This window comes from Trachypithecus francoisi, unplaced genomic scaffold (genome assembly GCF_009764315.1).
Source record: "Trachypithecus francoisi isolate TF-2019V2 unplaced genomic scaffold, Tfra_2.0 Lachesis_group21, whole genome shotgun sequence".
NCBI lineage: Eukaryota > Metazoa > Chordata > Mammalia > Primates > Cercopithecidae > Trachypithecus > Trachypithecus francoisi.
This window is the reverse complement of record NW_022681467.1, coordinates 21964389-22036313: the sequence shown is the minus strand read 5'-3', so window position 1 is coordinate 22036313 and position 71925 is coordinate 21964389. Positions and strand designations below refer to the sequence as shown.

General features: G+C 44.9%; 2 protein-coding genes, 1 long non-coding RNA gene and 1 pseudogene across 4 annotated transcripts in view; 2 read left to right on the top strand and 2 right to left on the bottom strand.

The window, feature by feature from the left end:
* The window catches only part of PRNP (prion protein), a 15873-nt gene extending 4024 nt beyond the window's left edge, over positions 1 to 11849 (top strand). For both annotated transcript variants that reach the window (XM_033185731.1, XM_033185732.1), the window contains exon 2: positions 9488 to 11849. In XM_033185731.1, coding sequence (XP_033041622.1) covers positions 9498 to 10235 — 738 coding nt within the window. In that variant the 5' untranslated portion in view covers positions 9488 to 9497 and the 3' untranslated portion in view covers positions 10236 to 11849. The remainder of the gene's footprint in view (positions 1 to 9487) is intronic.
* A 20582-nt stretch (positions 11850 to 32431) lies between these two features.
* On the top strand, positions 32432 to 36388 carry PRND (prion like protein doppel). The gene is made up of 2 exons (XM_033185343.1): positions 32432 to 32523; positions 34971 to 36388. The coding sequence occupies exon 2, from the start codon at positions 34982 to 34984 to the stop codon at positions 35510 to 35512; it is 531 nt and encodes a 176-aa protein (XP_033041234.1). The 5' UTR covers positions 32432 to 32523; positions 34971 to 34981; the 3' UTR covers positions 35513 to 36388.
* Positions 36389 to 41851: 5463 nt separating this feature from the next.
* Positions 41852 to 55631, bottom strand: LOC117068259. Its single transcript, XR_004431050.1, has 2 exons — positions 55563 to 55631; positions 41852 to 43651 (listed from the first exon to the last, which is right to left on the bottom strand). It is a non-coding gene; the product is annotated as an uncharacterized LOC117068259 (long non-coding RNA).
* LOC117068258 lies at positions 45928 to 46964 on the bottom strand (annotated as a pseudogene).
* Positions 55632 to 71925: the final 16294 nt, after the last annotated feature.

Below are 71925 nucleotides of genomic sequence, written 5' to 3'. Positions count from 1 at the left end.
AGTTTGTGGCCTCTGGGTGCCAGTGAGAAACCGCTACCCCCAATTTTTGTGCAAAATTTTTTTTCAGCTTACATCAAGTTCTTTATGGACCTCAAAAAAATTAAAATATAGCAAGGGAATTTACTTAGCTCAGAAAAGACAAGGGACACTATGGGGTGAAGGTGGGGGACTGTTGGACATTTGCCCCTTCCCAATGTAACTAATTAAGCTTCAAGTTGTAATGTGTTATATGGGCTGGAAGGCTTTGGCGGCTACATTTGGATCTCAGCTCCAACACCTTGGGCTGTTACAACCTTGGGATAAGTTCTTACCAGCTCTGACTCTCACTCCCCATCTATAAATGGGAATAAGATGAATGGGGTAATTTATGGATGTTTTTGTACCCTCTCTCTAGTTCCATTGTTTTGCCATTCTGCTCATGCATCAGTGCCATGTGATCTTATTGTAGCTTTGCACTCTGACACCTGGCAGGTCAAGTGCACCCTGGATTATCTTCTCATTAAAAGTTTTCTTCAGTCTTTTGAGTTTTGAGTATAATTTCATAATGTCTTTTAAAATCCCTTTTGAATTCTTTTTCAAATTTATTTATTTTTTAATTTGACAGATAAGATTATATGTACTGTGTACAAAATTAGAAAGAGAGCTTTTCCTCTAAGATCCGAAACAAGACAAATGAATGTTCACACACACCAGTTCTGTTCAACATATGGTACTGGAAGTTCTAGCCAGGACGGTTAGACAAGAGAAGGAAATAAAGAACATCCAAATTTGAAAGGAAAAAGTTAAATTGCTCCTATTTGGAGATGACATGATTTTATACTTATAAAACCATAAAGACTCCACCAGAAAACTATTAGAACTAATAAATTTAGTAAAGTTGCAGGATACAAAATTAACATACAAAATTCAGTAGTGTTTCTATATGCCAATAGTGAACTATCTGGAAAGAAATAAAGATAAAGTTCCATTTACAACAGCTACAAAATAAAATATTTCAGAATAAATTTAGCCAAGAAGGTGAAAGATCTCTACACTGAAAACTATAAAACACCGATGAAAGAAATTGAAGGAGACACAAATAGAAAGATAGAATGTGCTCATGGGGGAATAATTAATATTGTTAAAATGTCCATACTACCCAAAGTGGTCTACAGATTCAATAGAATCCCTATCAGAATACCAATGACATTCTTCACAGAAATAGAAAAAACAATCCTAAAATTCAGTGAAGTTGGCATCCTTGTCTCATTTCAGATCTAAGAGGAAAAGCTCTCAATTTTTCACCATTAAGTATGATGTTAGCTGTGACCTTGTCCTATGTGGCCTTTATTGTGTTGAGGTACAATCCTTCTATACCTAATTCATTGAGAGTTTTTATCATGAAAGAATGTTGAATTCTGTCACACGCTTTTTCTGCATCTATTGAAATGATAGTATGGTTATTGTCTCATTCTGTTACTGAGATGTATCACACTTATTGATTTGTGTATGTTGAACCATCCTTGCATCCCTGGGATGAGTCCCACTTTATCATAGTAAATGATCTTTTTAATGAGCTGTTGAATTTGCTTTGCTAGAATTTTGTTAAGAATTTTTGCACCTATGTTCATCAGGGATATTGGCCTATACTACCATTTTCGTGTATATTTTTGTGGGACTTTGACATCAGGATAATGCTGGTTTCTCCTGTTATTAATTTCTAATTTTATACCATCATGCTTAGAAAAGAAACTTGATACGATTTCAGTCTAATTAAGTTTGTTAAGACTTGTTTTATGGCCTAACATATGATCTATCCTGGAGAATGCTCCATGTGCTGTTGAGAAGAATGTGTGTTCTGCAGCTGTTGGATGGAATGTCCTGTATTTGTCTGTTTAGATGCACTTGGTTTAAGTGAAGTGTAAGTCTGATGCTTCCTTATTTATTTTCTTTCTAAATCATGTGTCCAAAAATCTAAGAGATCCAAAGCAAACAAGGGGTTATAAAATTACCTTTGAATGCTGACTGAAATTGTGTTTACTTTATGGATTATTTGCTGGTGACTTGGTATCTTTCAATAACTTGGTATCTTTCAGAACAAAAAAAAGTTGTATGTCTTTCTCTTTTTCCAGTCTTCTTTTATGTCTCAGTAAAATTTTGTAGCTTTCCTACTATTTATTTTCAGGTTAAATCCTAGATATTTTCAATTTTTACTGCCATTGTGGATGAATATTTTTCTCTATGAAATGTTTAACTGCAACTGATTTAGGGACTCACTGAGTTTTGATTTGTTGATTTGAAAAACTACCACCCTGTTAAGCTCACATATTTATTCTAAGACATTTTTTTGAGATTTTCCTGAATTTTCAAAGTAAAAAAATTATACCTAGATGAATTTATAGAACAACCTAATAGCATAAAAGCAATAGATTATGGTTCACCACATTAATGGGAATGCCTTTCCTCTTAAAATTGTGATATTTTGGGCTTTGTGTTTGTGACAGCATTTCTCTATGATGGAAAGAGACTATCCTTCCAGTTCTATAGAAACATTTTTAAAATAGCTTAAATTTTCAAAAATTTAGGAGTGATACTGATTTTCATTGAAAACTTTTCAACATCTGAAGAAAATCCTTTTTTCTTCCTAACCTATTAATAGAGTTCCTGATTTTCAACCAGTCTTGTATTCCTAAAATAATCCATATTGGTCATAATGTATTCTTCTTTTACTAAACTGTTAAAATAAGTTGGGTGCTATTTTTTTGGATTTTGGCACCTGTGTGAGAGGAGGGTACCATGGCAGGGTGGCTCAGTGTGCCCACCTGCATACTAGCATTTGAATCTTGGCCCTTTATCCCATTGGCTCTAAATACTGCATCTCAGGTGAAGATGCCCAAATGTTTATCTCTACTGAGTTACAGATTCCTATAACAATTGCCTGAATTGATACTCCCACTTGGATGTCTCATATATGTGGCAAAGTTTACATGTCCATACTGAAACTCTTGGTTTTCTTTCCCAAGCATGACCCTCCACCAGTTTGTCCTATTTCAGTAGATGGCATCACCGCCATCTCCCTGGTTACGGAAGCCCCAGGCCCGGGCAACTCTCACTCCTCCATCCACTCAACCAGCAAGTCTTACTGGCTCTTTCTGTAAAATATGTCTCATTTATTCACAGCCTGCCAGCTGCATGGACTGCATCCCAGGCCACGCCACCGTCTTCCTGCAGTAGTTTCTTAACTGGCGTCTCCATTCCCTTTCTTGTCCCACTAAATTTTCTTCTATTTAAGAAAAAATGTTTTGTAGACATGGGTTTTCGCCATGTTGTCCAGGCTGGTCTCGAACTCCTAGGCTCAAGCAATCCTCCTGTCTGAGCTTCCCAAAGTGCTGGGATTATAGGCCTGAGGTGAGCTTTAAAAAAAACAATTTTATGATGTTACTGTCCTACTAAGACCCTTTAATGGCTCCCCACTGCTTTCAGAAGAAGATAGACATTTCTCTCTATGGCCCATGAGGCCCTCATGATCTGACCCTCACCACCTCCCTAGTCTCAGCAGTCCACCTGCCGCTGTCTCATGGGGCTCCACAGATTTGATCTCCTTTTTGGTTCTTAAGCCCACCAAGCTAAGTATCTTATTCCAAACTGTGTCCTCAGCCCCTAGCACAATTCTTGACCCTTAGAATTCTGACACTTAAAGTATGTGTTAAGCTAATCAGTAAATTATTGTGCCAGGCATGGTGGCACAATAATGTGTTGTGGGTCACCTATATATAGCTGTGGCTCACACTTATAATCCCAGCACTTTGGGAGGCTGAGGCATGCAGACTGGTTGAACCCCCAGGAGTTCGAGACCAGCCTGGGCAACATGGCGAGACCCCATCACTACTAAAAATACAAAAAAATAACCGAGCTTGGTGGCACATACCTGTGGTCCCAGCTACTCAGGAGGTTCACTTGAGCCCATTGGGTGGAGGTTGCAGAGAGCTGAGATCATGCCACTATACTTTGGCCTGGGTGAGCCCCTGTCTAAAAAAATTTAAAAGGTTATGTTACTGTAAGTGTTATATTACAGTGTATAATTTTTGACAGCTTTTTTTCTCCATTTCTTCTATGGTTATTGGTCAGTTCTAGTCTTCTATTTTTTTTTAAGCTGACACATACTGATTGGGCATGGTGACTCACACCTGTAGTCTTAGCACTTTGGGAGGCCAAGGCGGGAAGATCTCTTGAGCCCAGAAGTTTGAGACAAGCCTGGGCAACATAGCAAGACCCCATCTCTATCAGAAAAGAAACAACAACAACAAAAAGAAACTGGCACATACTAGTTATTCCATAAATATTTGTTAAATGAATTAATTCTAAAGTTGATTTTTATAATTTATATCTTAACAGAAAGACAATCCATTTCGGAAATATTTTTATTCATTAAGGAAAGTTGTATATAGTAATTTATTATCCTTTTAAAGCATTCTCTAAAGCTATTTCCCCTTATAGAGATGTTTTCTAGTGGTGTGTGTGTGTGTGTTGCATTTTCAAATAACTCTTAATTTTATTTAGAAATTCCACATTTTTCTGGGTTTTATTTATTAAATTCGATTTTCATCTCTATTAATTTATAACTATGACAGTTTATTTTGAAGTTTTCTGTTTTCTTCTTTTTGAGTTGAATAATCATTTACTTTATTTCACTTCTTCTATTCAGTTGTATTATCCACGTTCCTCTGATAGCCATGTAGGTTCCAAATCCTCACATTTTTCAACTTCCTTAAAAAATTTTTTTTGTGCTATCCTGATAAGCATGAATGTTATATCATTTTTGTTTCATTTTTATTATATTCTTAATGATTTTGATTATCTTTTTCTATCCTTTTAGATTTCTCTCTTAGGTAAATTATCAGTTATATCTTTTGACCATTTTTTCTGTTGGAATTACTGTCTCTTACTGCTCTGTTAGAATTCCTTGTAAGTTCTAGAAATGAATCCTCTGTTGATTTTAAGTCCCTTTTACCATTGTGTATTCTTTCTATTAACTTTGTCCAGAGTCAGCTTTATCGTGTTGAATAAGAATCTTTAAATTTTAATTTTTTTTCATTTTTAAGTTCAAGGGCACAAGTGCAGGTTTGTTACATAGGTAAACCTGTGTCATGGGGGTTTGTCATACAGATAATTTCATCACTCAGGTACTAAGCCTAGTACCCATTAGTTATTTTTCCTGATCCTCTCCCTCCCCCAACCCTCCGATAGGCCTTGGTGTGTGTTGTTCCTCTCCGTGTGTCCATGTGTTCTCATCATTTAGCTCCCACTTATAAATGAGAACATGTAGAATTTGGTTTTCTGTTCCTGTGTCAGTTTGCTAAGGATAACGGCTTCCAGTTCCATCCACATCCCTGCAAAGAACATGATCTCATTCTCTTCTGGGGCTGCATAGTATTCGATGGCATATATGTACCATATTTTCATTATCCAGTCTATCATTGATGGGCATTTAGGTTGATTCCACGTCTTTGCTATTGTGGATAGTGTTGCAATGAACATATACGTGTATGTGTCTTTGTAATAGAATGATTTATATTCCTTTGGGTATATACCTAGTAATGGGATTGCTGGGTCGAATGGTATTTCCGTCTTTAGGTTTTTGAGGATGTAATCAAATTCATCAATTATTTGCCTTATGGTTTGTGCTTTTTGTTTAAAAAGTTCTTCCCCCATTCGTCCTTCAGGTCACAAAGATATTTGCCAATATTTTCCTCTTCTAGTGCCATACTTGTACCTTTCACATGTAAGTCTTAGATCCATCTAGAGTTCACTTTTGTATGTAGTTAGGGACCTAGTTTTCTTTTTCTTGTTTCCCAGAAGCATGAAACCTTCCTTCTTTATTGATTTGTGGTGCCCACGTCAGCACACATCAAGTCCCTGCTAAAGTGTATCTACGTGGGTTTCTCTCTCAACTTGCTTTTCTGTTTCCTTTGGTCTCTCCATCTATTCCTGAGTTTTACTGTCCAGTCTTCATCACTGTGGTTTTGTAGTGATTTCGTGTCTGCTTTGGCAGATTCCCTCCTCTTTACACCTTTTTTGTTTTAAGTTGACCTTGTTATTCATGGACATTTTCTTCCCCATATAAGTTTACTGAACTTCTTAAAAAATCCACCTGGAATTTTAACTGGCATTTTATTGAAACTACCAGTACAGGCCGGGCATGGTGGCTCATGCCTGTAATCCCAGCACTTTGGGAGGCCAAGGCGGGCGGATCACCTGAGGTTGGGAGTTCAAGACCAGCCTGACCAACATGGAGAAACCCTGTCTCTACTAAAAATAGAAAATGAGCCGGGTGTGGTGGCACATGCCTGTAATCCCAGCTACTAGGGAGGCTGAGGCAGGAGAATCACTTGAACCCAGGAGGCGGAGGTTGCAGTGAGCTGAGATCGTGCCATTGCACTCCCGCCTGGGCAACAAGAGCAAAACTCCATCTCAAAAAAAAAAAAAAAAATTAAACTACCAGTACATTTGAGGATAATGGACATCTTTATAATACTGAGTTATTACAATCAAGACCATGGAATGCCTCTCCATTTTTTCAGATCATCTTCTATGTTCTCTGTATTAGAGTTAAAATTCTTCGCCCGTCGGAAGTCTTTTCTTAGTTAAGTCAGTTCCTAGACACTTTACAGTTTGGTTGTTACTTTGAATATATTTTCTTCTGGTCAGTTATTAATAGTATAGAGGAATGCTGTTGATTTTTGTAGGCTGACCTTCAGTCCCATAACCTTGCACTCTAGCGTTGGTTCTCATGGTACCCCTGTTATTCTGTTGGATTTTCTATGGGCATGATCACACTAATTGCAAATACTGTCAGCCAGAGCACTTTTCTTGCCATTCTTATACCTGTTACTTCTATTGCATATGGCCTTGGACAGCACCTTGAGTCCCATGACAATGGATGTCCCTGTTGTGTTTCTGAGTGTATTCTTAGTGTTCTTCTTAGTAATAAACAGGTATTGACTATTACCATATACTTAATAGGATATCTTAAAATATGCCAGAGGACTAGGCCACTACCTGACTCGTGACAGAGAGTATCTTAGATGAATAGGCCTCCAGACATGCCAGTGTCCTTTCTCACCACCCATCTCCACTCCAGAGTTGTCTGGCCCCACCCACCTTCTGTGCCTGGTTCTTCTCCTCTGAGCTTCTCTCACTATGCCATGTCCTCGCCTGTTCAGGTATATCTAAGAGCTCATAGATCCTTAACTCTTACAGCTTTAAATGAGGCACGTTCAAAGCCCAACTCAGTGTCATTCCCTGCAGTCTCCTCTTTCTCCCATCTTGCCCATTTCAGGTAATATCTCCAGCCAGCCAGAGTCTACTGGAGTAGCTGGCACATAAAATAAATACTTGTTTAACTGAATTAAAAATATTAGCTGGCCATTGTCAAAAATACCATTTTGTACATTTATAAATATGGTTCTCTTTGTGTATCCATTATAAATATTTAATATTTAGTTTGATTATTCCTTATGCTTTATAACATGTGTTTTCCCACTCATTCATTTGTCCAGCATTTATTTTGCAAGTCTATGGGTCAAGTGCTGTGTCTAGGAACATTGCTGTGAACAAAACCAAACCCCGCCCTCAAGGAGCCTGTACTCCCGTGGAGAATGTGAACAATAAGCACACAATAAATAACATAATATCTCAAGTAGCTGTAACTGCTCCAGAGAATAACGAAGCTGGGAAAGGGGGTGGGCTGGGGGTGCTATTTTAGGTAGAGTGATGGGAAGAGCCCCACTGAGCAAACTTGAGCCACATGAGTAGCTGGAAGAAAAGCCTTCTAGGCCCAGAGAACAGCAAGGGCAACAGCCCTGAGACAGGACGTGCTTGTCAGGTTTGAGGGGCAATAGGAGGCCTGGACCAGGTCACGTGGGGCCCAGCCAGCATGGCCACGACCTTGTGTTTTATCCAGAGTACAAAGGAGCCTCACTGAGGGACAAGGGAAGTGGCACGATGTGACCCGCATATTAAGAGGAGAGCACTCAAAGGCAGCCAGGGGAGGAGCAGGTAGGCTGGTTGGGAGGCTGTTGAAGGAATCAGGTGAGAAATGATGGAGGCACTGAATAAGATGGTCATGTTGGAAAATGTGAGAAGCCGAGGTGCTTAGGATTGATTTTCAAGGTAGAGCTGCTGAGATTTGCTGATAAATCCAGTGTATGCTGTGAGAGAGAAAATTCAGTCACTCTAGAGCTTTGGCTGGATTTGTCACCCATTGGAGTGAATGGAGAAAGTGCTGACATAAAAGCCCTTTAGATTGAACGTTACTGACTGAGGGGATGGTGCCCCAGTTTGATTTCCTGGGGTGTGTGAGTAGCAGGGAGGCCAAGAGCTGGGCCTCATGAGATCATGGGAACTACATCAAGGAAGCAGGCCTGCAAAGAACCTGCCCCACAGACCCCCACCTAAAAGAGCCTCCAAAAACCCTAACTGGCATGACCAACTCTGCTTGTAACTTTCAAATATATTTTGATTTGCTTATGACCACCAAGGCAAAACTTCCCATTTCAATAATATTAGTAGAAACATAAACAGGATGTTAATTTATTTATTTGATAATTCTTTTTACGAATATTATCCAATTCAGTCATTAGCCCTGAAGGAGATGAAAAATAATTTTCTAATTTTTAAAAGAATTTGCAGCTAATTGGGTGATAGTTAAAGGTAAGGGGTTTCTGAGTTCACAAAAATGTTCTAAAATTGACAACAGTTATGGTTGCACATTTCATTAAATGTCCTAAAAACCATTGAACTGTACATGGTATATGGTGGATTATATGGTATGTGAATTATATCTCAACAAGCTAGGTGTTGTTTTTTTAAAAAATAAAAATAAAAAAGGGGAAAGAGAGAGGGAAAAAAATTGCAGATCATCCCAGCACTGAGGACAAGACTAACTTCAGTGTTACAGTATATGCCATTTACAGTATATGCCATTTTAGGTTTTATGGCACACAGTGATGATTTGGAGCCTATGATTTGACCTACGGTATAGCAGGTACTATTTAGCAATCATTTTACTATTGTCATAGGTCTCTGCTCTGGGAGCTAAGTACCCAGGGTAAATGAGATCTTTAATTTGAAAAGAGATTTTTAATTTGAAGAATGTACATTCTCCAAAGGATCATAAACTGTCATTCTGGATGTTTGATTTGTTTGTTGTTTTGGTACAAAAATTAGAAGAAAATAAATCACTCATAAAATATTAAATAATGAACTAAAGCTCATTCATCAAGTCCATAACTTAGGGTCAGATTTGTCCTTGGAGCAGGAGAAAGAGTTGTGTTCACGCTTTTCTTACCTTTGCTTTTGTCCTAAGTGCTTCAGAGAAGTACAGGGCGGGAACAGCGTTTCACTTGAGCAACTGATGCCATTGCTATGCACTCATTCATTATGCACCAAACATTTAGTAGTTTCAACATAAATATGGGACTCTGATATTCTCCTCTTCATTTTACAGAACAGTCATCATGGCGAACCTTGGCTGCTGGATGCTGGTTCTCTTTGTGGCCACATGGAGTGACCTGGGCCTCTGCAAGAAGCGCCCGAAGCCTGGAGGATGGAACACTGGAGGCAGCCGATACCCGGGGCAGGGCAGCCCTGGAGGCAACCGCTACCCACCCCAGGGTGGTGGTGGCTGGGGGCAGCCTCATGGTGGCGGCTGGGGGCAGCCTCATGGTGGCGGCTGGGGACAGCCTCATGGTGGTGGCTGGGGTCAAGGAGGTGGCACCCACAGTCAGTGGAACAAGCCCAGTAAGCCAAAAACCAGCATGAAGCACATGGCTGGTGCTGCAGCAGCTGGGGCAGTGGTGGGGGGCCTTGGCGGCTACATGCTGGGAAGTGCCATGAGCAGGCCCCTCATACATTTTGGCAATGACTATGAGGACCGTTACTATCGTGAAAACATGTACCGTTACCCCAACCAAGTGTACTACAGGCCCGTGGATCAGTACAGCAACCAGAACAACTTTGTGCACGACTGCGTCAATATCACGATCAAGCAGCACACGGTCACCACCACCACCAAAGGGGAGAACTTCACCGAGACCGACGTTAAGATGATGGAGCGCGTGGTTGAGCAGATGTGTATCACCCAGTATGAGAAGGAATCACAGGCCTATTATCAGAGAGGATCGAGCATGGTCTTCTTCTCCTCCCCGCCTGTGATCCTCCTGATTTCTTTCCTCATCTTCCTGATAGTGGGATGAGGAAGGTCTTCCTGTTTTCACCATCTTTCTAATCTTTTTCCAGGTTGAGGGAGGGGGTATCCATCTGCAGCCCTTTTAGTGGTGGTGTCTCATTCTTGCTTCTCTCTTTGTCCCTGATAGGCTAATCAATACCCTTGGCACTGATGGGCACTGGGAAATATAGAGTAGACCTGAGATGCTAGTCAAGCCCCCTTTGATTGAGTTCATCATGGGCCGTTGCTAATGCCAGGCCAGTAAAAGTATAACAGCAAATCACCATTGGTTAATCTGGACTTATTTTTGGACTTAGTGCAGCAGGTTGAGGCTAAAACAAATCTCAGAACAGTCTCAAATACCTTTGCCTGGATACCTCTGGCTCCTTCAGTGGCTAGAGCTCAGTATACTAATGCCCTGTCTTAGCAGAGCTTTCATAGCTATTTAGAGATATTTTTCATTTTAAGAAAACCCAGCATTTCTGCCAAGTTTGTTAGGAGGCCGCATGATACTCATTCAAAAAAAAATCCTAGAAATTGTTAGCTCTCGGGACACCGGCTTGGCCCACTGGAGCATGAGCTCTGTATCTACAGAGAACTGGGGCAATGTTTTACTTTTCACAGTAAGGGCTACACAGCAGCTGTTCATCAAGAGTAAATATCGGTACAACACTAAACCTCTGGCTAGAGGACATATTCGCAGTGAACATAACTGTAACATATTTGAAAGGCTTCTGGAACTTAAAATCTAATGTTTGGGAATGGTGCTGTTGGAGGCAACCTCCCATTTTTGTTTAAAGGACCTATGCGTGGCATTCCTTTCTTTCAACTATAGGTAATTAAGGCAGCAGAAAAGTAAATTGCCTTGTAGACACTGAAGGCAAATCTCCTTTGTCCATTTACCTAGAAACCAGAATGATTTTGACATACCGGAGAGCTGCAGTTGTGAAAGCACCATCATCATAGAGGATGATGTAATTAAGAAAATGGTCAGTGTGCAAAGAAAAGAACTGCTTGCATTTCTTTATTTCTGTCTTATAATTGTCAAAAACCAGAATTAGGTCAAGTTCATAGCTTCTGTAATTGGCTTTTGAATCAAAGAATAGGGAGACAATCTAAAAAATATCTTATGTTGGAGATGACAGAAATATGATTGATTTGAAGTGGTAAAAGAAATTCTGTTAACATTAATTAAAGTAAAATTATTCCCTGAATTGTTTGATATTGTCACCTAGCAGATATGTATTACTTTTCTGCAATGTTATTATTGGCTTGCACTTTGTGAGTATTCTATGTAAAAATATATATGTATATAAAATATATATTGCATAGGACAGATTTAGGAGTTTTGTTGAGAGCAGTTAACATCTGAACATCTGAAGTGTCTAATGCATTAACTTTTGTAAGGTACTGAATACTTAATATGTGGGAAACCCTTTTGCGTGGTCCTTAGGCTTACAATGTGCACTGAATCGTTTTGTATAAGAATCCAAAGTGGACACCATTAACAGGTCTTTGAAATATGCATGTAATTTATATTTTCTATATTTGTAACTTTGCATGTTCTTGTTTTGTTGTATAAAAAATTTATAAATGTTTAATACCTGACTGAAATTAAACAGGAGCGAAGATGAGCACCACCTCCCATGTCTGCAGTTGTATTTCCTGGTGCTCACCCTGTGCTGGGAACCATTTTGGGGGTTAATCTGAGCCAAGTGGCACTTTCAGTTCTCCCTTCTCAAGTGATGGCTGATGGTTCATGCACCTCCCCCTGTTCCTGCCCTTGTCCTCACTTCCCTGTCACCTACTAGTTCATCTCTGCTGCTTTTGCATTTTCTCCACAAGTATCTATGTGGGCTTAGCACTGGTAAACAGCAAAGGTGCTATTGCAGCAGGAGGAACAGTCTAGGAGCTTTTATCAGTCCTGGATTTAAAAATAGGTTTTCTTGATTAAAATGAAAATTAACAAGCTCTAAAGAACTGTTGACCCTTGAACAACACAGGGATTAGAGGCACTGACCTGCTGCACAGTCAAAAATATGCATAGAAGTTTTTTTGGTTTTTTTTGTTTTTGTTTTTTTTGAGAAGAGTCTTGCTGTGTCACCCAGGCTGGAGTACAGTGGTGCAATCTCGGCTCACCGCAACCTCTGCCTCCCTGGTTCAGGCGATTCTCCTGCCTCAGCCTCCTGAGTAGCTGGGACTGCAGGCACCTGCCACCATGCCTGACTAATTTTTGTGTTTTTAGTAGAGACGGGGTTTCACCATGTTGGCCAGGCTGGTATCAAACTAGGCCTCAAGTGATCCGCTCGCCTCAGCCACCCAAAGTGCGAGGATTACCAGCATGAGCTACCGCACCCGGCCTGCAGAGAACATTTAACTCCCCTAAAACTTGATTGCTAATAGACTAATTGCCTGCTGGTGGCCGGAAGCCTTACCAATAACGTAAACAGTCAGTTAACACATATTTCATATGTCACATATACTGTATTCTCACAATAGAGTAAGTTAGAGAAAATGTTATTGAAACAATGAGGAAGGAAAAGTTTTTTTTTTTTTTTTTTTTTTTTTTTGAGGCGGAGTCTCGCTCTGTCGCCTGGACTGGAGTGCAGTGGCTGGATCTCAGCTCACTGCAAGCTCCGCCTCCCGGGTTTACGCCATTCTCCTGCCTCAGCCTCCTGAGTAGCTGGGACTACAGGCGCCCGCCACCTCGCCCGGCTAGTTTTTGTATTTTTAGTAGAGACGGGGTTTCACCGTGTTAGCCAGGATGGTCTCGATCTCCTGACCTCGTGATGCGCCCGTCTCGGCCTCCCAAAATGCTGGGATTACAGGCTTGAGCCACCGCACCCGGCCAAGTATTTTTACTATTCACTGACTGGAGGTGGTTCATCATAAAGGTCTTCATCCTTATCATCCTCACATTGAGGAAGGCTGAGGAGGAAGGGGAGGGGTTGGTCTTGCTGTCTCGTGGGTGGCAGAGGCAGAAGAAGATCTGTGTCTCGTGGACTCAGTTCCAACCCGTGGTGTTCAAGGGTCACCTGTACCTGCTTTATACACCCCAAATCAGGCCCTAAAATAGTCTCAGGTCCTGTGAGCCCTAGTGACACAGTCTCTTCAGATTCAACACCTTTGATCTGAAAGGTGACTTTGATTTGTCATAATCTTCCAACTAATTTTCTACACGTTTTGACGCACCAGCGCTGTGATGCTCTTGGTTATGCTTGGCTGAAGTTTTCTTCTGCAACTAATTTGCTAAAGGCAGGGGGTAATCAATCAGAAGTGACAGTGGTTGAAATCACAGGCCAATATCTTAGCAAATGTCTGTGTTGTAAATGGGGGAGTGCCTCTGGTGGGGTCTTCAAGGATCACTCCAGCCTGGCTAGGGAAACTCTAGGGGAGGGGCACTTGAAATTATTGTACTCCCAGGTCCTAGAGAGGGAGGCATGCCATGCCAAGCAGGGGGCCGGATTGGAGGAGTGCCCAGGGATTGGGTGCAACTCAGCATGTATGAGAGAGAAAGAGAGACAACCGCTGGGCAAGTGCCTTTACTGGGAGCCAGGGTGGAGGACACAAGCACAAGGTGCAGGGGGATCTCACTGGTGTGTTTGAATGTCACTAAGTCACAGTCAGGAGAAGACAAGAAGTGGAACTTGTGGCAGGGACCAGCCTTATTACACTGGCACTTGGTTACCTGGACAGGGTGCCCACTGCTTGTTTGTAGGATGTCAAGGCATCAGGAAAATAGGAAGTTTTTAAAAATTTACAATACAATGCCAACCTCCTGCAGTGATCAGAGGATCAGCTTCGTATCAAAGATGAAAAGATACCAATTAACTCCTTGAAACCTCATCACCCACAAAACTACTAAAACAGAATGACAAATACAATTCTCAGCCAGGCACAGTTGCTCACGCCTGTAATCCCTGCACTTTGGGAGGCCGAGGCAGGCAGATCACTTGAGGTCAGGAGTTCAAGACCAGCCTGACCGACATAGTGAAACCCCCGTCCCTGCTAAAGATACAAGAAATTAGCTGGGAGTGGTGGCACACGCATGTAATCCCAGCTATTCAGGAGGCTGAGGCAGGAGAATCGCTTGAAACCGGGAGGCAGAGGCTGCGATGAGCCGAGATCATGCCATTGCACTCCAGCCTGGCAATAAGAGCGAAACTCCGTCTCAAAAAAAAAAGAAAATAAAATAAACTTTTCTTTACCTATCTATAATAATTTCTCAAAAAGGCAACTGAGGAGACTTAAAATGTTCAAAGCATAGCTATTTGTAGGACCAAAGTGAATAATATCCACCTGTATCTTTCCCAGGCCTCATGTTTTCTTTCTGTTATTTCAAACTTGTGTGAGTTATGCAAAAGGAATTTTTACTAAAAGAGAAGAGAAAAAATTTTTTAAATGACCAGCATAAGCATAATTGAGTTCAATCCCCCAGAAAGCGTTCTTCGGAGAACAGCCAGGCACTGCCTTGTTTTTCCCCCTCCCCATCTGGGGTTAAGACCAAAAGCGGTCTGTCTTTGGAGGGAAATCTGGGGCTGTACAGCTTCCCACTCTGAGGGGAGCGTAATCCCGGCCAGAACCTGAGCTTCCCCAGGCAAAGCCTGACCTTGCCTACTGATCTAAGCATTCTGTGCTTCATTTTCACCCAAGAAAGGTGACTTCCTCCCGGCTAGGGAACTCCTCCCCTAGGACTCAGCTCATCCTGAACTAATAACCACATATGTCCATCATTTGTTCCATCCTTTGAGTCCCACCCATGTTCTTCAGGAAAGCTGCGGCTGGTCCACGTGCCTTGCCTGTACTTCTGTAGAACTGCCCCACCCTTCTCTGCCTGCAGCAAGGCTCCTGGAACTTGAATGTGCACTTGAATCTGCAGGTCGTGACTGGAGGTCTGTGTTTCTAACATGCTGCTGGGTGACGCTGTGCCGGTCCTGTGCTTGGCATTGTAGCAAGGCTCTGGGGTTTCCCACACTGGAGTCTGCATCAGAAACCTCTGGAGGCCTTGTTAAACACAGATGGCTGAACCCTATCCCCAGAGTTTCTGATTCCCTAGTACCAGGGTGGGGCCTGAGAATTTGCATTTCTAACAAATTCCCAGGTGATACTGATGCTGCTGGTGCAGAGAGGACACATGGAAACCACTGCTCAGCAGGAAGATGCAAAAGAAGCAGAAGCCGCCCCAACCTTGAAATACTCACAAAGCTGCTGTGGAGACCAGACACCTGCTGGGTGAAAAAGAGCCTGGGGATCCTGCCTGGGAGGAGGAGAGAGCTGGGAGTTCTAGGGGTGAATGCCAATGGAGGTGCAAGGAGGTGACTAACTCCTGCTGTCTGAAAATGGTGAAGCACAGCCGAGGCCTGAAGCCCACCCTTAGTGATAGATTTAGTTAAACTTGGAAATGGTGCCCAGTCACTTGAGAACAGCACTTCTCAGACTCAGATGTACACAGGAACCGCCTGAGGAGCATATTAAAATGTGGGTTCTGAGGCCGTAGCTCTGAGGTGGGCTTGGAGATTCTGCAGCTCTAGAAGCTTCCAGGTGATGCAATGCTGCTGGTGCAAGGACCGCTCTCTGAGAAACAAGGACCTAGAGGTCCAGGTCATCCTGGAGAGCTCTTCTAACCCTGGCCAAGAGCTTCGGGAAGCACTGGGGTTCAGGACCCGGCAGGGGAGTCTTCACTTTCCTTGTTTGAACTCTCAGTGCTGCCTCTCACACACAATTCTGGACCCAGACAATAGAATCAGCGCAGGAGCTTATTTCAGAACTAAAGATAGTTGACTGCTCCTAGGGGAGGAAGGGCTCTCTCTCAGGAAGTCTCAAACGCCCTGCTGCAAAATTTTCACCCTCAGGATCCCCAATTTCCCTGAACCTTAGCAGACTTGCTTGTTCTGTAGAAATTGCCTATATTTCAAAGATAAAAGGACTAGAAAGGTAGCCTTTTCACCTATGTGGCTTCTCTTTTCTTTTTTTCTTTTGAGATAGGATCTCGCTCTATTGCCCAGGCTGGTCTCAAATTCCTGAGCTCAAGAGATCCTCCCACCTCAGCCTCCCAAGTGGCTGAGATAACAGGCACGTGCCACTGTGTCTTGCCCTATGTGGCTTCTCCAAGGTGAATATGGGCCTTGTGGGGCTCCAGTTGGCACATGTAAGGTGTGTGTAGTAGTTTCATGTTCGGACTTAAAAGAAACTCAAAATTATGCTGGGGAATTCTCAGGGGCAGCCCCCTCCAAAATCAAAGACCTGAGGGGCGAAGCCCCAGCATCCTGCCCTGGTGAGCTGGGGCTGGCTCCAACAGCTGCTGCACCTTGGCCTATCATCTCCTGAAGCTTTGACAGGCCAGCTGGGGTAGGGAGTTAGCCTCTGAGGCCTGTCCTGTCCTATGCGGCCCCAAGCAGTGCTGCTCCCTGTGCCTGAGACACTGGCTTCTCCACATAGACCTCAGACCCAGGACTGGGGCCACCGCCCTCACTGTGCACTTTACAGGGTCCTCCTCCAGGCCTCCACTCAGAGCCTACCATCCCGCTCTTCCCAGACCACATTCCAGGTGCCCAGAGTGTTGGAATTATCTGCCTCAGGGCCCCGGTTGTCCTCCTATCTGTCCGTTCTCCTACAAGTGGACCACACCGCCAGAATACACAGCTCAATCCCCAAGAGGCAGCCACGGCATCATTCTTTGGGTCTGGGGCTAAGAAGAAACTTGGACACATAGGCTGGGAGTCCACTTCCATGAACGCGAGGCCCCCAGGAGGCACAGGATGAATTCAAGTGGGAAGAGAAGGGACTGGGCCATGGGACAGAGACCTCCCTCTGGAGTCTTCCTCTAGGCCCTGTAAATGTTAGAGGCAGTTCTGCTCCCAAAGCTTCCAGGGGAAAAGAGTGAAGGATTTGGCAATAAAGTCCTTAGTTTTCGCAAATGTCTGCAAATCATAAAAGTGCTTTTAAGTTCTCCACAGGTCAGGACTGGTCATGTTAGATTCTTACACCTCTCCCACCGTCCTTCCCCGACTAAATATTGGGAGACTCCCAGTCAATTCACCACCTTGGATGGCTGCCCCTCACCTTCTTCCCAGGGCCCCACATCCAATTAGTCCAAATACACTCATGTTTTCAAGCACCTTTCTGATGAACCTCCAGAAAGTAGCCAGCACTGCAGAAGTTTCTTATAGCACGTACTCGAATTTCTAGGATCCTACCAGTCAAAGGAGAACAGTCTCCTTGCTTCCACCAGGGAATTTGCTAACACTTGCTTCTAAGATCTGACCCCTCAGAGCCACTGTGATCCATCAATCAATTCAAAAATTATAGTGGCCTGGGGCTGCGTGGGTGAGGTGGCCGCTTGGAAGGCTGAGGTGGGAGGATGGCTTAAGCCCAGGAGTTCAAGGCTGTAGCAAGCTGTGATTGCACCACTGTACTCCAGCCTGTGCAACACAGCAAGATACCATCTTTATAAAACCAAACCAGTGGCCAGGCATGGTGGCTCATGCCTGTAATCCCAGCACTTTGGGAGGCCGAGGCGGGCAGATCACGAGGTCAGGAGTTTGAGACCAGCCTGGCCAATATGCTGAAACCCGTCTCTACTAAAAAAAAAAAAATTAGCTGGGCGTGGTGGCGTGTGCCTGTAGTCCCAGCCACTTGGGAGGCTGAGGCAGAAGAATCACTTGAACCCAGGAGGTGGAGGCTGCAGTGAGCCAGGATCACGCCACTGCACTCCAGCCTAGGTGACAGAGTGAGACTCTGTCTCAAGAAAAAAACAAAACAGGCCGGGCGCGGTGGCTCAAGCCTGTAATCCCAGCACTTTGGGAGGCCGAGACGGGCGGATCACAAGGTCAGGAGATCGAGACCATCCTGGCTAACATGGTGAAACCCCGTCTCTACTACTAAAAAAAAAAAAAAAGAAAAGAAAAAAGCAAAACAAAACAAAAAAAAACACCAGAAAACATAGTGAACTACATTTAAATTTATTTAATCACAGTACTAAATGCTACACAGCAACTGTGTAGAATGCTACATAGCAATGAAAAGCCATGCTTTAAAAGAGTTGTGCATTACATGAGGAAGTGTGCATAATATAATTTTAATGGAAAATCAGATTGGCAGTATACTCATTTTTTATTAAAAAAAAAAAAAAAAAAAACAATGGCCGGGCGCAGTGGCTCACGCCTGTAATCCCAGCACTTTGGGAGGCCGAGGCAAGCAGATCACGAGGTCAGGAGATTGAGACCATCCTGGCTAACATGGTGAAACCCCGTCTCTACTAAAAATACAAAAAATTAGCCAGGTGTGGTGGTGGGCACCTGTAGTCTCAGCTACTCGAGAGGCTGAGGCAGGAGAATGGCATGAACCCGGGAGGCAAAGCTTGCAGTGAGCCAAGATCGTACCACTGCACTCCAGCCTGGGCGACAGAGTGAGACTCAGTCTCAAAAATAATAATAATAATAATAATTATATATATATATTATATATATATATATAGAGAGAGAGAGAGAGAGAGAGAGTACAAATACACAGGAAAAACAATACCAGAAATCTGCAGGCCTTAATGTTAACAGTGGTTATTGCTGGGTGGTAGATAACAGGTGATTTTTTTATTTCCTTCTCTATTGTTTTTATATTTTCCAAAACATTTACAGTGTCTCAAATGGACTGAATCAAGGGGTGTGTATCATTCTGAGTGTATGTCTATTCTGAGTGTGTCTATGAGGATGTTTCCAGATAAGATTGGCATTTGAATCAGTAACCTGAGTGAAGAAAATTATTCTCACCCATGTGGGTGGGCACCGCCCAATCTGCTGAGGGCCTGAGTAGAACACAAAGGCAGAGGAAGGAGGAGTCCACCCCTTTTGGCCTCCTGCGTGCCTGCTTCAGCTGAGGCATCCATCTCCTCCTGCCCTTGGGCTGGGATTTACGCTACCACTCCCCTGGTTCTTAGGCCTGTGGACTCAGGCTGGAAACACACCCCCGGCTTTCCTGAGTCTCCAGCTCAAAGACAGCAGCAGGTCATGGTACTTCGCAGCCTCCATAATTGCATGAGTGAGTTCTTCCTGTATATATGTCCTTCTGGTTCTGTTTCCCCGAGAGGTCTGGCTTTTACAATGAGAAAAAGATTGGTAACTATTACTTTTATTATTTATGCATACCATTTACCAATTAAAAGTAACTAATTATTACTTTTAATTGGTAAATGGTATGCACCAAACCTAGCCAGCCTGCCTTCAGGGGGTGTCTCTGTAGCATTTTCTCAGACATAAGTACAGCTTTTGGGAGTGTAACATGCCAAGCTCTGTACCCAATATTTGGCATATATAACCGTATCTGATCTTCACAATGCTCTCCATTTTAGGAAGCTGACATTCAGAAACATTCATTCTGTCACTTACCCAGGGTACACAGTATGCTCCCCAAAACTATATTATGGAAACACATGACCATCGATTTGTGATGATATTTAATAGTTTGGCATAGAGGTCCTGAGCCTAGAGTGCTATGGGCACAACTCATGACCTATGTGAATGGTGCCTCCTGGACTTGTGCAGGGCACCAACTTCAAGGGACTCTGCTGCCTCCAAGCAGTACCTGGTGGAATTGTCAGCAATCCTAAAAGCAAGCTCAACCTGCAAGGCAGCCTACCCAGACAGACGACGCCCCCTCCAATTGAGCCATGATCCCATAGAGCCGTAGAAAATTGATCACCTCCTGCAGGAAGCCACGAGGGTGCTCGCATGGCTGGGAACTCTTTTTTCTCTAACTGTCCCAGACAATCTGCCACTTTCATCTCTGCTTCTAAAAAAAAAAAAAAAAAAAAAAGTCATTATCTAAATTTTTATAGTGGGCAAAGTTATCAGTTTTTAGTAAGCCCATCCCTTAGCTCCCTTACTTGATCCATCCTCTTCAGGAAACCTTCCAGGACCCCATCTTCATTGTCTTCCTTGCTGGTTACACCATCTGGATCAGTTTTCTAAGGCTGCCATAACCAAGTACCACAGATTGGGTGGTACGATAGAATTCTATTTCTTCACAGTTCTGGAGGCTGGAAGTCCAACATCAAGGTGCCAGCAAGTGTGCTTTCTTCTGAGGCCTCTCTCCTGAGCATGTAGATGGCTCCTGCCTCTTTGTGTCTTCTCATGGTCCTCCCTCTGGGTATGTCTGTGCCCTAAGCCCCTCTTCTTACAAGGACACGAGTCATATTGGATTAGGGCCCACCCCAATAACATCACTTAGTGTAATTACCTCTTTAAAGACCCTATCTCCAAACACAGTCATAAGAGGTTAGGGCTTCAACATACACATTGGAGGGGTGGGGAGACACGATGCAGCCTATGACATCATCTTTCTAGAAGTGTCATAAGAGTATGTCTCTGTCACTCTCAACGCAGTTCAAAGGCACTCTCAGGACTGTGAGGGCCTTGTGAGGACACCACATTCACACACTCCCCATGCTTCTCACAATGAAGATGCCATCATCTGAGTCACTGTGTTCCCCTGCACAGACTGGGTCAGGGCTCACCACTCACCTTAGGATCGCCACCGGTGCCTACCTCATAGTGCCCGTGGCAGAGCAAATCGCAATGTTTCCATTCTGGATATAGCTCCTAAAGTCCAGCCACCACATCCCTAAGTCTGGCACAAAGTGAAGAGTTTCATGATCAACCAACTTGGTTTAGTTTGGCTCAGACCTAGGAAGATCCAAAACTTTACACCGGATCATGTTCTTCCCACACACAAATACACTGCAAACACACCTGGTTTGGAGTTATGCTGATTAGAAGTTAATTAACATAAAGCCAGGAGAGTTGGCTATAATTTAGTGTGTGCTACAGAAAGGCTGGCAAGGTCCCCTTCCTGCATGTTGCCCAATTCCAAAGGCTGGGTGTGCCCACCACCCTGTGTACAGCAGCTACCCACACATGGAATGTGTCCACTCAGGTTTCTTCATGGCCGAGACTCACCTTCCTGAGGTCCTAAGTCCAAGGTCAGGCGAAGCACCACAGAGAGTATCAGAGGATCTCAAAGGCCCAAGTCGTTCCAGCTGGGTGCCCACTGTCCTTGCCCACTGTCCAGACTCACAGACTGGAGAATCCAATGAGAAGCCTATAATTTTGATTTTCTTCTTTTCCCTGAATGACTCTGAATCTCCTTTTACCCCAACCCCTGGAAGAGGCCTTTTCTCACCAGCCGATCTGAAGACCCCTTTCTCTACACCCAATTTCAGTGAAGGAATGACAAGTGCTGGGGTTGCTATTTCTATCACACAGATAGCAAGACATTTATTGCAGACCAGACTCATTCCAAAGGAAGGTTTCCAGTCTCCAATGTCTCCAATGAGGGTCATCCAGCACAGCTGTTTCTTGAAGAAATAGCTCTGGACCTTTGATGAACAGAAAAAAGAATGAAGGAGTGATTCCACATGTGATCAGGCCCAGATCCCCCACATGAAGTCTGTCGAAGGCCATTCTTAGCTTGAGAATTTTAAGAGTAAGATTTTTCTCTGCCTCCCAAGGAAAAGGTCCATTGTGGTTCTGCTACACATTTGATTTCTTTTTTTTTTTTTTGAGATAGAGTCTCACTCCATCACTCCAGCCGGGGTGCAGTGGCACAATCATAGCTCACTGCAGCCTTGATCTCCCCCTTTTCAAGTGATCCTCCCACCTCAGCCTTCCGAGTAGCTGGGATCACAAGCATGTGTCACCATGCCAGGCTATTTTTTAAACTTTTTTTGTAGAGATGGGGTCTCACCACGTTTCCCAGGTCTCGAACTCCTGGGCTCAAGTGGTCCTCCCACCTTGGCCTCCCAAAGTGCTGGATTATGGGCAGAAGCCTCCATGCCCGGCCCACATTTGATTTTGACCAGCCACATTTGAGCTGCCACATTCCCCCAGGCTGCCAGGAGGTGGAGATGAATCCAAAAAATAAACCAGGATGGGCTGTTTGGCTCTGTCCCACCAAGTAATGGAAAATGCGAGGAAAAAAACCACCATCTTGCTCCTGACGTAATCACCCTGAAGAGTAAGTAATTGGACAACAAAAACGTTGTTTAAGTAGGCTTCTCCCAGTTCCCAAAAGTAAAACCACAATATAAAATGGCACAGTATTTGCATCCTCCAAGGTGAGAGGCAACCTTCATTATAAAACCACACAGACCAGACAGTATTATTCAGTAATAAAAAGGTATAAAGGACCGTTACATGCTACAACATGGATGAACCCTGAAAACATTACGCTGAGTGAAAGAAACCAGTCACAAAAGACCACACACGAGGAGGTTTCAGTTATATAAAATGTCCAGAAAGGGCAAATCTGTAGAAGCAAACCGTGAATTAGTGGTTGCCAGGGGTAGGAGGGAAGTGGAGGATGGGAACTGACTCCTAATGGGTACAGGGTTTCTGTCTGGTGTGATAAAATGTGCTGGAATTAAATGGTAGCAATCAGTGAACAACTTTCTGTCTGTACCAAGTATCCCTGAGTGTACACCTTGAAGTGGCGAATCTCATGTTATGGGAATTACCCCAATGGGGCTATTTTTTAATTTTAATTTTTGTTTTTGTTTATTTATTTATTTTGAGACAGAGTCTCACCCAGGCTGGAGTGCGGTGGTGTGATCTTGGCTCACTGCAACCTCTGCCTCCCGGGTTCAAGCGATTCTTCTGTCTAAGCCTCCTGAGTAGTTCGGATTACAGGCTCGCGCCACCACCCCTGGCTAATTTTTGTATTTTTAGTAGAGATGGGTTTTCACCATGTTGGTCAGGCTGGTCTCAAACTCCTGACCTCCAGGGATCCACCAGCCTCGGCCTCCCAAAGTGTTAGGATTACAGGTGTGAGCCCCTGCACCTGGCTGATGATGTTATTTTTTTTTTAAAGCACAGAATTACCTACCCAAGCACAGAGGTGATGAGAGGGTAGGGGGAGGGTTAGGCAGTTGATTGAGGTTCTCTGTTGTAATAACATTTCTGCCCACTTCCTTTTCTCATGAGTGTTCCAGAAAACAGTATACAGAGAAGCATAAATAGCTTTAGGTCTAGCATATTTCTAGACACTTGGTCCTAAGTCTTTTTTGGTTACACAATCGAAGGCTAAATCAATGAAAGCTGAAAAATGAAATATGAGATTCTTGACCTTTAAGAAGGTAAGAAAAGTGAAAAGGAATACAGTAATGTTTAATTATGGAGCAGCTGAGTTTAAAACCTGCTTGCCCCTTCTGTGATATGTAATACTTACAAGGCCTGCTGTTATCAAGAGCTGATGGGATCGTTACCAGGAGAATAGGCCCTTCGCCCATATGCGGCAGAAATGTCGTCCACTTTATTCTATCTAAAGTACTAACATTTCCTCAAGAAAAAACTCTGGACTATTGGTGAACGAATAAATGCTTGGGGGTCTGAGAAGTGGCTTCATGCACCTGTTTTTGTGACAAGTTTGGTACTGCCTTTTCTACTAGGGTATAAATTACTTCTCATATAGACTATTTCTTTTTTTTATTTTTTGTTATTTTACTTTAAGTTCTGGGATACATGTGCAGAATGTGCAGGTTTGTTACATAGGTATACATGTGCCATGGTGGTTTGCTGCACCTACCAACCCGTCATCTAGGTTTTAAGCCCCACATGCATTTGGTATTTGTCCTAATGCTCTCCTTCCCCTTGTCCCCCACCCACAAATAGGCCCTGGTGTGTGATGTCCCCCTCCCTGTGTCCATGTGTTCTCATTGTTCAACTCCCACTTACGAGTGAGAACATGCGGTGTTTGGTTTTCTGTTCCTGTGTTAGTTTGCTGAGACTGATGGCTTCCAGCTTAATTCATGTCCCTGTAAAGGACATTATCTCATTCTTCTTTATGGCTGCATAGTATTCCATGGTGTATATATGCCACATTTTCTTTATCCAGTCTACTTCTCATGTAGACTATTTCCACGCCTTTCATTCACCTGGTGAAAAGTCTATCCTTTTTCCTAAAGACAGCATTTCTCCTGACATCTCCGTCTGCTCAGTTGTTCCTTCTCCACTTCACAGGAAAGTTATGCTGATGAGTAAGGACACACCCTTGTCACTCACTGAGCTGTTTTGGCAAGACTAGGTGGCGTGAATACCAGGCCTCGTGACGGGGGGGGGGCCTTGCTGGAGTCTCAACTTCTTCACTGCCCACGTTGCCTCTCTTCCTTACTCACTTGACCTACTTGCTATGTTCAGAAGCCTTGCTTGATCCTGTAAGACCCAGATGCCCCTTCTGAGTCATCGTGTGGCGTTTGGCCTTGTCTTCCCTGGCCTGCATTGACACCCAGTCCTCCTTCCCTGTGTGTCATCACATACCTGTGTGGCACTTCCAGATGGAGTTGGGAGAGCAGAGAAGACGGAAGCGAGGCATTGGTTCGTGTCCAGTTGGAAAATCAGCAGTGTTTCCATATGGCAGCTACCGTGGAGGGAAGAGAACACCCAGTCAACCCTTCAAATCAAGGACCTCCATGGTGGGGGTGGGCGTGGTCTACGAAGATGCATGCCCCTGTGCTGAAGGGATCACTCCCCTCCTGCCCCACCGTAATTACCATTATCCAGAGATGGAAAGGAGAATGCGTGGTTGAGCAAATGTTAGCTCTTTTTCTCCTTTTCCTGGACCACAAAGCTAAGCTGGATAGAAAAGCTTGCAGGGCAGAAACAGTTGTAAAAGAAATCCATGGGGACACCCTAGATGTCTGCTGTTCCCATTCTGTTCCTTCCTCCCCACCCCACTCTCTTGGCAAGCCAGTCCTCCACGGGGACACCTGCAATGAGTTACTCCCCGCTGCACAGCCTCACTTCTCTCCAAGAACTAACCTCATCATTCAGACTCATCATGAATCCATACCTTAGAGTCTCTTGAGCCACCTCTAGGGTACTTACAATCCTCTGCTTATGTTGTTCCCTCCACCTAGAATGTCTTTCCTGATCCCTATCTCCAGCTGGCAAACTCTTAATGTATACATCAAGACCCAGCTGAGGCCAGGCATGGTAGCTCACATCTGTAATCCCAGCACTTTGGGAGGCTGAGGCTGGTGGATCATCTGAGGTCGGGAGTTCGAGACCAGCCTGGCCAACATGGTGAAACCCTCTCTCTACTAAAAATACAAAAATTAGTCAGGTGTGGTGGCACATGCCTGTAATCCTAGCTACTTGGGAGGTTGAGACAGGAGAATTGCTTGAACCCGAGAGACAGAGGTTGCGATGAACCGAGATTGTGCCACTGCACTCCAGGCTGGGCAACATCTCAAAAAAAAAAAAAAAAGGCCCGACTGAAATCTGAAATGTCAGCCTGATGAAGCCTATGAATCCTGCTCAGTATAATGTTTTAAATGCATAAAATAAGATACATGGGTTATAACATAAACTGATTAAACTAAAATATAGTTATCAAAATATGTTAATGCTCACTAAACTTAAATATCTAAAAACTCACTAAATAAGATATACTGAGGTGAGCCTAATAACAAACATAATGTAACAGTGATATATGTAAAGGATATTTTAAAATTTGTTATGCCTGGAATTAGGTTGACCAACTTGTCCTGGCTTGTACCATACTTTCCCAGTTTAGCACTGAAAATCCTGTGTCCTGGAAACTCCCTCCATCTCTGGCAAACTGGCACTTGAGAACCCTGTGTCCTGGAGAATCCCTCAGTCCCTGGCGAACTGGGACAGTTGGTCACCCTACCTGTAATGTGGCATGAAAGCATCTGTGATTGTTAGTGGTGTTATAATCACAGGTACAGCTAATGCTGTACTGTGAGTTGCTACCTGCATTCTTCATGGAGGAAAAGCTCTATTTCAGGTAGAGGTGAGTGAAAATAAAGATGTGATTGGTCTTTCCCATCCAAGTTCATGTATTTTCCAATTTCTACCCATGGACAGTCCCCTTCCAGTTAAGAACCCCTGCAATTGGTAAGACGGAGTTAGGTCTACTCTCCTCTAATATTTATACTTAGTTCTTAGCTCTACAATAATTTATCAAACTGTTGTAATTGTTTGTTTAAACAACACAACAAAAATTCTCCATTAAGCACCTTTCTTACAGGGTTGTAGGGGAATTAAAAGAAATGTATACAGGAGAAGCTGGCATGAAACAGATCATTGTGGTACAACCAGAGCCCTCTTGCATGGTTGAATCTAAATTGGTTGAAAAATTTTGGAACACTGTTTCACAGGTTCTACTAAAGTTGAACACACCCCATCCTATGACCTAGCATTCTGACTCCTGAGTATTTCCCCAACAGAAATGAGAGCTTATAGTCATCAAGAGACATGCCTAAGAATTTTCTAGTAACTGTATTCACAATAGCCCCAAATGAAGAATAACCCAAGAAGAACAGATCAAGAAGTTATGACCTTTTTAAACAACCATATACCATACAGGAATGAGAATTCACAAATAATATCTCAGCCAGGTTTGGTGGCACATACCTGTAATCCAGCACCTTGGGAGGCTGAGGCTGAGGATCCCTTGAGGCTAGAAGTTCAAGACCAGCCTAGGCAGCATGACAAGACCTCACTTCTACCAAATGAAAAAAAAAAAATAGCCACTATGACTACATGTGCCTGTAGTCATAGCTACTTGGGAGGCTGAGGCAGGAGGATCACTTGAGCCCAGGAATTTGAGACTACAGTGTGCCATGATGGCACCACTGCACTCCAGTCTGGGTAAGAGAGTGAGACCCTGTCTCTAAAAATTAAAAATTAAAAAGCAATTTAAAAAAACAATAATAACATCTCCAGGGAACAATATTAATAAATCTCACAAGCATAACTTTGAACAAAAGAAACCAGCTACAAAACAATGCATAATGCATATTATGCATATTGCACGATTCCATTTGTATGAAAGAAGGGTGAAACACCAGCCTGGAAGCTAGAAGTCAAGACAGTGGTTACCATTGAGGGCGGTGGGAATATTCTGCTGGTTACCTAAGGGTACTGAGTTTGTGAAAATCTACTGAATTTTGTACTATGGCATGTGCATTTTTCTATATTATGTTATACTTCAATAAAAGCATTCAATACATTGGGTCCCTATTCCCACCTCTTGCCGGATCTCACCTGCAGCCACCACCACCAAGAAGTGACCTCTCCCTGCGTTTTCCACTTGGGTTGGCTCTGTGGCTTGGCAAAGACTTTCCCCTGCTGAATCCATCCCTTTCTCTACAGTGCTTTGGACTTCCTCCTGGCCAAGGGCAACTACAGCCTCCGGCACGAACCTCTTCGGTTGCCTTCACAACCATCAGCGCTTCATTAATATTTCTGGCAGGCCACTAATGAACATGTTAGCACATACCTGTGTATTCAAAGCAGCTTTTAGGCCTGAGCTTACTACCCTTTACACTATTTCAGGGAAGGATTTGTATTGTATTCTGTGGTTTCAACTGTGCCAAGCAGCAATTGATAAGCAGCAACTGTAACAATGATGGGAGCAGCAGGCATGATACCCCCTGCATGGATGAGAAAACTGATTCTCAGTACAAACTTACGCCACCCCAAAGATGCCCGGCAAATATACCATTTATTGTCTGAGGTGGAAGTCACCTTCCATGAGAGTGAAGGCCAAAGCTCCCCTGTAACTGATGATGACTAAGCCCTACAAAGCCAAGAGTGGCAGACTGGGGATTAGAACTCATGTCTTTGGCTCATGTCCACTCTCTGTGCAGCACCCTGGGCCCCGTCCCCCTGAGAATGAACACTAACCTGAGCAACCCAGGTGCCCCCACTCTGACACAATAAGAACTGGACCCTCATCTGGTCCAGGTAGCCTCATCCTGGCCTTTCTCCATTTGGACATTTTACTATGTATTTAGGGAGAGATGACAAACTGCAGAACAATGTATCAGGTTAATTATGCTTTTAAAAACATCGCAGACAAGGAGCAAAGTGATGGGGAGGCTAAATGAGGAACTCGGTGGTGGCTGAGTCTGGCATTCTTTGCTCTTCTTCGGGTCTGCAGGTGGGCGTTTCTGCCCTTTCCTGGGCCTCTCCTTTCTGGACAACACGAGAGACAGATCACCTTAAAACACAGCCCTCCTCCTGTACATGCCCGAAGAAGTGGCTCCCCATCTTCTATCTTCTCACCTACAAACATCCTGTTCCACCTACACTGGGTGATGCCCGCATGAGAGGAAGAAATGCTTCAGTGGTCTCGGCTGAGCCAGAAGGACTATTGCTCTTCCTCACCTCCCACCCTTCCTCACCTTCCTCCCATCCTCCCCTTACTCCACCCCACTCCCTGCCCTGAGTCAATTCCTCACAGCCAAGTTCCAAAAACTGACGCACTCTGACCAGAAAGGGCAGAAAACTGCAGAGGAAATGATCCATGGATTAGCACGGCATTTGACTCTCCAACCTGCGGTCACCCTCTGGGCTCCTGCTTTGCTTCTAAAACAACTCTATGCCACGGAATTTCAACTACCACCAGGTCTTCAACATGCTGCGCTTGATGAAGAAAACAACAGTAACAACTGTAAAACTGTCTCCCTTATCCCTGTAAAATGTTCTCTCGCTGCTTTTGTATATTCCAACCAACTGCGATTTGGACCACGGAGCCTGCCCTCTGGTATGCGTCACCGACCAACAAGGGATAAAGGGAATCTAGATGCATCTAGATCCCAGGCACTGTGCTAGGTGCCAAGCAAACACATGGGAATGAAACACAGTCTTTCAACTTCTGTGAGCTCAGCAGAATGTGTGAATGGGAGGCTCCGGTGACTACAGTAATCGGCTCTGCGCCAAGTGACAAGGGAACCACATGGAGACTCCTGGCTGGGTTTGGGGGGAGAATAGTAGGCAAACCATAAAGGAGGGTGAATTTAAGATTTTTGAAAAGCTATAGTCCAAATTCTAAGACCGTAAAAGCTGAAAAATAGGCATATTCTATGACCCAGTAAATCTACTCCTAAGAGTATATATTCAACAGAAATATGGGCACCAAGAAGAACATGCAAGAATATTCACGACAGCCCTATTCATAAGATCCCAAATGAGAAACCGCCCAAATGTCCGTCAACAGGGAAATGGATAAGTAGGTTGTGGAATATTCTCACAATAGAATGAATGATCTATAACTACACACAATGTGGGTGAACCTCAAATATGTAATTTGAGCAAAAGACAGACACAGAAGATTATATTCTATATAATTCTATATATATGAAATACCAAAATCAGACAAAACTAACCTATGGCATAGGACTCAGGAGAGTGGTCAGTATAGGGCAGGGAATCATGGCGTGAAGAGGCCATGAGGAGCTTTGTGCTGTCATGCTCAGTTTCCTAATCTGGGTGCAGGTTACAATGGTGTGTTTGGTTTGTAAAAATACATAATGCTGGGCCGGGGGTGGTGGCTCATGCCTGTAATCCCAGCACTTTGGGAGGCCAAGGCGGGCGGATCACAAGATCAGGAAATCCAGACCATCCTGGCTAACACGGTGAAACCCCATCTCTACTAAAAGTACAAAAAATTAGCCAAGTGTGGTGGCACATGCCTGTAGTCTCAGCTACTCGGGAGGCTGAGGCAGGAGAATCACTTGAACCCAGAAGGTGTGGATTGCAGTGAACCAAAATGGCACCACCGCACTCCAGCCTGGGTGACAGAGTAAGACTCCATCAAAAAAACACCAAAAACCAAAAAAACAAAACAAAACAAAAAACATAATGCTGGACATTGCAAATATGTGCAACTTCTGTGTGGACCTCAGACTTGAATAAAAAGAAAAAATTAAGTATGTCTATTGCCTTAGTCCATTCAGGTTGCTATAATAGAATATCATAAACTGGGTGATTTATAAACACCACATACTTATTTCTCACAGTTCTAGGGGCTGGCAAGTCCAAGATCAAGGCGCCAACAGATTGGGTGTCTGGTGAGAACCTACTTTGTGGTTCACAGACGGCCATCTTTCACTGTGTCACCACGTGGCAGAAGGGACAGGGAGCACTCTCAGCCTCTATTATAAGGGCACTAATCCCAATCATCAGGGCTTCACCCCATGACCTAATCGCCTCCCAAAGATCCACCTCCTAGTACCATTACCTTGGGGGTGAGAATTTCAACATATGAGTTGTTGAGGGGACACAACATTCGGACTGTAACAGCTGTTTAGGTAGCTACACAGCTAAATAAGTATTATTTTCCAAATCACATTTCAGCTATTTCTCTACCATTAAGCCATGGGCCAGCAATGGAACCCGGCTTATCCTTCTTGTGCTCTTCCTTTCTTGGCACAAATATGGTGGGTCATCTTCCCAAACAGTAACCTCCCTGGTATAGTTCATTTGGCCTGGTAGGTTGTATTCAAACAATCACTGTATTCACTTATAAATGCTCTCAAACTGGTCCAAGGTCTAATCAAAGCAGGAAATTGATCAAATAATGACTCATTCATGCATTCTAGAATTCAGCCATTCCCTGCTGCTTTTTTAGAAATTAGCATAATTTTCTATTATTTATGCATTCTAGAGAACTATATCATAGACCCCTGCATCATGGAACACCCAGATCCCTGGTCTCCATCTCATTCTCCCTGCTTTCTCAAAGATGATCCGTACACAATTCTATTTCCCAGACTATATAATGTAATCCACTTTATGTAACATAGTATAATTCACTTGGCCCTGGTCTCTCAGTTCTTTTGAAGAAATGGATGTTCTCACGCTAATTCCTTGGCCTGTTTGATCTTTACAGGCAGGGAAGGGGGATGCGAGGCAGGATTGGGTCAGCTCCACATTCTCCACATCTGCTCATTGTTTTCTTGCCTTGTTTCAGCTTCCAGAGCTCCTCCCTGCTTCTCCAGCAATTTCAGTCTTCCACACTCCTCTGTGCCTTTGTAAACAGCCTTTTGTTCACTAACAAGAGGAATCTGCAGCCACGTCAGCTCTAAACCAACCTCCCACCATTCTCTGGGTAAAGTCCTACACAGAAAGAGAATAGGAGGAAGAGGGATGGAGGGGGCTGGAGATGATTGTGTCTGGTGGGAACAGACAGGGGGACAGTACACAGAGTTCAGAATGGGACAACGAGCCCGCCAAGGCTGCACTGCCAGCCTGGCTGGGTGACCTTGAGCCTATCTGGGCCTGTGACCTCACCATGCAAAGGAGCTGGACCAGAGAATTCTGAGTCCTTTCTAGCTCTAAACACTCTGGCCCTAAGCATCTATATGTTAAACAAAATTGTCCTAACATTTGTCTCTGGGTACTGAAATATTAGGAGATTTTTAATTTTTCATCTCCATTTTGCAAACAGTCTGTGCTAAGATTACACTACTGTGTTTCTGTTTTGTGTGTATTCAGAAGAACAAAAAGTCTGTGGTTCTAGAAAGGAAATAGAAAAGTTCTTTAAAAACAAAGAAGTGGGGGAAATGAAACAAATGTTAAAGGCAGAAGAGAAAGAAAGGCCCAACTGGAGGCCCCAAATCCACCCAGAGCCCTGAAGCCCCGGTTTCCCACTGACAGGCTGCCGTCTTTGTGTGCTCTCTGGCGTCCTCTGCTGGCCTTCTTGGTAACAACAGTTTAATTTGGTTTGCAAAAGTGCTCTGACGCGAATCCACCGTGAACACTAACCGGGTTCACGTTCAGCATAAAAATCGCTTTCTGTTTACAGGAAAATCTTGCCCCATACTTGCCTCCATAATTCACTTTAACTTTGCCTTGCAGTACTAATTGTATTGACCTTTGGGATAATTCAGTCCTTCAAAAATTCTCGGCCCAACATACCAGGAAGTCTTCTCACGTGTCTTCCATTCCATACCTACCAGTCCTGTTTCCCCACTACCGGATGAAAGTGTGATCCCCCCACCCCGCGCCACACACACACACACACACACCCTGTTGGTCCCACCCTCGGGGCGTGGTGGTCCAGGTGAACGCTTGCTCTCTTTTTGAGCTAAACCTCCCCACAGAGGCTGTCAGCAAAGACTCCTTTGCTGTCCGAGGCTGGCCTTTAGGTGCAGGACACTATGCATGTCCAGCGAGGCTTGTTGAAGCCACATCTGTCATAGATATTGATGGGAAAAGCATTTTCCTTCTAACACGCCTAATTCCAATTCTAAAAGGCACCTCTCAAGTCTTGCTGAACTTCATCAAGATTTTCACGTAGTTTCCTTAGTAAAGTGTGATGAGAAGGTCCATCCTTCTCAGGATGAAGGAGTGGTCCAGGAAGCCCTGATTGGTCCTGCCAGGGAGGGAAGGGCTGCCTTATTTGGAGACCTGCAGGAATGCAGCTCCTATATAGCTGGGCGGACCTGGCTGCCAAGAGGGTGTGCTGGGGGACTGTGCAGCTCGAGGCTCCAGAGGCACACTCCAGAGAGAGCCAAGGTACGTGAGGGGCCACTTCTGTGGTCAGGGTTGCTGGTTTCTTATCAAGGCTTTACTCCGGACTGAAAATCATGCAAGGATTTCTTTACTCCCACATCGGGGATGGGTCCCAAGTTCAGGGGAGACTTGCGAGGATATTCAGTCATCACTGGGCTTGCCTTTCTATAAGCTGGTGCTACAATAAAATGCTACTTTAGGTTTGTTGGTTGGGATTTTGTTTTGCCTTTAAGCCTCTGCCTATGAAAGTTAATTTCTTTCTCAAGAATGCTGTGCTTTTATTTTTTTTTTATTTGACTCACCTGAAATGATCTATTATACCATTATTCTTATTTAAGATTTCTCCTTAAAAAAGGAATGAAATGGAGTATGGCCCGCTATTTAGGAGACTAATGAATGTTTGCTTAGTGCTTGGATCTCTTTGGAGAAAGCCAGTCTGAGTTGACTGTGCTCAGGGGGCAGAGAGAGTGGGGTGAGGGGGCCCAGGTGCTCATGACCACCCTGGGACAGAGATGAGGTGATGTCTCCGAGCAAGGAAAGGTCAGCGAGGCCTCTTCGCAGGCTTCTGGAGATGACTGGGTGTGCTTCTAGAGATCACTTCAGCTGTGTTTTGCCTTTTTTTTTTTTTTTAAATATAAGGACCAATGTGCCATCAGAGCTGAACATTTTAACGGAGGAACATTCGCCACTTTTAGGGGTGCTGCAGGGGGGTGGGTGGAGGGTGTGTGAGGGGCTAAACAAGCTCCCTGTCCGCCTCCTCCGGCTCTGGGGCCCCGCAGCCTCACAGTAAATCTTCACCTAGGAGACAGCTTAGGCAAGCTCCGCTCTGGGAACTCTTTCTGCTTCCCTGAGCCACACAGACAAAGACCCAGGTGCTGGAATGCCCTGACAGTTGGCCTTGGGAAGTGGATTTCCCGATGGCTATTGTAGTTTCAGGAGCCGAATGTGACAGGCAACCTTGAGGGGTGGGGTGAAGGGCTTTTCCAGGACATCAGTGGCAGTGTTCGGATGTCCCAGGGCCACCTTGACCCGGGACCCTCCTGGTGTGCCCCCAGGCCCTCCTGTCTTCCCTTTCATCTCGTTTTCTCCAAAATTCCTCAAGGGCCCTGCCCTTTGCCCTTTGCCCAGCTCAGGGGGCATCATGCCCAGTGAGTGAAAAGCACAGTGTGTGAGCACTGTCTTCTTCTGAAACCCAGATGGGCAGTGGGGCATGGCTAGTGGATACATGCAGTGCAGCATTAGACAGAGCCCAGTGCAAGTCTGCCACCTCCCCCCTGTGCAGCCTTGGGTAAATTACTTAACTTCTCTGAATCCCAGGACAACATTTATAACATGGGGATAATAATGTACCTACTTCATGTGAGAATTAAGTTAGGCAATGTGATACAAGGGCTTAACACAGTGGCAGGCATGAAGACAGTATGTAACAAAAAGCCAGTAGGATAAGCAGATGGTCACGCTGTCCCCCAGGCGTGAGATTGGAAATGATGCCTGGAGCACACTTGACCCCTGGACATAGGGGAGACAGGGGTCCCTTTACTACGTTTCCATCTTTCCCTCTCCCCTACTTTCCTCCTCCTCCCTCTCTCATTACTGCAAAGGCCTTTAGGATCAGCAGCCAGTGAATTCCTCAGAATAGATGGAAGAATGCACCTAAGACAGTGCCAGCTCACAGCAATAAAGAACAAAGAGGAGAGATTAAAAGCACAATCTAAAATCAGGCACAGTGGCTCGTGCCTGTAATCTCAGCACTTTGGGAGGCTGAAGTGGGAGGATCACTTGAGCCTGGGCAACATAGTGAGACCCCGTTTCTACAAAATATATTTTAAAATTGGCTGGGTGTGGTAGTGTGCGCCTGTAGTCCCAGCTACTCTGGAGGCTGAGGCAAGAGGATTGCTTGAGCCCAGGAGTTCAGCGCTGCAGTGAGCTATGATCACGCCACTGCACTCCAGCCTGGGGCCTGGGCAACAGAGTGAGATCCAGATTCTGTCTCTAAAATATGTGTGTATATATATATGTATATGCATACACACACACACATATAGTCCATGCCCACAAGCATTTGATTCCAACTCTTCTATTGTGTTTTCCTCCCAGGGATTTCTTGATTTGAAAGACTTGGGAGTATCAAAGAAAACCTACATGTATTAAGTCACCACTCCTTTATTTCCCATGCATATTCAAAGCCTCTGTAATTGCCCTTTGCCGTTCTTGTCTGTCTAGGAAAACCGGGACCAGGGCCCTAAGTGAATGTAATCCTAGCAATAGCAAAGGAGCTCAGTGTTCAAGTTAACCTTGCACAGCCCAAACATCGGGAAACAATTATGCTTTTGAGACCACATAAACAGCACAAGGATGCAATTCCTTCCTTAAAGTCTCCTGCACTCGGGAGGGGGCAGGGGAGCCCGAGGAGCCTGGTTGGGAGCTGATCCCTGCTGTTTCTCTGGCAGGTTCTGACACGATGAGGCAGCACCTGAGCTGGTGGTGGCTGGCCACTGTCTGCATGCTGCTCTTCAGCCACCTCTCCGTGGTCCAGGCCAGGGGCATTAAGCACAGAATCAAGTGGAACCGGAAGGCCCTGCCCAGCACTGCCCAGATCACTGAGGCCCAGGTGGCTGAGAACCCCCCGGGAGCCTTCATCAAGCAAGGCCGAAAGCTCAACATCGACTTCGGAGCCGAGGGTAACAGGTACTACGAGGCCAACTACTGGCAGTTCCCCGATGGCATCCACTACGACAGCTGCTCCGAGGCCAACGTGACCAAGGAGGTATTTGTCACCGGCTGCATCAACGCCACCCAGGCAGCAAACCAGGGGGAGTTCCAGAAGCCGGACAACAAGCTCCACCAGCGGGTGCTCTGGCGGCTGGTCCGGGAGCTCTGCTCCCTCAAGCGTTGCGAGTTTTGGTTGGAGAGGGGCGCGGGACTTCGGGTCACCATACACCAGCCAGTGCTCCTCTGCCTGCTGGCTTTCATCTGGCTCATGGTGAAATAAGCTTGCCAGGAGGCTGGTAGTGCAGAGCGCAGCAGCAAGCAAATCCCGGCAAGTGACCCAGCTCTTCTCCCCCAAACCCACGCGTGTTCTGAAGGTGCCCAGGAGCGGCGATGCACTTGCACTGTAAATGCCACTCCCACATATGCGCCCTGGTATGTGCCTGTGTTCTGATAGATGGGGGACTGTGGCTTCTCCATCACTCCATTCTCAGCCCCTAGCAGAGCGTCTCTATCACTCCATTCTTAGACCCTAGCAGAGCCTCTTATTTCAAAAGAAGGGTAAGTGCTTGCTATTCCCTTCCCTGAATACATTACTACTACTAGATTGGTAGTAAATGCTTGATGAGAAGAACACGTCAGGCACTGCGCCACCTGCTTCACAGCACTTCCCAACAACTCTTAGAAGTAGGTGCATTCCCATTTTACAGATAAGGGAACCGAGGCTCAGAGAGCTGAAGTAGTGCACCCAGCATCACCAGCTAAAAAGTGGCAGAGCCAGGATTCAACCCTGGCTTGTCTAACCCCAGGTTTTCTGCTCTGTCCAGTTCCAGAGCTGTCTCATGATCACTTTATGGCTCATAGGGACCCACATCCAAATATGTATCTCTAATGAAATTGTGGAAGCTCCATGTTTAGAAATAAATGAAAACACCTGAGCTGGTGCTGTGTACTTTGGTACATGGAGGCTATTTTAATCCTCCTAACTAAACTAAAACAGAATAAAGGAATTAAACTAAAATAGAAGTAAAGCTAGACAGAGGCCCAGAAATCATATTGTAAGGAAATATTGAAAGCTGATTCCCAGAGCAGACCACATATACAGCAGGATGTGTCTGTGGCATGAATATGTTCTTTCTCTTTTTTCTTTTCTTTCTTCTTCTTCTTCTTTTTTTTTTTTTTTTTCTTTTTGAGGTAGAGTTTTACTCTTGTCCCCCAGGTTGGAGTGCAATGGCACAATCTCGGCTCACTGCGACTTCTGCCTCCCAGGTTCAAGCACTTTTCCTGCCTCAGCCTCCCCAGTAGCTGGGATTACAGGTGCATGCTATCATGCCTGGCTAATTTTGTATTTTTAGTAGAGACTCGGTTTCACCATGTTGGCCAGGCTGGTCTCGAACTCCTGATCTCAGGTGATCCACCCACCTGGGCCTCCCATAGTGCTGGGATTAGATTTTTTTTTTTTTTCTTCAGAAGAAGGATAAGTGCTTGCTGTTCCCATCCCTGAAACATTGCATATATTTAAGAAAAAAAAATGTTAATGTCATATTTGCTTCTAATGTTCCCCTAACCCTACATGCATGTTTTATGTGCACCCATACGAGTATATTTAAATATAATCCCTTTATATCTGTGTTCTATCCAAAGTCTCTCAGTTCTTTCAAGGCAGCCTGGTGACGGCCATCATCTCTGTAAACCACTTAGCACTACAAAAATACAATTACTCACCAAAAAGGTTAAAAAAAAAAAACTGCGTCTTTAGAGAGACCCAATAAAGAATTCAATCCATGCCATAAGCAGGAATTGATACACCATCTTATTAGCTAAATATATATATAACAAAATATGAATAATGTTTAAAATCTGTTTTAAATTTAAAACAATGAATTGAATGCTCTAAGAGGCTCTTACAGGTGCTCTAGGCCACTTTCAGAGACTCCCAGGAGTTGTTGAACTATACTTGGAGAAAACAACCACTGAATATTATCAATTCTCCTTTAAAGAGAGTTTGTAAGGGGGGAACATGCATTTTATCAGACAGTTTATCCAAAGCATTTCAGAACATGAGTGCTGATGAGGGCATCTCTTGTGCTGATTCCCCTCCGCTATCAGTGTTCTTCTCAAGGACACATTTAGAAGGTTTTAACATTGAAAGTGAGCGGAGGACTTGGGGGCAGAGCAGCACAAAGAAACAGCCTTACACTGGGCACATGGAGGAGACGTCCACCCTGCAGCCAGGACTGGGGTTCACGCTGCTGCCAGCGCTACACTCGCCTTCTGGTTCCACAGTCCTGTTAATTCTAGATCAGAGAGCGAGAAAAAAGTACAGAACATATCCTCTAAGCTTATTTCCTGCTTTCTAATTTAAAAAATAATAACAACGGCAAGCGAGAAAGAAAGAAAAAGTACTCAGAGGCTGACACTGACATTTCACTTCCTCGCTCTCCTAAGTTTAATTACAACAGCACGTGCAGCCACGTCAGCCAAATGACTTCATTTCTGATGTGAAAACGCTTAGGCCATGATGTCGTTCATTTTCTGTAATTGCTGTCTTTTCTCATTCTGTTAATAGTCCCAGCAACCAGACTTCAGTGGGGCGTGACGTGAATGTGTACATGGTGATTCAAATGCAAAATGTGTTTATGGAGCTTTTCATCGAAAGCGTGTGCACTTGAACATTCTTGCTCAAGTAGATGAATCATGGTGTGGAATAAAGGCTTAGTGAGCCTGGTTTTTCACTGTAGCAAAGGGGCATGGAGTGCCTACTATGTGCAAGACATTGGGAGGGGCTTCGGAAATTTTCTGGATATCATCATTTTGCAGTGTGAATAATTTTGCCAACCATTTCTTTCTTAGCCCCTGCTAAGTGTTGACTTTTTAAAATATAAGTTTATTGTAAAAGTGACATGAAAATTACAACAGATATTCCAAACCAAAATAACACAACGATCCCAGCATCTGATTTAGTCAGTGTTCGCTGCTTCCCCTATACTTTCCTGGTTCTTAACCACTTGCATATATAAACGTTCATATGCGCAATAAAAAAGGTGTGCTTTTATATTCTAAATTTTTCCTTAACTTCATTCAATGCTTTTTACTCATTTTTCTATACCTTTTTTTTTTTTTGAGGCGGAGTCTCATTCTGTTGCCCAGGCTGGAGTACAGTGGCATGATCTTGGCTCACTGCAACCTCCACCTCCCAGGTTTAAGCAATTCTCATGCCTTAGCCTCCCAAGTAGCTGGGATTACAGGTGCCCACCACCAAGCTCAGAAATATTTTTTTGTGTGTTTTTGGTAGAGACAGTGTTTTGCCGTGTTGGCCAGGCTGGTCTCGAACTCCTGACCTCAGGTGATCCACCCACCTCGGCCTCCCGAAGTGCTGGGATTGCAGGGGTGAGCCACCGTGCCCTGCTTACTCTTTGTTTTCTTTCCTCCCCACCCATCTTCCCCAGTCCCACCCCCTCCTTCCAGCCTCCACCTTAACTGTGCTCAGATACATAAGTGAGGGTTTTTTAACTTGATTATGCCTTTTTAAAATACTATGTATGTAAAATACTTATTCATCTGCAATTTGGCTTACCTAACTTAATATTGCATCATGAAACTCTTTGGAACAACAGCTATGTAGATAGCTGGCTCATGCTTTTGGATTGCTACGTAATCTCACTTAATACAGATGTATCGATTGATTGAATCATTGCCTGTTGATGGGCCTTCAGATTACTTTCAGTTTTTTGCCACTGCAAACAATAAACATCCTTGTACATACTACATTGTAGTCTGGTAGTTTTGTTTCTGTGGAATAGATTCACACGTGCAAATTTTCTGGAACAAAGCCTGTGTGTAATTTAAATTTTACCAGCCATGACCGGGTTATGTTCACACATAACTGGAGCAAATCCTATTCCCACCAGCTGTTTATGGCATTAATTCGGAAGAGTTTCTGTCATTTAAGCATGAGAAGCCACCTTTTCTACAAATGCTGCCTAAGCATCTTCTCTCTTTTGCAAATGGCACACCTAAAACTCTCTAAAACTTTTGGCCATGAGGACCATTTGAAAATCCTCCTAAAACTGTTAGCAATTCTCATTCTAAACCTGGTCCTTGGCCCAAAACATCTGCATGAGAAGCCTGGAAAACAGGCAGTGAGTGTGCAGGCTTCCAACTCAGACGATGGTGTGTCTGCACAGCTCCACACACCTCAGCCACTGGGAAGGCTTGAGGTGAGGCTATGCCTTGGCCTTTTTACTGACTTTTACTAAAATTCCACATGCAAGTATTTGCATTCCAGCCAGAATACCCTCTAGATCCAAAAGCTCAAAAGGAGCAGAGAATTGAGAATACTATTAAAGTAGCCCATGCTGTTCCTCCCTCCAGGCCCTGGCAGACAATCAGCATTTCCCTGGAGCCCCTCACACCCCACCTTGCTTAAGATATGCCTGACAATGTCTAGAAACTCCACCCTCTGGTCCTAATAGGGTGTCCCAGGCAGTGGCCTTAAGTTTGTCTTGAGCTGCCTGCACTCTCTACCTCAAGCTTTCTGACAACAAGTGACTGGATTGGGGTGGTGGCTGACTGGGTCAAGGACTCCAGGCCCTACATGGTACCTATGATGTGGTCACATCTTGGTCCTTCACCCAAGACTTTTTTCATCATGGCTGTAGATGGATGGACACGTGTACCCTAAGCTGTCTCTGTGTTGGTGCATGACACATCCACATCCTGAGTCCACCAGAGTCTCTACTGAAATGTGACAGCAGGGCTCGTGTGCCCTCGTGTAACCAGCACTGTCACAGACCACACCTGCCAGGCGAGTGATCAAGAAGACTTACACAGACTTGGCCTCATGACCAGTTTCAGTTTTTCCAGCTCAGACACTGCCCTGCTGAGGAACAGACCTCTTGGTGAGCCTGGCTCAGACCAGAGGCTAAGAGTTTGCCGTCTACCCAGAGACCACGAATCAGAGATGAGCGAGGGCCTCCTCATCCCTTATCCTCAGTGCTGGCAGAGGACCCCATTTCAGTGGGCTTCCAGCGTCCCCAGTGGAAGAAAAGGGAGCCCAACCCTCATGCCTCTGGGAATGCATCCCTACAAAATGGGAATAGCTCAGATGTTTCCTGCAAAAATGAGACTAAAATACTATGCCTTTGAGAAATCTCAAAGCACATTCCAGATCATCCAAAGACTGCCCCGGAAAAATAGACTCAGCTGTTTCCTTTGGCAAATGAGACCCTTCCCCTGGGCCCATGGCTTTAGGGAGCCTCACTTTGGAGCAGGAGCATGCACGGGGAAGCGACCGAGATTCCACCCCCGGAGCACTAAAGCCCCAAGGCCTCCCTCCCACACTGAGCCCCAGACCCCAGATAGAGGGTGGGAGAATATGTTCCTCTGGCATTGGGTGAGAGGCCTCAGACTGAAATGAGCCCCATGCACTGACCATGCCCCTTCTAAAGGGACCTTCCTGGTCAGCACTAAGCCGACCCCCAAAAAGAGTTCATCCCCCAATACTCAAGTGTCATCCCTGTACCCTGGACTGAACTGTAATGGACACACAAATTCCCTGGAATCTTGGTAAAATGCACCTTCTGCTTCAGCAGGTTTGGAGTGGACCACATTCTACATTCCTTTTCTTTTCTTTTTCTTTTTCTTTTTTTTTTTTTTTTGAGACAGAGTTTCGCTCGTTTCCCAGGCTGGAGTGCAATGGCGTGATCTCGGCTCACTGTAACCTCTGCCTCCCACGTTCAAGCGATTCTCCTGCCTCAGCCTCCCGAATAGCTGGGATTATAGGCATGCGCCACCACGCCTAGCTAATTTTGTATTTTTAGTAAAGATGGGGTCTCTCCATTTTGGTCAGCCTGGTCTGGAACTCCAGACCTCAAGTGACCCGCCTGCCTCGGCCTCCCAAAGTGCTGGGATTACAGGCATGAGCCACTGCACTGAGCCCCAGATTCTACATTTCTAACAAGTGTCACCGTCTCCTCCAAGATGCCCGAACCCTGAACTGAGCTTCATCCCTCCATCCGCCCCTCCCACCCTCCCATTCGTCCTGGGGATTCCCAGATCTTATTTTAATGCAAACCCTTTTGTGAGAAAGTATTGCAAGAAAGCATTGCTTTCTTAAACAATGCAAATTGTTTTGACTCCAACAGGTTTGGCCATAATCTGTGGAAGGAAATTGGCAGAAGGCCAGAGAGGAACTAGAGGAAGCTGGAAGCAGGCAGGTCAAGGCCAGAGGAACTCACACAGTTGGCCTCCCTGTGTTGTGAGAGGTGGGTGGTGGAGAGGGAGAGGGGAGGTACTGATTAGGGGGAGGAGACCATCCATGCACCCTGTGTCCAAGGGAGAATTACATGTACAGTCTTATCAGAGGTGACACCAGCATCCAGCAGGGAAAGGTGTTTTGCAACCAGGAGCTCCATGCTCAAAAAATAACATTCAGCACCAAGGAGAGGGATTTTCAAGAACAAAGCAGAGGTTAAGGTGCAGGCAGGGTCCTGGTTAGGTGCAAGCCATGTCGATTGTGTTGTGCTGGTATTTCTAAATCTGTAACTAAGATTCCAATTTTTTTAATTGGCTGTTTTGGCTCAGGGCTATTTAGCAATCAAGAACAAAATGGGGGCACTTATGACATCTCTTAAATATCGTTTATTCCTGACGGTGCCCAAGCCAAATCATGTCATCACCTCTGATGTCCTGGGGAAAACAAATAGAGGAAGCAGGAAGCAAAGGGCTGGTGGGTTTTCCTGGGCTTTGGGCCCGCTTAGGACAGCCAAATGGTGTAAGCCTCCACCCAAAGTTAACGGGCTTTCTAGGCTCATTTGCACAAGAGCAGACTCCAAGAGGTTCTTCTGGAATTTCATATGTGATGTGGTCTGCAAATCTGCTCCCTGCCAGCTAGGAAGATGCTGACCTGTGCAGATGGCTGTTTCCAAAAGTCGAGCTGTCAGACTCTCTCCAAAGGCAGGACCCAGGCCTCCCTCATCTGTCTGTGGAGCCCTCATAGGCAGCATCCTGCCTTAGAGATGGATTTTACTTAGAATTACAGAACATTTTTCCTCTTTGCATTATCTCAGCTCCTAACTTATGTTTAACATTTGAGCTAATGTCCTTCTTTGCCTCATCTTGGGCGTTTCATGGATTTGTTCGTGCCTCCACTCAAAAAACATGCATTCAGTTCCTACCGTGAGTCTGTCTGCTCCGTGCGGGAGCCATAATGGTGGGCAACAGAGGCAACATGCCTGCTGTTAGGTGTTTTGTTCTGGTGGCACACGCATGACATATAACCAGAGGTGTGCTAGTGTATCAGCTCTATGCCAGAGTAGGGGTGAGGGAACCTTAATTTGTACTATTTGCCAATTTCTATGATGTAAAAGGTGACCCAGCCAATTCCAAATTACCCACATGATGTCACTGAATGTGGAGTTAATAGAGATGTGTATGATCATCTCTCAGGAGCCTATATGACCTGTTCCAAAACAATTAATTTAACTGTTTACTTTGTAGCCTTTACACGTATTAATTTACTCCTACAAACAATATCATAGCTCTTCAAAGTCAGAGCTGAAGTCATCTCAACTGGGAGGCTATTGATGGATTGGTGATGGTCCTCCAGGTCCCTCTCCCTTCCATGCAGACACCTAGGTGAAGGCCCAGCCCCAGTTAGACACAGGAAGAGACAAGGCCAGAGCAGAAGAGAAATGGCACATGGAGCTGCCGCTGGAGTTGAGGATCATTTAGCAGTAAATCTTTTTTGATTTTCTATTGCATGCCTGGCAGTCCACTGGAATCCACAGATGCCACAATGAATGAGTCACTGCCACTGCCTTCAAGGTGCTCACAGTCTGATGCAGAAAGGATAATGACCATGCACTATGGAAAAGTGTTGTGTTAAACATGGGAATTAGCAAGAAAGATTTGCTAGAGAAGGCAAGTCTGAAAGGATGAATGGGGGCATCCAGGTGAAGATGGGAAAGATACAGAATCACTGCAAAAAAGGAAACAAGACTATGGTGCATTCAAGAAGTTGCAAGCGGTCCAGTACAATGGGAATGTGGGCACAGATGGAGGAGAGTGAAAGATGAGACTGGAGAATGAAAGGAGCAAGATCTGCAAAGATCCCTCCTGCTGCTTGCCCTATGTCTCTTGGGAAGCACTTCTCAAACTATAATGGGCACACAAATTCCCTGGGATCTTGGTAAAATGCAGCTTCTGCTTCAGCAGGTTTGGGGTGGACCAGATTCTACATTTCTAACAAGCTCCCTGATTATGTTGACGCTGCTGGTCTATGGACTACCCTTTGCATAGCAAGGGTGTAAGGAAGAGGAGAGCTCTGAAGGGTGTTAGGAAGGTGGATTCCATGATCAGGCTTGCATTTCTAAAGATGACTGTAGTTGCTGGGGGCAGGATGGACTGCAGGCAGCCACAGCTGCAGGAGCAATGGCAGAGAAAAAGAAGGTTAAGAGTTAAAGTCTAGGTTAGGTGCGGTGGCTCATGCCTCTTATCCAAACACTTTGGGAGGCTAAGACAGAAGGACTGCTTGACCCAGGAGTTTGAGACCGGCCTGGGCAACATGGCAAGACCCCATCTCTACAAGAAATAAAAACTCAGCCAGGCGTGGTGATATGCACCTGTAGTCCCAGCTACTTGGGAAGCTGAAATGGGAGGATTGCTTGAGCCCAGGAGGTCAAGACTGCAGTGAGCCATGATCCTGCTGTTGCACTCCAGCCTGGGCAACAGAGCAAGACCCTGTCTCAAAAAAAAAGAATGAGTTAAATCTGGCACGTTGATGAGCTTGAGAGGTACCATTTGGATGCTGCTTTGTGTCAGGCTTCTTGTCCTCACCACCTGTCTCACCTGTTTCTCCTCCCAAGGTGGATCTGGCGCCCCCAGGATCCCTCCTACTCCAGGACATCTTCTCAGGCCTCTGCGTGCCAGCTTGCGCGGCATCACTTGGCTTTACAGAATTGGGCAAAGTCATGCTTAATGCCACTCAGTCCTGTTTCAGGGTGAAGTCATTTATTTTAGGGGCAGATCTATTTCCGTAGCTTTATTTTTTTAATGTAGTAATTTTTGTTGCTTTTCCTTTTCAATAAAATAAATACTTGCTACGTAGTTTCTCCTGAAATTATAAATTAACTGTTCAGGGTTAACAAGGCATGAATTATTCTACTGAATCTATAAAACATTCAGCTTTATAAGAAACAGATTTTTACTTTTTTTTTCTCATTAGACATTATTATATAACCTTTAAGGATAATAAAGCTGTGTTAAGATTTAAAATTTGAGAAATCTATCTATACCAAGTTTTTAAAAAGTGCATTAATCAAGGCTAAATTGTAAACATTGATATATACATATTTCATAATCTGAATCTGTTTAACATTAACACTAGCCTTTCTCTCTGTTATTTTTTTTCCCTACAAGATGACTTGACTTTGCAGAATAGTGGTTCCCAACTAGTGCTGACTTTGTCTCCCTGGGAACATTTGGCAATATCTGATGAAATTTTTGTTGTCGTCGGTAGGGGAGCTAATGGCATTCAGTGAGTAGAACCCAAGATGCTGCTAACCATCCTACAATGCACAGGATGGAACCCCATAACTAAGAAATATCCAGCCCAAATGTCAACAGTGCCAAGGTTAAGAAACCCTGCTGCAAAGTGCAACTCAATTCCCATTTTATGAATATCCTCTCTGTTCAATGTAATTCTGAAAATACAGACCTGACTAACTTGCATATACTACTTAAAAGAATGTTTAACCTAACCAATGTCATTACCAAAAGCAATGGTTGACTTTAAGTATACTTCCAGAATGATTAAACCACAAAGTCAGCTTAGAAAGATAGAAATCAGGACGCATTATTTATATATCATTTAATTGTTCTTGAATCAGCTCTACCAGTCTAATCTATTAATATGGAAAGTTAATTAGAACTGTTTTGAGTTAGTCAAGCACGTAGTTTCCTTTGAACACTTTTCTGAACTATGATAAAAATTAAATTATTTATAAAGCACCTGGAAAATAGAAAAGCACTCTACAAATGTTCTCAAAATGTTTGTTGCAACATGTGAAAAGTGAAGAGCTTCACTTACTTGTCCAAACGTGTCATGAAAATGTGTTTGACCTTGGCTCACTGCAACCTCTGCCTCTCAGGTTCAAGCAATTCTCCTGCCTTAGCCTCCCACGTAGCTGGGATTACAGGCACCTGCCACCATGCCTGGCTAATTTTTGTATTTTTAGAGAGATGGGATTTCACCATGTTGGCCAGGCTGGTCTCAAACTGCAGACCTCAGGTGATCCACTCACCTCGGCCTCCCAAAGTGCTGGGATTACAGTCGTGAGCCGCCATGCCCGGCCTTTTTTTCTTTTTCTTTTTTTTTTTTACGGGATCTCATTCTATCATCCAGGCTGGAGTGCAGTGGAATGATTATGGTTCACTGTAGCCTCGACCTCCCAGGACCAAGCGATCCTCCCGCCTCAGCCTCCCGAGTAACTGGGACCACAGACATGCATCACCATGCCTGGCTAATTTTTTGTATTTTTAGCAAAGACAGGGTTTCATCATGTTGCCCAAGTTGGTCTCGAACTCCTGGGCTCAAGCGATCTGCCTGCCTCGGCCTTCCGAATTACTGGGATTACAAGGCGTGAGCCACTGTGCCCAGCTTATTCTAAGTTTAAGTAGAGAAAGTTTTCAGTACTTTATTAATCATTTATCTCCACATCCACATCCTATTTATTTTTCCATGGTCAATAAACTGATTCAAATGATTTAAGTTATCCCACCATTTAAAGAGAAAAGTCTCTATAATAACTTGAAACCATGGAGTTATTTTAATTTCACCAGTGACTACATTTTTCAGAAGTTCTAGCTCTTCCTTTGACACACTGAAAATAGCTTTTTGTCTCACTGGGATCTGGGATCTGAATTCAAAGTTCTGTTCTTGCTCACAAACAAAATACAATCAGTTTTATGTTCTCCCCAGATGCCATCAGATTGAATTTTGTTGTCAGTTGATGCGAGATAATAGGTTTCTTCTGGAGGAGCCTCTTCCACGGGCATTCCTAATTCAGCTTTTAGATGCCTCTGTGCTACTCAACTTGTGCCAATGACATCATTTCTCTCAAGCTTGTCTGGATTACTTAATGGATGACTACAAACAAGTATTGGTGAAACTGGCTGGAAGGGTAATTTTAGCATCTGATCTCTGCTGTCACAGGAGCTCATTTTGGTGTTGAGTAAGAAGACACTAAGAGCTTGATGCAATAATCCATTCCCAATGTTTTCATTCAGGTGACAATTCTTCTTGGTCTCAGCTCCAATACTACCGTCATTTTCATCCATAAGAATACACTTCTTTGTGGCGCACTGTGGTTCACACCTGTCATCCCAACATTTTGAGAGGCCAAAGTGGGAGGATCATTTGAGCCCAGGAGTTTATGACCAGCCTGGGCAGCATAGCAAGATCCTGACTCTGCAAAAATTTTAAAAATTCATTGGGTGTGATGGTGCATCCCTGTAATCTCAGCTAATCAGGAAGCTGAGGCAGAAGGATCACTTGAACCCAGGAGGTCAGGCTACAGTGAGCCATGATCACACCACTGCACTCTAACCTGGGTCACAGGGCAAGACCCTGACTCTAAAAAATAAATAAATAATGAATTTTTTTAAAGAACACACTTGTCTACGAGGAGCTGAACTTGTTGCTCTTGGAGATGTCCAATACCTGTCTGAGGCATCGTCACAATATGTCTGATCTGCCCTAGAAGACAGGCCTGGCACTAGGGTGGCATCAGTGCTGGGCTCAGGTATGCCTTGGGAGCTTTATAAATGGCTGTCCCTGGAGTATATGTTCAAGACCTAAAGAGAGGCCGTTTGTGTTTTCTAATCAAGCTTTACTGAATTTTATAGGGGAATGATGTATAATGAGATTTGCAAAAATCCTAGGATGTCCTGCTCTGGAATGTCCACAATCTACTGTAATGGGGAAACATCAGATGCTCAAAGGGAACTTGGGGAGTTGCTATGGGAGCTCAAAGGCAGACACATAACTTGTCCTGGGACATTAGAAATGAGACTTGGGCAGAGTCCAGGAAAAAGTGAGAGAATGGAGCAGAGAAAGGTGCCCCGATAAACCTGTGCCAGACCGTGTGGCATGGGCAGAACTTGTCATCTCTTTCTAGCTCTGTAAGCCCAAGGCTTTCTATTAGCTTTTAGGGCTTGATATTTGCATCATTTTGAGTCTATTAGGCTCAAAAAAGTCTTTGTTAAGCATTTACAAAACATTTATTTGAAAACTGTTCTGCATGAAAACATGTTGAATTCAGTGAAAGAAAACAGTACGTTATCAAGTTTGTTGGCACAAACCTTACTTTTAGGTTTTAGGGCTGGATATTTGTATCTTTCTATGAGTACCCACTGGGCCCAAAATTGTCTTTTCTGAGCTTCTACAAAACGTGTGTTTGAAAACATGTTTTCTATGTGAAAACATGTTGAATTCAGTGAAAGAAAACAGAGCATCATCAAGGTTTTTGGCAGAAACCAGGATTTTATCTTTTAGGGCTGGATATTTGTATATTCTTTTCTCTTTTTTCTTTTTTTTTTTTTTTTAATTATTTAGATGGAGTCTCGCTCTGTCACCCAGGCTGGAGTGCAATGGCACGATCTGGGTTCACTGCAACCTCTGCCTCCTGGGTTCAAGTGATTCTCCTGCCTCAGCCTCCGGAGGAGCTGGGATTACAGGCCCGCACCACCATGCCTGGCTAGTTTTTGTATTTTTAGTAGAGATGGGGTTTCGCCATGTTGGCCAGGCTGGTCTTGAACGCCTGACCTCAAGTAATCCACCTGCCTCAGCCTCCTAAAGTGCTGGGATTACACAGGCCTGAACCCCCATGCCAGAACAATATTTGCATTTTCTATAAGAGTTCACTAAGCTCAGAATTGTGTTGTCTGAGATCCCACAAGAGGTCCTTTGAAAAGAGTTACACAGCTCTAGCACAGGCTGTGAGCAGGGGAGTGGCGAGAAATGAAACAGGGCAATCACCAGAGAACAGAACACAGCAAACCCTACGTGCAGGACCAAAACGAGGGCAGCTAAGTTGCAGGATGCTGGGCTCTACCTGACTGGCCAGCCTGTTGGGAACAAACATTGGCTGAGCCTATCTCTGTGCTGGGCATGGCGGCCAGGCCTGGGGATGCAGGGTTGGAGGCCACTGTCAAGGAGCCTCAAACAGGCCAGCAGCTGAGCAGACTTGAACAATGCATGCAGGTCTTTAATTAGTTCATTTGTGATTAGGGCCATTAACAAGGGGATCTGGATATAAAATATGGGGTTTTCTCCTAGTCTGGAGGGCAAGGGAAGACTTTCCTGTGGAAATGATGTTTGGGTTCAAACCTGAAGATTAAGTGAGAATGAGGCATATTAAAAACCCATTCCCAGTTCTCCTCACTGCTGATGGGAGTGCAAAATGGTACAATGGCTTTGAAAAACCATTTGGCAGTTTCTAATAGTTAAACATATGGGCCAGCAATCCCACTCCTAGGTATATACCTAGGAGAAATCAAAACATGTGTCTACACAAAGACTTGTATCCAAATGTTCATAGCAGCTTTCTTCATAAAAGCCCCATCCTGGAAAAAAGAATGCAAATTCCCAGCCGGGCACAGTGGGCTCATGCCTGTAATCCCAGCACTTTGAGAGGCCGAGACGGGTAGATCACCTGAGGTCAGGAGTTCAAGACCAGCCTGAGCAACATGGTAAATCCCCGTCTCAACTAAAAATACAAAAATTAGCTGGACGTGGTGGCGCGTACCTGTAGTCCCAGCTACTTGGGAGGCTGAGACAGGAGAATCTCTTGAACCCAGTAAGTAGAGGTTGCAGTGAGCTGAGATCACACCATTGCACTCTAGCCTGGGAGACAGAGCAAGACTCCGTATCAAAAAAAAAAGAATGCAAATTCCCATCAACAGGTGAGTGAATAATAAGAGTGAGGTATATTCACACAATGGAATACTACTTAGCAATCAAAATGAATGAATTATTGAAACAGAACAACATGGATATATCTCACAGGGAAGCCAGATACGAAAAAGCACACACAGCATGATCCCATTCACACGAAGTTGGAGAAGAGACAAAAACCAAGAACCAACCTACAACAACAGAGGATGGAAAGGTGATTCTCTTTGGAGTGGGAGGGTTTGTTAACTGGAAAGAACTTTGTTGGGGATGGAAGCCTCTATCTTTGAATTCAGGTAGTGGTTACATGGGTGCACACACGCACAAATACCTTTTTCACCTTTTACACTCAAAATTTATACATTTTACAGTATGCAAATTCGACATTCATTTTTTAAAAGCTCCTAAAATCCCAACATTTACCACCCTCAAAGCAAGTGGACTAACCGGCTGCAAGTCCCCATACTCTTCTTCAGCTCTTCCCTCCCACTTGCCCCCACCAAGGCCACTCACAGTGTCCAGCTGCACACAAACAGTATGGCTCTGACCACTGGCCCCTGGGGTGGGGAACTCTTTGCTGGCTACACATCTGACATGGGGAGCTTTCAGCCTTGCCCAGCCACTGGCCAGAGCAGAGGGGGCCTCCCCAGTCCTGGGTGTCTCATGGACACTGACCAGGCCGGAAGGACAGAAGGTGGGACAGAAAGCCTCTGGCTTTGTTGTGAAGATGTTAGAACTCATTTGATGGAGTGGTGGGGAGGAGGACCTCCTTGTACTCCTAGGGACCAGGGTGAGTCCCATGGCCAGCTGACCAAGTCCCCTGGGAGACTGGCACCTGTCAGGACAGCTCAAGAGACCAGAGACAGCTCTCAGCCAACACTGTGGTGTGGGTAGCATCCAGACAAGGGCCAGCAGACCAGAGTCTGAGAGCCCGGACCACAGAGGCAAAGGCCCAGGGAGAAAGGCTGGGAGCAGAACCCGCAGGCAGTTTGGGGTCGAAACAGACCCACAAAAACAGGAGGATGAGGTGCGGGCACCCAGAGGCAGTAGGCTGGAGCAATTGCTAGGCCTCACCCTGCTGTGAGCACTTTCAGACCAACAGCACCTAACCTGAGGCTTGGCATACAGATGGCATTCAATGTGTGCTTTTATTTTTTTAAACAAGGACATTTTCTCAAGGTCCAGGGTTTGTCTTTGCTGCCTCAAAGGTACAGCTACAGAATTTTCTAAGCTTCAAATCTCACCTTGCCACAGCCCCATGCTCAAGGCCTGGGGCAGGGCAGTGAGCTGTCACTGAGGACTGTGGCCCCAGTGGCTTTGGAGTCCCTGCTTTCTCTAACACTCCCCTTGTCAGATGGAGGTGTGCCTTTACCCTTTTCCACGTTCCCTCTGAGTGATCCTGGCATTTGTTTGGATTTTCGAGACATTTTCTGCTGTCTGCTTTTTCAAGGCTCCCTCTGAAGTTGATCTTACCTTTAAAAAAAAAAAAAAAAGCATGGAAGAGTGAGGATCTCAGAACCAGATAGCCCAGGTTCAAACTCCAGCCCTTCCACATCCGCTGTGTGACCTTGGGGGAACTATTTAACCTCTCAGATTCTCAATGTTTTCATATGTGAAATGGGAATAATTGCTCCTGCTTCATGGGTATCATGAATATTCAACCAAATAACCCATGCAAATTGTTTGGCAAGTGTCCGACACGTAATACGTGCTTTATAAATGTTAGCTTTTGTCACAGGTCAGGTTCGCCAGAAGCAGAGCCTGAGAAGGAAATTCTAGAGCTGTGATGTATTGGGGCGGGGCGTACAGGAGAAACCAAATGGGAGCAATAGGCAGCGGATGATGCCAAGCAAAGATGTGAATTCCACTGGAGCCGGTTCTCAACTGGATCCCAGGAAGCTCTGTTGTGTGACACGCACTCCAGAGTTTGTCCCTCCCGGAGGTAAGGGGGCTAGCTTTCCATACCCTGCACACTAGCTGTGCATTAGGAGAAGCAGGACTTCTTGCCCAGGGGTCATCCTCTGGAAAGGGTTGCAGAGATATGTGAGACGCTGGCCACAGCCAGTAAAAGAGATTCCCAGGGATCTGGCTGGGGTGTCTGCTATAGGGGTTTAGCCACAGCTCATTCTTTTTATTACTTATTGATTTTCCCTGCATTCCCATGTTGAAGGGAAGGGCAAGTACTCCACAATCCAATCTCATATCTACACTCCCTTGGGCTGGCCCTGGACCTATGCCCACACGTCAAGGACCTTCCAGGCTGTCATTTCCCCACAATCTCACTGTTCTCCAGGGCAGTGCCACCAAGACATCTGACTGCTTCCTAGCCCATCAAGATAGGAGAAAGAAGAGGGACTTATGTGCAGCAAGTTGGCAGCCTGTCTGGAAGCAGGAGGCTCCTCTTAGCCTTGGTACTGCTGTGCTTGAGAGGAAATCTGTTTCTCAAGAAAACAAACTTTCTGCATCTGAATGGCCAGCTGAGGTCCACTGCATACGTTGTGCTGGGCTTTCTTCTTAAACTCAGAAAGGTCTTGGGATGAAGTGGAGCATGTCAGAGGCAGTGGGCCAGAGTGGTAAAGTATGTAGAACTTGGAGAGACAGAAGACCTAAGCTCCAGCACGGCCCCTTGCATGGGAGTCTTTGGGAAAATCCTTTAATGTCTTTGAACTTCAGTTTCTTCATCCATGCACTGGGTGTAATACCACCTACCTCATGAAGCCTTTGTAAAAATTAAATAAGAGGATGAATTTGGAACTACCTGATACAAAATAAATGTCAATTGCCTCAGAACTAATGGATATATCATTGCGACAATACGTTTTTTAAAAGTGGGATTGTGCCAGGCTTGGTGGTGGTTTATCCCTGTAATTTCAGCACTTTGGGAGGCTGAGGAAAAAGGATCACTTGAGGCCAGGCATTAGAGACCAGCCTGGGCAACATAGTGAGACCTCGTCTCTACAAAAAATAAAAATACATTAGCTGGGTGTGGTAGTGTATGCCTGTAGTCCCAGCTAATCAGAAGGCTGAGGCAGGAGGATTGCTTGAGCCCAGGGATTTGAGGTTGCAGTGAGCTATGACTGCACCACTGCACTCCACACTGGATTACAGAGCAGAAGAATATAAGTGAAATCTAAAATTGAGATTGTAGGCCGGGTGTGGTGGCTCACACCTGTAATCCCAGCACTTTAGGAGGCCAAGACAGGTGGATCACTTGAGGTCAGGAATTCGAGACAAGCCTGGTCAACATGGCAAAACCCCATAAAAATACAAAAACACAAAAAATTAGCCGGGTGTGGTGGCACACATCTGTAATTTCAGCTACTCTGTAGGCTGAGTCAGGAGAATCACTAGAATCCAGGAGGTGGAGGTTGCAGTGAGCCAAGATCACACCGCTGCACTCCAGCCTGGGCAACAAGAGAGAGACTCAGTCTCAATTAAATAAATTAAATAAATAAACAAATAATAAAAATAAAATCAAGATTGTAAATAAACTTGATCAGATCCAAAGAAAATAGAGTTTTCCTTCATCTTCGTTTATACTTAGATAGCAGGCTGTCTCTATGTGAGTTACTCATTGCCTGAGGCTGGGTTCCCCAAGAAGTAGATGCCAAGTCAAGGATTCATGTACAAGTGGTTTATTCGAGAGGTAATCCCTGGAAAGGCTGCAAGTGGGGAATGGAAAAAGGGAAGGGAAGGTAGCCCAAAAAGGCTGTGTTAGCATGTTTATTGCATGGGCAACTGGAGCTTCACTCTGTTTGGGGGGGCCCCTGGATGCCAGAGTAGAACATATTCCTCAGGGTTATCCTGCCTGCAGGGCGAGGGAGCTGGGGAATTTATACACCAATATCTGTCCATCACTGGTTAAGGACAGCTCCCAAAGACTGTACTTTCCTAATAGTTCCAACCTGCTGAGTGCATAGGCTGAGTGGGCCTCCGAACATGGTGGTCCCATCTCCTAATGATGAGAGGTGGAGGCACAGGAGAAGGCAAACAAATGGCAAAGACACTTAAATACGTGAGAAAATGAGTCCAACCTGAACTTTGATTTTTCTGGGTGGCCCACTCATGCCACTAACTACAATATCTTCATTTCGTCTGCTTTTACAAAGTCAGACAATTCCAAACAGCCAAGCCTAACAAGTAGCTCATCTTAGCCTCCGGATTCAGAGCACTGGTGGCCTCTCCACCTCCAACTGACACCAGAAAACATAAAAATACCTCTAAGCATGCTTTGGGTACTTGTTTTTCTAATTGCAAATATTATACCATAACTTAGTTTGAAGGCCTTGTAAAGAATATGCCAGAAACATCTAATATTAGCCTAATATTAGCCCTAAAAACTAGGGCAATCTTTTTTTTTCTTTTTTCTTTTGAGACGAAGTCTCGCTCTGCCGCCCAGGCTGGAGTGCAGTGGCCGGATCTCAGCTCACTGCAAGCTCCGCCTTCCGGGTTTACGCCATTCTCCTGCCTCAGCCTCCCGAGTAGCTGGGACTACAGGCGCCCGCCACGTCGCCCGGCTAGTTTTTTGTATTTTTTAGTAGAGACGGGGTTTCACTGTGTTAGCCAGGATGGTCTTGATCTCCTGACCTCGTGATCCACCCGTCTTGGCCTCCCAAAGTGCTGGGATTACAGGCTTGAGCCACCGCACCCGGCCGGGCAATCTTTTTTTAACAGAAGAGTGTGCATATAAACATCAAAAGATGTGATGAGAGTAGTTTCAACTTCTAACTATAGAAATTACAGAGATATTTCATGAAAGAGGTACTTTATCAGCTCATCTTGAGTGAATGTTAAAGAAGAAGTTATGGCTATTATCTCCAGAGTCTACTGTCTCAGAGATGCAGCCCAAAGTTATAAGACTGGGTGCCTCGAGGTAGGGAATAGGAAGCAACAGGGTCTCCAGGCTCACTGAGGTGTACTGACCTGCCATGCAATTCCTACATCAGCAAAGATCCTCTGTCCATGGTTACAGGACCCCTGGATTTGCTATGCCTATCCTGATGGCTTCCTACATGAGACCATCCATTCACACTTGGCCCTTATCCAGCCCTGAAATTCTCCCCAGTCGCACTCCAACCACTTACGTCTATCACCTAGCTCAAAGCCAGTAAAGCTCATCTCTGAAACAACAAAGATTTCCTTTATCCCATCAAAACGTCCTTACCATCTATCTTGAGGTCATCCAGCACAATCTTACTTTGCTGACATTGTTTCCTTCTTCTGTGGATTCCCAAGCAGAGTACAGATTCTTTGGGGGATAAGAGCTGGAATTTCAGCTTTTTTTTTTTTTTCTTTTTTTTGAGATGGAGTCTCACTCTGTTGCCAGGCTGGAGTGCGGTGGCGCTATCTCTGCTCACTGCAACCTCCGACTCCCTGGTTCACGCCATTCTCCTGCCTCAGCTTCCCAAGTAGCTGGGATTACAGGCACACACCACCACTCCCAGCTAATTTTTGTATTTTTAGTAGAGACAGGGTTTCACCATGTTGGCCAGGATGGTCTCGATCTCCTGACCTCATGATCCACCTGCCTCGGCCTCCCAAAGTGCTGGGATTACAGGCACCCGGCCTCAGCTTCTTTTATATCCCACACAGCACCCAGCATAGAGCAGAAAGCTAAGCACATCGACCCAGTGACTGACTGGCTGAATAAATAAATACATGCTGTCTCACTTGCAGAAACCCAGATTCCTCCTTCTTACGACTCCCACATCCACTTAGGAGGTTCTATTATGTCTTAAAACAAGTTACATCTCCATTAGTGTCAAAGCAACATTACATTAGTGGCTCAACGTGATCAGGCATGAATTTCTTTGTTTTCCCACTCACCTGAAAGTCCAAGTACTCCAGAGCTTGCCTGCACCATAAAAAGGCAAAGTACAAAATTGTTGAAAAGACATATGGCGGGTTTACGCGAATATCCTTCAGATGTAGCAGAAACAATCCAGGTAGTAAACACTTCTGATTCTTCAAAGAAAATGGAAGAAAGTGATCCCTACCGTCTATTTTGAATCTACCATTTTTTGTTTCTGAGTGTCTTTTAAATCTATTCAAAATCCTTTAAGGACATTTCACTATGCATGGGAGAAGTTCATGGCTCCTCAACAAATTGCAAGAGATCTTTTATAGGCTGGACTCTGCCTCGTTCTCCAAACTCGCCTGCCATAATCCTGATGTGCTCCACATTGCCAGACTCTTTCAAGCCCTTCTCCGCCCTGTGGAGAATCCCTACTCACACCTCAGGACTAGCTCAGACATGGTCTCCAGGAGACCTCTTCTAAGATCCTGTGTGAGGTAACTAGCCCCCTTAGCACCTTGGGACATAATTATTTACTTTCATGTACATGTCCCGTAGTGAACTATGAACACCTCCAGACCTTACCCTGTGTTTCGTCGCCTTGCTCTCCTCTCCACAGCTGGCACCCAATCTTGCCAGGCTGTCTCCAGAGACTCGAGCCCTTGGAATGGCGTCCTGGATGCTTTTCCACCTGCCTGACTTCTAAATTCCACTAAGATCCTGCCCCATTCTCTTGGAAACACCAGAACTTACTCTGACATGCCCTGTGGAAGTTATTTCTCCACTACTGTTCAAACCCACTCCCAGACCTAGCCTTCCCTGAGGAGAGTGTCTCAGCCAAATCCAGCTGCCTCTTGCTCAAGTTTCCTTGCGGGGTGGCCGCTGGCCTCATCCTGTTAAGTCTTCCTAGAGCCACAGGAAGAATCAATATTCCAGTGTCAGCCAGCAGGGGGCAGTGTGGAAATACACACACTAGGCCATTTTTTCAAAGGGTCGGCTTTCCTGAGGGTGTCTATCTGTGCCTCCATGGAGCATGGCTTGGGCTATTCCTCCAGTCCCATGGCCAGGTGGATCCTTCTTTTACGCTTCATTTCTATTAAATGAGAACATTCTCAATTCACTAACTGGATTGTTGGAAAGGCAGCAAGCTCTGCTAGATAGTTCTAAATATTTGCATCAAATGTGGACCAGAAATTATCAGTCTGTCTTTCAACACTTCAGATCTGAGTCAGCAAGCCTGCCACATGCGAAAGTAGGAACATTAAATACTTGAAGCTGGGAGAGAATAAGTGGGTTTCTAATCCTCTCTGGTGCATTCAGTTCTAGAAAGTGGTTCTTTGTATTCTACTGGAATATTTCTATGTATGACTTTTTTGTTGTTTGTTTTTTGAGACAGAGTCTCCCTCTGTTGCTCAGGCTGGAGCACAGTGGCACAATTTCAGCTCACTGAAACCTCTGTCTCCCGGGTTCTAGGAATTCTTCTGCCTCAGCCTCCCGAGTAGCTGAGATTACAGGCACGTGCCACCATGCCCAGCTAATTTTTGTACTTTCAGTAAAGGCAGGGTTTCACTATGTTGGCCAGGGTGATGTATGTATGTTTTAAATATGCTTTAAAACAAAATTTCGTTTTAGAGATGGGATCTCGCTATGTTGCCCAGGCTGGAGTGCAGTGGCTATTCACGGGTGTGATCATGGCACACTGCAGCCTAGAGCTACTAGGCTCAAGCGATCCTCCTACCCCAGCCTCCCACATAATTGAGACTACAGGTATACACCACCATGCCCGGCTTTAAACATGCTTTTTAAATGTGTCATAAATCACATTTCTCTGATGAATAAGAAGAATTATCTAATGTTGAGAAAGAGTCAATGTTTAATCATTTACCTCACAGGGCAGATTTCTTAATGAATTCTGTTATTGAATCCACAGAATTTAACATCATGTTATTTTGGCTCTGAAGGCATAACTTCAAGCCATTCTGGATACTGAATGTGTTGCTGACATACATGTAAGCAAATCACTCAGAAGCATATACACTTTACTGCATTATCAGTACCATGAAGAAATTTTTCTGTATCATGCTTCACTTGAAAAAGAGCACTTTCTTCTTGATATGTATGTAATTCCTTGGTCTTGGGAAGCTAAGGCACTGCTTACTAAGGGGTTTTGTATACTCCACTAATTACATAGCTTAAATCAGGCTGAGTAAACATGTAAACCAAATGCAAATCATCAATCTACATATGTTTAAGAAATAATGTAGACATACTGCTGTGGCATACCTCCCAGGGAGTTCTGGTTTTAAGCAGCATCTTATAAATCACCAGTAAGAATAATCAATTCATATCTTGGCTGAGGGTCTTTACCGGATTCCCACATACCACTGGAGTTAAGCACTGAATCCACACAAGCCGGCTGCAATTAAGACCCATTGCTATGGTTTGGATATTTGACCTCCTCGTAAAAAAAATCTCATGTTGAAATTTCATCCCCAGTGTCAGACGTGGGGCCCAGTGGGAGGTTTGGGTCATGGGAGCAGATCTCTTGTGAATGGCTTGCTGCCATCCTCGCAGGTGTAAGTTTCACTCTTAGTTCCCTCAAGAGCTACTTGTTGAAAAGAGCATAGAACCTCCTCCTGCCTCCTCTTGCCTCATCTCTCCCCATGTGATCTGCACACAGTGGTTCACCTTCCCCTTCCGCCATGAGTAGAAGCAGCTGGAGGCCTTCATCAGAAGCAGGTATTGGTGCCATGCTTTTTGTACAGTCTGCAGAACGATGAACCAAATAAACCTATTTTCTTTATACATTACCAAGTCTCAAGCATTCTAACAACACAAGCAGGCTAAGAAAACCCATCTATGGTCAGTCACCAAGGCCTCTTCTCTCATATGAGTTTTGGACCTTACTCTATTTGATAAAGTTGTTTCTCGTGGGGATATGCATTAACAATTCTGATATGTGCACACTGAAATTGAAAATTAATTAAGCAAAGAGTGGGTAGTAGAAGCCAGGTCACTCACTGTTGGAATGCAAATTTACAGAGAAGCCAGGGGAGGAGGCTAGAATGATCCACTTGGTAATGGAGCAAAGTTGGAGACGTCAGTATGAACTCATGTCTAGCTTAACACAGGGGCAGAAGATTCCACATAGAAACATGTATACATATGTGATATTCACAAGTTAGTATACACACGAATATTTCCTTGCTCTGTCATCCGAGAAGGACTAAAATAAACAGCACCCCGGTAGCGAAAAGCATACTTGGCACCCAGACCTTGGTTTCTAACAACACTCTCCAATGAAAGGCACCAGGACTCCTTGGAGAAATGGCCAATTCTATGCCTCTGACAGAAACATACAAGAGGAGCCTGGAGTATTTTGTGGTGCCAGAAAATAAGAAGGCACTCAAAAACAAACAAAAACAAATGCATATTAATGGAGCTACATCAAAGAAACACAGAAGCCAAGTGAGAGCGCTCCCAACGGCCAAAGGTGGAACTATTTGAGCAACAAAATAAAGCAGTGCCAGATTATCATCCAAAGTATCAAATAAATACCCCTGAGTCCTCACTGTTGCAAGTAAATGATTGAATAAATTAATAAATGGGGGAGGAGGGACAAGTCCCTTGGACAGAAAAATTTCAAATAATTTATGCAGATACTCTGCCTCAAGGGGGTGAGGCATAACACCTGATTCATTAAATGTGGAGTAAGCCTAGTGACTTCCTTCCTAAGAGAACAGTATAGAATAGGGGAGAAGAGTGACCTTAGAGTGGAGGACCCTGACACACACAACCTCAGCCAGGTGATGAAGGTCAACATCAGTGGTGATCAATCATGGTTGATCGTACATACTTCTGATGTGATGTGAGGAAAACAGCACTTTACTTCTGTGGTCTTCCTCTCAAAAACTCATAACCCCAGTCAAGTCAGGAGAAAAACATCAGACAAATCTAATAAATAGGCATTTGGGAAAATATCTGAGCAGTACTTCTCAAAACTATCAAGGTCATCAAAAACAAAGAAAATCTAAGAAACTGTCACAGCTAGAGGAGCCCAAGGAGAGGCGATGACTAGATCATGTATCAGTGTTGGTTCATTCCTTCTAACAAATGTGCCATACTCATGCAAGATGTTAACAAAGGGAACATTGGCCATGAGTATATGGAAACACTCTGTACTATCTGCTTGATTTTTCTGTAAGTTTGAAACAGTTCTTTTTTCTTTTTTTTTTTTTTTGAGACGGAGTCTCGCTCTGTCACCCAGGCTGGAGTGCAGTGGCCGGATCTCAGCTCACTGCAAGCTCCGCCTCCCGGGTTCACGCCATTCTCCTGCCTCAGCCTCCCAAGTAGCTGGGACTACAGGCGCCGCCACCTCGCCCGGCTAGTTTTGTATATTTTTAGTAGAGACGGGGTTTCACCGTGTTAGCCAGGATGGTCTCGATCTCCTGACCTTGTGATCCGCCCGTCTCGGCCTCCCAAAGTGCTGGGATTACAGGCTTGAGCCACCGCGCCCGGCCAAGTTTGAAAAGTTCTAAACAAAAAAAGTATTTTACAAATACAATCGAGGCCAGGGGCAGCGACTCAGGCCTGTAATCCCAACACTGTAGGGGGACCCCTTGAGCCCAAGGAGTTCGAGGCCAGCCTAGGCAATGTGGGGAGACCCTGTCTCTACAAAAAATTTTAAAAATTAACCACGTATTGTGGTGCACACTTGTGGTCCCAACTACTCAGGAGGCTGAGGTGGGAGGATTGCTGGGGTCCAGGAGGCCAAGGCTGCAGTGACCCATGATGGTACCACTGCCTTCCAGCCTGAGTAACAGAGCAAGACCCTGTCTCAAAAACAAAAACAAAGAATATATAAATAAATGAAAAGATTAATATCTACAAAACGACAAATATTGTATGATTCCATTTATATGAGTCAGCTGGAATAGGCAAATTCATAAAGACAGTAAGTAGAATAGAAGTTACGAGGGGCTGGGAGGAGGAAAGAATTAGAGGTTAATGTTTAACGCACTGCACTCCAGCCTGAGCCAAAAAGCAAGACCCTATCTGAGAAAAAATAATAAATACATAAAAATACAATCAGCAGAAGAAAATAAAGTATTTGCAACATGTAACAGATAACAGATTCCTATACAGACTGTATAAAAAACTTTCAGAATCAGTGAGGAAGAGAAACAACCTGATTTTAAAAATTGGCAAAGGATGTGAAAAGGCAATACATGGAAGAAACACAAGTGTCCAAAAAACATAAGAAAAATGCTTAATTTCACTAATAATCAGAGAAATGCACATTCTGTTAAAATACCAGTAAGACTGATTTCTTTTCTCAAAGGTCTGGTAATATCCAGTGTTAGCAAGGGTGCGAGGAAACAATGAAAATGTATCCATACAATACTTGTGTAATTAAGTATAAATTGACGAGGGTGAACTTTTAAGGAAACCAAGAGAAAAAGAAAAGCATGATCCCTTTGCCCCATTGTAAAGGAAACTATGACTGGAAAGTAACAAGTGCTATCTAAATGCCAATAAGCACATAAGAAGGTCCCTAATCTCACTCACCATCAGTTAAATGCAAATTAAAACTATACCCAGATGCTACTATGTCCCAGAATGACTGACACCAACATTGATGAGGATGTAGCACAACTAGAGCTCCCATGCACTATTCGTGGGATTGGCACAGCTCACTTTGGAAAGCAACTGGGCAGTATCTACTCAAACTAAACGTGCTCATTTTACGGCCCATCAGTTCTACTTCTCAGTAAATACTCAACAGAAGTGAGAGCTTATGGCTCCCAAATGATACATGCAAAAATGTTCGTATCCACCTTATTCACAATAGCTGCAAGTAACTCAAATGTTCATGGATAGAAGAGTAGCTAAATGGTGGCATAGCCACACAATGGAATACTACACAGCAACCAAAAAGAAGAGACTACTGCCACACACAGCATGAGTGAATCTCACAGGCTGATTGCTAAGCAAATATGTCATGCAAAAAATAATATATTGTACAGCTCCATGTCTATGAGGTTTAAGGGTAGGCAGAGCTAATCTAAGGTGATAGAAATTAGAATAGTGGTTTCCTTGGAAAGGAGGTACGGGCACATGGTATGGCCTGGGAGAAGGCTTGAGAGAGCCCAATGGGAGGATGAAATGTTCTATGTGTGCATCTGGCTGGTGGTCATTCAGGTAAAGACGTGTGTCAAAACTTAGCAACCTTCACACTTGAGATGTGTGCACTTTGTATCTGCTCTACATCAGTTAACACATAAGTTGAAAAGAGGAAATAGATGAGTCTTTGAAGACGGAATAATTACTATAAAATGAGAGTCATTGACTGTACCTGCTGCATGTGTGGAGATCAGATTTCAAAGGGGAACATTAAAACAGGAGGATGATAAATAAAATGTGGTCTATCTGTACAATGGAATGTTATTCAGGCATAAAGGGAAATGAAAAATGGGAAAATTTTGAAAGCATTAAGATAAGTAAAAAAACAGACACAAAGAACCATATACTGGATGAAATGTCCAGAATAAGCAAATCCATAGAGACAGAAAGTAGCTTAGTGGTTTCCAATCTACTTCCCAGGGGGAAGAGAGGAATTGGAGAGTGACTGTTAACAGATATGGGATTTCTTTCCAGGATGATGAAAATGGTCGGGAATCAGAGAGTGACGATTGTGCAACTCTGTGAATATACCAAAAACCACTGAATTGCACACTTTAAAAGGGTGAATTTTACAGCATGTTTATTTATTTTATTTTATTTTATTTTATTTATTTTACTGAGACAGGGTCCCACTGTGACACCCAGGCTTGAGTGCAGTGGCGTGATCACGGCTCACTGCAGCCTCAACCCCCTGGGTTCAAGCAATCCTCCCACCTCAGCTTCCCAAGTAGCTGGGCTACAAGCATGCACCACCATGCCTGGCTAATTGTTTTATTTTTTTGTAGAGATTGGGGGGTCTCACAATGTTGCCCAGGCCGGTCTCAAACTCCTGGGCTCAAGCAATCCTCCCCACTCAGCCTCCCAAAGTACTGGGATTACAGGCATGAGCCACCTTGCCCAGCTTGTATGTGAATTATATATGCAAAAAGCAAAAACAAACAAACACAGGCAAAGAGCTTCAGAAATCCAGGAAGATGCAATGAGCAGGGTGTGCTCCCATCATCACTGGGGGATCGTCCCAGCATGCGCCTGGTGTAGCAGTCACAGGGCCTTGCCTGCGCTTGTTTAAGCTCTGTCATCACCGCCTTGAAATTCTTAACAATTTTTTAACACAAGTGCACACTTCATTTTGCACTGGGCCCCCACGTATTAAGTGGCTGGTCCTGTCTGCCAGGAAGGCATCAACCCGAAGCGGCTGAGTTGGTACCAGTGCTCAGGACACCACGAAGACCCTTCCTGATTCTGTCCTGGGAGGTGGGGCAGGGGAGGGGAGACACTCAGGAAAAGCCTGAGACGTCATTTCCTTGCTCCACCTGGGCCTGAGAACCTGGGCCCCTGTGCAGTGGCTCTAAGTCCACCTCTTTTTTTGTTTTGTTTTGTTTTGTTTTTGTTTTTGTTTTGAGATAGAGTCTCACTCTGTCACCAGGCTGGGGAGTAGTGGCGCGATTTCAGCTCACTGCAACCTCTGCCTCCTGGGTTCAAGCGATTCTCCTGCCTCAGTCTCCCTAGTAGCTGGGATTATAGGCACACTCTCAGTTAATTTTTGTATTTTTAGTAGAGACGGGATTTCACCATGTTGGCCAGGATGGTCTCGATCTCTTGACCTCGCGATCTGCCTGCCTCAGCCTTCCAAAGTGCTGGGAATACAGGCATGAGCCACCGCGCCAGGTCGAGGTTACCTCTTTACTCCAAGCTGCTAAGGAACGAAGACTGGGAAGCCAGGGGAGCCGTTCTTCGTCCTGGTCCTGGGAGCGAGAGAGGTCCCTGAGCCACTCCAGAGTGCACAGCTGGGATCTGCTCAGGACAGGGCAGGAGGCTGCATGGGAGCAGAGCAGAGGCTCAGATGGGGGGGGGTCACAGCACCCCTTTGGTGGAGAGTTACCCCAACACATGTAGCTCCCACTAAGGAGCACCCCTGCCTCTGTCAGGGGGCTATAGAGGAAATTCCTGCAGCAGGGGTCAGGCCCCCAGAGGAACCCAAGTCCCTCTAACTCTAGATTCTATGAGCAGACAAGATGGAGACATTGACTGATTCCGTCTAATGAGTTTAAAAGGAGCAGCCAGACCTTGAGGAGGCTACACAAAGGGAGAGAGGGCCTGAGCAGGGCCGACGCGGTCCCTTGTTGGATGTCCCTGTTGATGCTGATGAGGGTGAGGCAGGGGGCCCCTGGAAGATGGGGCGGCCCTCAGAACTCAGGTCCGGAAGAACCCCGGACAGGTCTGCTTCATGAGGGCAAGCTCAGGGTCTCAGGGTGTGGTCACTGCCTTGTCCACCCGGCAGCTCCAGGAGCAGACACACGGAAGCCCCTTTCCTGCTCCAGGTCTTCATTAAATTACGCGATCTCACCTGTCGCTGCCCATCCTTTTATGCATTTGACTCTCTTACTGACTTTGCAATGATTTTAATACAGAGTTTAAAAATAAAAACAGGTTGGGCATGGTGGCTCATGCCTGTAATCCCAGCATTTAGGGAGGCTGAGGTGGCCAGATCACTAGAGGTCAGGAGTTCAAGACCAGCCTGGCCAACATGGCGAAACCCCATCTCTACCAAAAATACAAAAATTAGCGGGCATTGTGGTGCATGCCTATAATCCCAGCTACTCAGGAGGCTGAGGCAGGAGAATCACTTGAACCCAGGAAGTAGAGGTTGCAGTGAACTGAGATCATGCCAAGTACTCCAGCCTGGGCAACAGAGTGAGACTCTGTCTCAAAAAAAAAAACAAAAAAAAACAGAAAAATAGAAAATTAATTAATTAATTAATTAAAATTTAAAAAGAAAAATGAAGACACAAATTAAAATATTTAACAACTGCAGGTGCTAATTATGACTTTCAAAGTTTTAAAAATAGCAGCTAGCATTTATTGAGTGCTTAGTATGTACCAGGTCCTGTTCTAAGGGTCAACATGTATCTTGCTTAATCCTCACAACAATGCTATCCCTATCAGGCGGACCCTATTAAAATTATCCCCATTTGCCAGAAGGGGAGACTGAGGCTTGGTGACCTACTCTTACCCACCATATCTTGTTGCCTTCCTAAAATAAATTTTAGTATTTTTATAATTTCCATTCATAAGGTTGGAAGATCTTTTCTTGCAGCTGAAGTCTTTAACTAAAGATCATGGCCCTTGTATCGGAGTGGGGAGGAGAAGGTGAGTCACGCTGCTGCTGCCTCTTCCCACCTGCACCCAAAGCAAGACCACATGGAGATGGCGTTCCTGGTCCCACTGGAAGGTTTGGCCCACTGGAAGGTTTGGAAATCCTGGAGTCTGCAATCACGTTTTCTACTTATTGGTCATGACGCCAGTCCTGCTGCCTGCTCAGTCCCCAAGTTGTCCTATTTACCATATCCTTTCAGGAAGAGAACATCCAGGGCACCTTCTCCTCTCAATGAGGCACTGCAGGTTCCCATGAGACCTCAGCCACGCCTGGCTAAGGAGAGGACTCAGCTGCCCCCGCTGAAAAGGGCTCACTGCAGCTCTGGGGGAGGCTCCTTCTCTGGGCGTCTTTCTCAGATGCTGAATGATCAAGTGGGATCTGGGGCTGCCCGGAGTCCCCTCCCCTGACCTTCATCAGTCAGGAGTCTGGGAGGAACGGCTCATTCAGATATGCACCCAGCATGGATTCTCCCTCCACCCGCTGACAGAAAAGGCTACTGGAGCCCGAAAATCCTGCAGAGTTTAATTAGCAACCTTCAAAGACAGGCTGTCAGCTCCAGTCCTAGGTAGAGACCCCTGGGAAAGGGTGTTAGGTCAACCCAAAGATAGACAACAATGACCACAGCAGTTCTGTCATCATAGCCGCGTTTTGGAAACAAGGTGAAGCCCATCAACAGCGGACTAAATGCATAATTTGTGGCATAGACACTCAACGGAACACTCCACAGGAAGAAAAAGGAGTGAACGGCTGCCCCATGCAATAGCATGGATGAGCCCACACACAATGCCGAAGAAGCCAGACCCAAGGGCATGCGCTGTATGATTTCTATAGGAGGCTGAATAGCATCTCCCCAAAGCTCACATCCACCTAGAATCTCAGAATGGGACTGTACTTGGAAGTGGGGTCTTCGCAGATGTAACTAAATGAAGATGAGGCCACGCTGGATTAGGGTGTGTCCTGAATCTAATGACTGGGGTTCTTATAACAAGAGGAGAGGACGCAGAGAATGAGGCCATGTGATAATGGAGACAGACTTTGGAGAATGATTTCACTACAAGTCAAGGAACACCCAGGACTGCCAGGAGCCACCAGTAGCTAGGAGGAGGCAAGAAAGGATCCCCCACTACACGCTTTAGAGGCAGCCAGCCCTGCTGACCCCTTGATTTCAGACTTCCAGACTCCAGAATTCTGACAGCATCAGTTTCTGTCGCTTTAAACCACATGCTTTGTGGTCATATGTTACAGCAGCCCCAGAAAAGCAAAATTTCAATAAATGAAATTCAGGAGAAGGTAAAGCTAACTCGTAGAGATGGAAGCTCATATACTGGTAGGGGATGGTCCTCATCTAGGAAGAGAAACCAGGAAGCCTTCAAGGGTGTTCAAAATGCATCCTGTTCCAGGTGGTAGTTACCTAGTCATAGGCACATGGAAAATTTCACTGAATTATACATTTAAAATGTGCGCACTTCCTTGCATGGAAGTGATACTTCCAATAAAAATTTAAAAAGCAAAAAGCAGGTTGTTCTGTTGCAACTACAAACTACTTTGCTCTTCTTTCTTGCTTGCTTGCTTGCTTACTTTCTCTTTTGTAGAAATGGGGTCTCACTATGTTGCCCAAGTGGGTCTCAAACTCCTGGCTTCAAGCAACCTGCCTGCCTCAGCCTCCCAAAGTACTGGGATTACAGGTGTGAGCCACTGCCCCCAGCCACTCTTTGTTCATTCTTGAAGGAAATCTCCATGATGTTCAACTTGTTCTTGTCACTCAAAATGACCGTCCCCTGCCCTCTATAACTACGAGTAGAAACTGAAGATCTCTAGCAGCACTTTTCCAAGATTGGGTTTTCCCCAGAAGCAGAGCCCGAGACAAGGATTTGAATGCAAGGGCTTTGCGTGGGAGCACATGGGGAGGGGAGAAGGGAGATGGGAATTGTGGGGAGGAGCACTGTGCCACCGTGGTGACCCGCTGAGACACCACGGGACACACCTCAGAATCTGCCCACCAAGGAGCAAGGGAGCTGGAGCCTTTATTCACCAACAGCCCTGCCTGGCAGGGTAAGGGTGGCTCCAAGCACCCCAGAGAAAGAACTCAGGCAGAGAGAGGCAGGAGCCTCTGCAGTGGAGGCTGGGCTGAGGCCATATGGGCCAGGACCTTTGTCTCTAGACACAGGCCTGGGAAAGGCAAGAAAGAGGGCTGGCCTTGAGCTCTGCCCTCTTGTTTGGGGGATCAAAGAACCAGGGATGCAGTACACTGAGAAATTCAAGTGCTCAGACTTTCCTCCCCTTTCTTAGCACACAGGGTCCTTCTCCATATGGACACAGGGAAACCTCACCCCCCAAGACAGCACAACTGCTAACACCTTTCCATGAGAGCAAAGCAAAGCAAAGCGACTTCAGCAGAAACATCAGGTGAGGACGAAGATTGTCCAGAGGAAGCCGGCCCCAGCCTCTCCAGGGCTCCATTGTTCTCTGCATGTCTCAGAGCTGTCCAGGGCATGGAGCAGGCCAGCTGAAGGAAGCTTTGGCTCCGGGTTTTGTCCTCTCTTCCTGCTGGTGGGAAGAATGGGAGCTGGCAGGAAAGGAAACTAACTGAACAAAGAGACAAAGGAAAATCAGAGGCCCCCTGGAGAACTATTACAGCTGGCCTCAGAGCTCACTGTGTCGGAGTGGGGGAAACAAGCCATTCCCAGGAATATACCTAAAAACTGCAAGAGACTCCTGTGCCCATCACCATCAAACCAGGCGCTAGCCTGAGAATTTGACTTCCCAGATCTCAAAGGAGACTTAAAACTTTGGGTCCAAAAGGCAAGACTTTTTTTCCATTTGCTTTAAAACTCTTGTTGAAAAACAAATGTTAAGTCTGGGAACTCATGTGTTAACCAAGAAAGAGGTTTCTTAAGTGCATCAGCCACCATCCAGAGCTGGGAGCAAAACTAACCTTGCAAGTTGGGGCCGGGAATACGTAGACAAGGACTTGGAAAGGTTTATGCCATGAGCCTACACATGAGAGGGACTCAGGGGCCTTGAGCATCCAGGTATCCAAGCTCTGGTGCCACAGTATTGGGCGTATTGGGCGCCATTGCTCAGAACTGAAAGCCTTTCAACGGCAAACCGCAACACCATTCAGATAGATACCTGAGGCACTCCTCTGGGGCATGGCCGTGACAGAGACTGTGGCAGGCCCCAGAACACTTTGCTCCTCTTACCAGCTGCGTGTGACTTTGAGAAAGTCACTTATCCTCGTGGTGTCTCTGTTTCCTGATCTATAAGGTAGAGATCGTGACCTGCTTCACGGAGTTGTTGTGAGAATGCCAAGTGCTCAGTGCAGTGCTTAGAACATAGTAAGTGCTCCACAATATGAGTTACTGCACTGATGCAGCATGTGTGCTCACAGTCGAATGCCACATGCCCACCCACTATCTACCTTCCTTTCTCTCCTCTAGATTTCCAGGGATGGTTTTTTGGGGGAAAGGAATCGGTAACTGATGGTAGTTTTCCATCACGCTCCAAATCAGAAATCTTGAGATCCTATGATACCCACTCAAAAATGCATTATTAATCCAGTTCTCAGCAACCTCCACTCACTACCATCATCTTTCATCTGGATGTCTGCGACAGCCTCCTAACTGATATTCCTGCTTCCATTCACAGGAACAGAAATAACCTATTAAAAATCTAAAATCTGACTCACCCTCTCTCCTTAAAACTTTTTTAAAAACTTCCCATTGTACCTAAATAGAATTCAAACTCTTGTACTGGCTTCAAAAGCCCTGTGCCTTTCTACAAGGTCACTAGACCCCTACTTCCCTGCCAAACTCTGTTTCAGCCATGCGGTTTCTCTGTCCGTTCCTGAAACACAAGTTCCTTCCAGCCTCAGGACCTTTGTCTGTGTCCACTGCCTTCCCTTCGTTATGCGACAAGCTCCTTCTCAAACTGCAGATCTCAGCCTAAATCTCAGCTTTTCACCAGGCCTCCCCAGGCCATTCTCTCTAAAGTAGGTTCCTTCTGCTGCTGCTTCATTATCTGTTTCCACTTTGCCCTTCTCTTCCTGTATCAGTCAGCTATTGCTGTATAACAAGCCACCTCAAAACTCCATGGTTGAAAACAACAGGCATTTATTATCACTCACAACTGCAGGCTGGCTGGGGCTCAGCGGGGCACCTGTGGTCCTCATGGAAGGGCTGTGGGTCATGGAGGACATTTCTGTTCCACATGTCTCTCATCCTCCTGCTGGAATGAGACTGGACACATTTTTCTCATGGTAATAGCAGAGGAACAATAGAGCAGGCAGAAAGATGTGAGCTCTCTCAAGGCCTAGGCTCAAAACAGACACAACATCCTTTCTACCACATTTTACAGGCCGAAGCACATCCTTGTGATCAAGCCCAAACTCAAAGAGTGGGGAAATGCCCTCCATCCATAGTGAGGCCAGGCAGGCCTGTGTCCACGGGGAGGAGGGATAAAAAATGAGGGCAGTCATTCAACTGCCATGATTTGTGATTCATGATGAATATTTTTGTTTCTCCACCCTGCGCTAGAATGAGCAAGCAGGAAGATTGTCTATCTTGTGTAACTTTCCCTGGTATCCACTGCACCTAGAACAGTACCTGACATGTGACAGATGCTCAACAAGTCCCTTATTATACTTTTGTTTGTTTTGTTTTTGTTTGTTTGTTTGAGACAGGGTCTCACTCTTTTTTTTTTTTTTTTTTTTTTTTTTTTTTTTTTTTTGAGGCGGAGTCTCGCTCTGTCGCCCAGGCTGGAGTGCAGTGGCCGGATCTCAGCTCACTGCAAGCTCCGACTCCCGGGTTTACGCCATTCTCCTGCCTCAGCCTCCCGAGTAGCTGGGACTACAGGCGCCCGCCACCTCGCCCGGCTAGTTTTTGTATTTTTAGTAGAGACGGGGTTTCACTGTATTAGCCAGGAGGGTCTCGATCTCCTGACCTCATGATCCGCCCATCTCGGCCTCCCAAAGTGCTGGGATTACAGGCTTGAGCCACCGCGCCCGGCCGACAGGGTCTCACTCTTTTACTCAGGCTGGAGTGCAGTGCCACAAACACAGCTTACTGCATCCTTGAACTCCTGGGCTCAAGCAGTCCTCTTACCTCCTCCTGTCGAACTACTGGGATTACAGGCATGAGTCAACATGGTTGGGGCCCTTTATTATACATTGAATGAACTCCTAGACTAGAAACCCATGTGTTACTTCTAGATGACAATTGTACTATAAAGCCGTCATGACAACAATTGGCTTTTCAGATATGGCTTTTTAATTTTTATTATTATTATTATTATTATTATTATTATTATTATTATTTTAGCTCTGTTACCCAAGCTGGAGTGCAGTGGTGTGATCTCGGCTCACTGCAACCTCTGCCTCCCGAGCTCAAGTGATTCCCCTGCCTCAGTCTCCCAAGTAGCTGGGATTACAGGCACGCACCACCACACACAGCTAATTTTTGTATTTTTAGTAGAGATGGGGTTTCACCATGTTGGACAGGCCGGTCTCAAATTTCTGACCTCAGGTTATCCGCCCACCTTGGCTTCCCAAAGTACTGGGATTACGGCATGAACCAGTGTACCTGGCCTCAGATATGGCTTTTCTTGAATATGGACTCAGATACAAATTTTGCTTAACAAAGGAGTCTTTTATTAATCAACAGGCAACTTCATACCTACTTGTTGGCAATTGTTTGGACATGGTCCTAAGGACTACAACAGCCACCTCCTGATCCAGAGCAGAAGAAAAAGCCCGCGGACATGGCCCTGACTGGGTCAAGGACCATGCGAGGCATTTTCTACCCTGGACACAACAGAACTGATGAAATTCAGAGCAGGACCCAGCTCCAAATTCCCCTCATCCCAAACCTGCTTATTCTTCAAGGGGGTGGGGGCTGCAGAAGGTAGCCAGTGGGCAAGGTGCAAAGGTTGTTGGGGGTCCCTCTTTATACCGCCAAGAAGAATGGGGCAGACAGGAAAGCAGCTGGGAGCTGGCTTTGGAGTGAAGAAGGCTGGTTTGGCCAGTGAGCACCCGTGTAACTTTGGACAAGGCTATTGACCTCTGAAGTCCTTACCAACCCAAAGGGCAGTAGGTAATCAAAGGAGAGGAGCAAAAGGAAGCCCACACCTGTGCTGAGGCTCTCTGGTCCTCATCCAGGTACAGAAGCAGTGTTCTCCAAACTTTTCAGATTGGACACACACTCAGTGAGCATTCTCAATACGTGCTGATGCTTATTTATAACATTACATACATGTATTTTTAAATATCATTCATTTTAATGGTTCATCTTCTCACCCTCTTGCACTTGTGTTACAGGATTATCTTGATCTATATTTTTTGCAGTCATGCTTAAGCCTCTTAGGATTTTTTTGACAGCTTTAGTCTAAGTAAAACTGAAAAAAATACCGAAAAAATAATCATTTCTGCCACTTGTATGGTCCCCACTAAGGCACTTCTCTAAATTATTTTAAATGCATTTAGATCGGGGCAATGGCTCACATCTGCAATCCCAGCACTTTGGGACACTGAGGCAGGAGGATCACCTGAGCCCAGGAGTTCAAGGCTGAGCACAGGAGTTCAAGGCTGGAGTAAACTATGATCACTCCACTGCACTCCATCCTGAGCGACAGAGAGAGACCCTGTCTCTCAAAATAAAAATAAAAATATACGCATTTAAATATTTTTTATTTTTATTTTTCCATAAGTTATTGGGATATTGGGATACAGGTGGTGTTTGTTTACATGAGTAAGGCTTTTAGTGGTGATTAGTGAGATTTTGGCGCACCCATCACCTGAGCAGCATACACTGCACCATATTTGTAGTCTTTTATCCCTTGCCCACCTCCCACTCTTCCACCCAAGTCCCCAAAGTCCATCATATTATTCTTTTGCCTTCTCGTCCTCACAGCTTAGCTCCCACAAATCAGTGAGAACATACGATGTTTGGTTTTCCGTTCCTGAGTCATATCACTCCAATAGTCTCCAATCTCATCCAGGTCACTGCAAATGCTGTTAGTTCATTCCTTCTTATGGCTGTGTAGTAGTCCATTGTATATATATACATATATCACAATTTCTTTATCCACTTATTGATTAATAGGCATTTGGGTTGGTTCCACGATGTTGTAATTGTGAATTGTGCTGCTTTAAATATATGTGTACAAGTATCTTTTTCTAATAATGACTTCTTTTCCTCTGGGTAGATACCCAGTAGTGGGATTGCTGGATCAAATGGTAGTTCTACTTTTAGCTCTTTAAGGAATCTCCACACTGTTTTCCATAGTGGCTATACTAGTTCACATTCCCACCAGCAGTGCAGAAGTGTTCCCTGATCGCTGCATCCACACCAACATCTGGTTTTTGATTTTTTGATTATGGCCATTCTTGCAGGAGTAAGGTGATCATGTGATTTTTGTTTTTAATTCTGTTTATATGGTTATCATGTGTATTGACTTGCATATGTTAAACAATTCCTGCATCCCTGGTATGAAATTCACTTGATTAGGGTGGATTATCTTTTTGATATGTTGTTGGATTTGACTAACTAGTACTTTGTTAAGGATTTTAGCATCTATGTTCATCAAGGATATTGGTCTGTAGTTTTCTTTTTT

Coding starts and splice junctions, on each gene's coding strand:
- PRND (XM_033185343.1), top strand. CDS start 34,982: ATGAGGCAGCACCTGAGCTGGTGGTGGCTGGCCACTGTCTGCATGCTG.